The following is a 72089-nucleotide window of genomic DNA, read 5'->3' as shown; positions in this document are numbered from 1 at the left end:
CCACACATTTCGATACTGTAATGACAGATACTTTCAGAGAGAGAGAGAAAGAGAGAAAGAGAGAGAGAGAGAGAGAGAGAGAGAGAGAGAGAGAGAGAGAGAGAAAGAGAGAGAGAGAGATGTATATGTATACATATACATGTATATGTACACGTATATGTAAAGATATATATATAGATATAGATCTATATGCATACATGTATATGTATACATATGTGTAGATGTATATATATAGATGTACATGTAATATGTACACATATATACATATATATATACATGCATACAGATATCTATACATATATACACCCATCACACACATACACATGCACACAAACACACACATTAGTCATTTGTTTTCTTAGATTTCATTATTCTCTTTAACCCGGGCAAAGCCGGGTATTTCTGCTAGTCATATATATATATATATATATATATATATATATATATATATGTATGTATGTATATATATATATAACAATTAGAAAATGGAGGATAATATGCTGAACCCAGCACTAGTGTAGCAATAATTGGGTATCCTCCCAGCAGTATACTGGATAGATACTATCCCTTAGTGGGTTGAACCCCCAACCCCTAACTCTCTCACGTTATATATATATATATATATATATATATATATACACACACATATACACACACATATGTATACATATATCATCATCATCATTATTTAGCATCTGTTATCCATGCTGGCATGGGTTGGACAGTTTGACCAGGGCTGGCAAGCTGGAAGGTTGCACCAGACCCCAATCTGATTTGGCATGGTTTTTACAGCTGGATGCCCTTCCTAACGCCAACCCCTCTGAGAGTGTAATGGGTGCTTTTATGTGCCACCGGCATGGGTGCTTTTCATGACACCACTATCTTCCATGACTGTGATTTTACTTGGCTTCATGGGTCTTCTCAAGCACAACTTAATGCCAAAAGTCTCGGTCATTGCCTCTGTGAGGCCCGACACTCGAACGGTGCTTTTTAGATGTCAGTTACATGACATATATCTATATATATAAAAATGAGAATGTCTGTCTGTCTGTCTGTCTGTGCGAATCCCTAAAACTTGAGAACTACGCAACCAATTTCATTCAAATTTTACACATGCCTTACTTAGGGTTCGAGCCCACGGCAACATAATATCTCCTCCACTATTTAAGTATTACGTGTCAAAAGTGAAACAAAAACACTCATGTCAAATACTTTCACTTTAAAAATGAAACTATTCTACTAACTGAAACAATCACATTTCGATACTGTAATGACAGATACTTTCAGAGAGAGAGAGAGAGAAAAAGAGAAAGAGAGAGAAAGAGAGAGAAATAGAGAAAGAGAGAGAAAGAGAGAAAGAGAGAGAAAGAGAGAAAGAGAGAAAGAGAGAGAAAGAGAGAGAGAGAGAGAGAGATGTATATGTATACATATAGATGTATATGTACACGTTATTCCACTAACTGAAACAATCACATTTCGATACTGTAATGACAGATACTTTCAGAGAGAGAGAAAGAGAGAGAAAGAGAGAAAGAGAGAGAAAGAGAGAAAGAGAGAGAAAGAGAGAAAGAGAGAGAAAGAGATGTATATGTATACATATACATGTATATGTACACGTATATGTAAAGATATATATAAAGATATAGATCTATATGCATACATGTATATATATACATATGTGTAGATGTATATATATATATAGATGTACATGTAATATGTACACATATATACATATATATACATGCATACAGATAGCTATACATATATACACCCATCACACACAAACACACACATTAGTCATTTGTTTTCTTATCCAAAACTACGTCAAAAGTACTGAATGTATCTTCATGAAATTTGGAAATTATATTCTATGTATAACGGCCATAACTCCCATGAAAGTTCATATATTTTTGAAGTTGATGAAATTTTAACCCGAACATAATAGATGAGCATTATTTGTAATTCAACGGTACAACAGTGTAAGACTACCCTTTCAGATATACTTACATTGTGATTTCTGCAATGTGGTGCATAAATTGTCGAGTAAATGAGACGCACCTTTGCCTCCACTGATTCACTTGCAAAGTGTTGAGTAAAATTATTTCGTTGCAAACCTCCTTTGAGTCTTTTTATTATCACTGCGACACACATAGTCCCCAGTTGGTAACATTGATTTCAAGGCCCTCCTAGATGAGAGACTGGCATTCCACTTAATGTCTATGTTCCATGCTGGCATGGATTGGAGAGTTATTAATGTAGAAATATGGTATTGTAGCTACTAACAGTTGAGGGCTGCGTAGTCTAGACGGCGTTTTTAGATTTCATTATTCTCTTTAACCCGGGCAAAGCCGGGTATTTCTGCTAGTATATATATATATATATATATATATATATATATACACACACACACACACACACAATGGACTTCTTTCAGTTTCTGGCTACCAGATCCACTCATAAGGCTTTGGTCAGCCTAAAGCTATATTTGAAGACACTTGGCCAAGGTGCATGCTTGCACTTATGTATATAGAAATGTGGGTGGTTCTTGAAGATGATCAAAAATAATTTATGCTAAATACATTAACATTCAGAACATGCAAATTATTCTTACCATAGCACGTCTCAGGAACTTCAATACATCACGGGTGCTATGATATGATTGTTTTTATCAACAGTCTGCTATGTCACCTGTTCTGTGTTGTTTCATTCTTGGAATAAACTAGGTGTCATGTCAGGTTATTGACTTACCACCTGTTCTATTCCAAGAATGGAATTTCTGGGAAAATGTAAGAACATAGTAACTTCTCATAAATCTGAAGCTTCATGCCTTTGTAAGTAATTATTTTTTGGGAAATATAAACGTTGTGGGTGTAAGACAGCAACAATTTTGATTTCAATTCCCAGATGAAATTACTTTACTTATAGTACCAATGCCACAGAGAAAGGCATAATATCGTAAATTTCCCCAATTATTTCCTTCATCTATAAATAGTCATTGGTAGGTACATACTGGTGTACAATGAGAAGGCCTCAATGAATGAAACTGGCAATTTGGTTTCAATTTCTTGCTGGAAGTGATTTATTTCTATTACTTTGGACAGGTGAATACTTCACAGTTTCTCGTTTTCCCACTGTATGTAAGTCATGTGACTTTTGCATCTTATGGTAACTAATATTGGTTTCAAATTTTGGCACAAGGTCAGCAAGTTATGGGGCGGGGACAAGTCAGTTACATTGACCCCAGTTCTCAACTGGTACTTATTTTATCAACCCCGAAAGGATGTAAAGCAAAGTTAACCTCGGTGGAATTTAAACTCAGAATGTAAAGACAGACGAGATGCAGCTAAACATTTTGCTCAGTATGTTAACGATTCTGCCAACTTGTTGCCATAAGGCCTTAGTATATTGAATATATTTCTCTTCATTCATTCAGAGCAATTGTCTTCATTTTAAAATCATATGTCTGTAAAACAGAGACATAGAAATTACTAAATATCAGAAGTGGTATACACTAGAAACAAACCAAAATAAAATTATGATAGTCAATATTAATTGGCAAATGTTTGTAGTACAGTAGTATGTTACCAATGAACAAAACTTGTGATCTTATTTCAATTTCCTGGTAGGAATCTATTATTCTATCTTTACTTATATCCATATTTCCTTTTTCAAAATATATAAATGACTCAATTTCTTATTTTATCTCAACTCTAACTATGCAAAATGTTAAATTCCTACATAAGAAATAATTATTTTGAAAAATACATAAATGGTAACTATTTTCCTGTTTAGTAACAATGGTAAGTGGCACAGTTTACAGAAAACAGAAGCACACTACCAAAATTTACCCTTTGCCTCATCAAAAGACATAATTGCAACATATTCCAAAACAATTCCACTTGTAAATCTCTTATAATCCTTTGTGTTTTATTCCTTTCTTCTTTTATCTATTATTTCATGACATATGTTTGCCTAAATGTATGTCAACAGTTACAAATGTGATACCAATTTACCTACCAACCTTTAATAGCAGCTTTGCAATATTCTATTTTCTTTTACTTCATTTACATCTCCATAAATTTCACTATCATTTTCTCTAGCAAACTCATTGCAGCTATTTCAATGAATCTTTATTGATACATTTTCCTTATAATTATTTTTAAAAATTACTTTTCTTGATTTTGCTCACTGATTGTTTTAGACTATTTTATATGTACTGTATTTTAGTAACTTCAAAGAAAAGATTCAAGTTATGAAGAAAAAGTAGAATGCAATAAATTTTAGATGACCTTTTTTATACCAATCGCCCAAGACCACCCCTGGTTCTATGATACAAATTTCCTTTTTAAAAGTGATCTAAATTAAATCTATCAAAATTGCATGTTAATTTATGTTCCATAAAGTACAGTTATTTTACTGTTCCTCATTATTTTAAAAATAATTGAAGCAAAAGTAATATACATCAACAGAAAATATAGTAACAAAAGAGTGAAAATGAATTATTGTGTAATCTCATATCAAGCAAACATAAAGCTTGTAGGTAGTTGGCTAAATGACTGAGTTCAATTCCCAGGTCCGTAGCTTTGAATATACCATACCACCTTCTAGTTAAGGACCATTCTACATGTTCAAATATGTAATTAATTGTATGTGGTGCAGTATTTCAGTTTGGGTATATTATAACTTCTCTGTCCATTCTGTTCCTGTACATTTATAAATTATGGAAAGCTGGTTAGGTAAATACTTATATGCATCGCAGCACAATGTTTGGAGCTAAACTGGAGAAGATGCTTCTCTCTGATTAGCATTTGTTTGGTGGAGGCAGCATAATGTGTTTTTCATTGGGGTAGGCAGATGCTGGACTCAGGGACCACTCTGGATGGCACAAATTCTACCAATGCCACAGCAGTCATTTTGGTGCTTTTTCTTTTATTTTCCAAGAGAGAACGGGTTCATTTATTATTTAGCTATAAGGAGAGATCCCATTCCACTGTTCAATTATTTAAATATATGGCATATATTTCATCAAACAATGCTTCAATTTTTTTGTGCTAGGAGATCCTAAGCCCTCTATAGCAGTAAAACATTGTTTTAAACTGTTTCTCTGAGTGTGATGATGCCTAATATGTTGTGTAGTCTTTAGAGCCTCTATTAGAACCTAAAATATTGTCATGCTTTATATGTAGGCTAGCTAAATGCTTTTATAGTAAGCAGAGACAAAGTAAAATATAATAAAAAGAAAATATTCTATCTGCCGAGCATTGAATGTACATTTAATTGCTATGTGAATTTAGTTGTATGTGTTATATATTTGTCCTTTTTAATTTTTAATTTTTCATTTAATTTTATTATTTTTCTTTCGTTTTTACCATATGCAATTGTTTTTTAAATTTCCATAATTAAACTTCATAAAAGCTGAACAACATATGTGAACATTTGCTTACATAAATATAATATATATATATATATATATATATATATATATATATATATACATATATATATATATATGTCTCTCTCCCTCGTTCTCTCTCTCACTCTCTCTCTCTCACACACACACACACACACACACACACACTCATCATCACCATACCATGTTTTCCATGCTGGCATGGGTTGAATGGGTCATCAAAATCCAAGTCACTTCTTATTTGGAGTTATTGCTATCATAGATGGGTTGGAGGCCTACATCTCACTTTTGCACTCCAATATTTGACACGGCTGCTACAGTTGGATACCTTTCCTATCACCAACTATTTTATAGATTGAACTGTGCACATTTTATTATGGCAGCAGCACTACAGAGGTTATCTTACCCCAAGCAAGACTGTTCTACTGTGTCTGCATTCATTCAAGGCAAATATGATCAACAAAGTGAGTAGAAGTGGTGACTATAAAGGTGAAAAGAAAGAGAGTATGAATATAATGGAGGTATAGAGCAATAAGAGGGGAAGTAATGGAAGAGTGACAGTGATAGGCAGCTACATGTGAGTGGTAAGGACATTGAACATGAGTGGCATGATGGGATAGCAATAAAGATGGTAAGTGGAAAGCAATAGAAATGGAGAGTAGTAAGAGAGGGAAATATCAGTAAAGAATGATATAGGAAAGAGAGAGAGAAAGAGAGAGAGTGATGACCTACAGTGAAGCAAGATGGCGCTCAGAGGTAGCCAAGTGAGTTTTGTTGCACAGACATTATTGTAATGGAAGAGAAGCAGAATGATAAAGGGTGAGAGTTGAAGTCATTGAATATAGACTAAACTCTTGCTACACAGGTGACATGATACAGAGATTAGGAGAGAAGGAGTGTAATAGATGAAAGAGTACTGAACAGGAAACTAGATGAAGGCTTAATTAGAAAATAATGAATGAGAAACCTGACATAGATACATCATATTATCCTAACCTTGATCACCGCAACCGCTCAACTACTCTAAAATGACTGTTTTACCATGCCTGCACTAGTAGGTTGGTGGATCATAAGTAGCACAACTAGTCATGGTTCAATTTGATCCCTTTTGTTACATTTGGCTTTTTGAGACTGGTTTTCATTAATTTTTTCCTATCTTCCAAGAATATCTTTCTTCTGAGTTTCATCTACTTTGTGTGTTCTGCACTTTTCTTTTTGATAGACAACTGACATTTTTCACAAGCATCATGTGCCTGTACCTGCACAAACTTTTTTCTTGTCAGTAGCACTATAAATTTCACACTATATTTGATTCCTCATTTATGCTCTGTCACCCATGCACACTAAAACTACACTTCCAGTGCAGCATGCTCACTTTATTTGTTTCTAGTAACCACAAATCTTCTGCACTCAAGGTACACACCTTACTGCCATGCATCATTTCACTTCATATATAGGCATCATACAATGTGCCCTATATTCTGAGAGAAGCCCTTTGTTATCAGTAGAAGTAACCCTGGACTTTTTCCACTTTGTTCTTAATCTGGTTACTATGTATTTAGAACACCCTACACCACTTGCCAATAAGCCTACCTTTGTAACAAAAGCTAGTAACTAGTTCTAGAGGGCCTTCCAAGGATTTTATGGAATTTATTTCACGTGTACTCTCCCTGCAAACTATCTCTGTGCATCTGCTACATATGATGTCTACCTTCTCTACCAGCCCCCGCTATGATCCCACAACATCTCTTGTGTATCCATACTTTACACTGGGAATTTATAACTATCCCTTTTCAGTGCCTTGAGCATGGCCATTTCTCTAATGGTAGCAATGGCCTGTCTTCCTTCTTACTTATATTTTCATCTTTGCTAAATTTACTTCAAGACCTCTTGCTTTTGGGTTTTGCTTATATATCTGGAATTTCTTTAAATCTTTTATAAATTCCTATGCACAGCCATTCTCAAATTCTTATATCATGGCCTGGAGGATTATAATTAATGAGAGGGGACTAAAGATTGAGCCCTGAGAGACACCTACCTACATGCTGAACCCATTTCTAATTCTCACTTTGTTTGCTGTTCCTCTATGTAGGGCTTATAATACAGTTCTATCAAGCCAGTCATCTCTTAGTTTTCTTAACTACCACCAAACCACAGAGCAAATGACCCTGTCAAAGGCCTTCTCCAGGTCAATGAATGCTAAATATAGTGACTTACTCTTAGCTAAGTGTTTCTCTTTTAATTATCTCACAAGAAATATGGTGTCGGTGTACCTCTTCTTGGTACAAAGCTGAACTGCATCTGACCTAGGTTAATTCTGTTTCTAATGAACTGTGCTGTAAGTCTTTCTATATCTTTCATTACCTTGTCTATCAACCTCATGCCACTGCAGTTTCATCATATTAGTGTATTTCCTTTCTCCTTGTAGCAGTTGTAGAGGATGCTGATACTTGAGTGTGTATCCTCACTCAACTAATACTATGTTTTCTCTTTCTTCAACAACCTGTTGTAATGGTAATTCCATACTTTTTACTTTTTGGTATCAGTGAAGTTAGTTTTGCTATTACTATTTCATAAGTAAGAGCAAGTATGCTGTTATGATTACATTATACACTCACATTAGCTTGATTTAGTCACCAAGGTGGCCAATGTCATACTGGAGTAGTGCCTTCACAGTTGAATGTTCTATGTCTTTTATACCATATTTGTGTATGTGTATTCAAAGGTTTAACGTGCTTTGTTGAATTTTTCGGTGTAAGTAGCAACAGATCGTTAGATGCTGCTCTAATTTAGTTGCAGCCTTTTTGTCAGATTGTTGATCTGATATGTTAGAGAAAAACACATCTAGATACCTTTTAAAAGTATCAGGAGAAACTTTGTTCAAGTTTCATAATCCTTTTGGGAGAAATTTGGGGAATGGGTTTTGTTGATTACATGAATCCCAGTACTTGAACGGTACTTTATTTTATCAAGCCTGAAAAGATGAAAGTCAAAGCTGACCATGACAAGATTTGAACTCAGAACATAAGGAAGTACAGCAAGGCATTTTGTCTGACTCGCCAGTTGTACAACTGCAGATATTTTAAACAATGAGTTTATTAATTAATGCTTTATGAATGAACTAATCCATAATGTCAGTATATACATTGTTATGTGAATTAAACAGACCAGTTTAGCTGAGTCTTGATTTGTATACACTATAAATAACTATTAGCTATTAATCTTCCCAATGCCAGATGAATATTTTCTCTTAGATTATGGTATGTTAAATGAAGTCTCTTACTTAAGAACAGATTCGACATGCAATATGGACTACAACAGAGTTTCCATCAACTCAGTTTTACTCACAAGGTAGAGATGAACCTGAAGCTTCTGTTAAAAATACTTGCTGAAGATTATTTAAGTAATTATTTGTTTTACACATCTGTTATGTAAACAAAATAGATATTAATTTCACCACCACTGCCCACCACATACACACACACACACACACACTGCTTTCAGTTTCAGTCTACCAAATCCATTCACAAGGCTTTGATCAACCAAGAGCTATAGTCAGAGACACTTGCCCAAGGTGCAACATGGTCAGACTGAACCTAAAACTACACGACTGGGAAGTGAACTTGTTAAACACAAAGCCACACCTGTACCTTTAATGAATATGCCTGAATAGTATAAATAATAATGATAATAATTATAATCTTATGATTTTTATTTACTTGATGTTTTAGAATTTAATTAGAATTTAAGAAAATAATGAAAGGTATGAATACAAAAAAAGCTAAGCCATTTTCTTGTATAGAAGAGTATATGCATGTATGTATGTACATACATACATATATACATACATACATACATATATATATATATATATATATATATATATATATATATATATATATATATATATATATATATATATATATTATACACACATATACAGTGGAACCTCAGTTTACAGATTTAATTTGCTCTTCAAGACCATTCATCGCCTGAAATGTTCATAAACCAAAACTATTTTTCCCATAGGAAATTCATGAAAAGGCCTGGCAAATTTGGGCAGAGATGTGCACTGAGTGAAAGCTAGACAACAACTGATGCTCTCCTATTGATACTCCCAGCTTGTTGCCAACTGTTGTTGCTGGGTTGTGTGTGAGTTGCTTGAGACAGTTTGTCACCTGACATGTTTTGTGTTTGAAAAATTGTTCTTAAACCAAACTATTCATGATGAGAGGCATTTGCAAAACCAAGTTCCACTACATACATACATACATACATACATACATACATACACACACACATACATGCATAATGCATACATGCATACATATACATACATACATGCATGCATATACATATATATACACACATACACACTCACAAAAGAAAAAAAAATTGCGGTGGTAGAGCTGTATAGACACACACACATATATATATGTATACACATACACACTCACACACACACACACACACACACACACACAAACTTTGTGGTGGTAGAGCAATATATATATATATATATATATATATATATATATATATATATATATATATATATATATATATATATATATCAGCAAAGGTTTTACATTTCATAAGTCATTGGTTAATTGAGCTTAAACTAATTGTGATCTTGATTTAGAACTCAATTTATCATCACTTAACAGGAAAAAATAACATGAATACTTGTTAATTTAGCTGAAAATAGAACATCAATTAAGTAAGAAATTTCTTGATTGCTGATTAAACTGAAATTATCTTAAGCACCAGTTCAGCTTTCTCAAACAAAAAAAAAGTTTAAAATAGTGAAAAAGTAAAAATGAATCATTTAGAAATTTACACAAGTATAGTTTGAATTTAAAATGTAGTCACAAAACATATGTGAAATCTAAGCAATCTTGGTACAAGAATGGCTATGTGATTAAACTAGTTTATTTAGCAATCACTTGGTTCCAGGTTTGATCTCACAACATGGTATCTTGATCAAGTGTCTCCTGCTATAATCTCAGATTGACCAATGTCTTGCGCTTGAAATTTTAAGGAACAGAAAAAGTCTGGAAAATGTCATATATATATATATATATGTGCAGCAACATCAAAGGCAGGTTAACTAGCAAGTTAGTTTTTGTTTGTGGCAGATGTTCAGGTGCAATAAAGACTGCAAACAAACAGGAAACAACTTCTATCTCATTCCAGGGTGAAAAACTAGAGGTAGTCGATAGCTTCCGCTATCTGGGCGACCAAGTTAGTAGTGGGGGTGGGTGCGCTGAAAGTGTAGCTGCTAGAATAAGAATAGCCTGGGCAAAGTTTAGAGAGCTCTTACCCCTGCTGGCGACAAAGGGACTCTCACTCAGAGTAAAAGGCAGACTGTATGACGCATGCGTACGAACAACCATGCTACATGGCAGTGAAACATGGGCTGTAACTGCTGAGGACATACGTAAGCTCGCAAGGAATGAAGCCAGTATGCTCCGTTGGATGTGTAATGTCAATGTGAATACCCGTCAGAGTGTAAGTATCTTGAGAGAAAAGCTGAACATTAGAAGCATCAGTTGTGGCGTGCAAGAGAGACGATTGCGCTGGTATGGACATGTGGTGAGAATGGAGGAGGATAGCTGCGTGAAAAAGTGCCACACCCTAACAGTTGAGGGAACCCGTGGAAGAGGTAGGCCCAGGAAGACCTGGGCTGAGGTGGTGAGGCAAGACCTTCGTACATTGGGCCTCACCGAGGCGATGACTACGGACCGAGACCTTTGGAAATGGGCTGTGCGTGAGAAGACCCGGCAAGCCAAGTAAGATCGTTGCCAGTGCCCCTGGACTGGTTCTTGTGCGGGTGGCACATGAGATGCACCATTTTGAGCGTGGCCGTTGCCAGTACCGCCTGACTGGCTCCTGTAGGATTTTCGAGCGAGATCGTTGCCAGTGCCCCTGGACTGGCTTGTGCGGGTGGCACATAAAAGACACCATTTCGAGCGTGGCCGTTTTCGTGCGGGTGACACGTAAAAGCACCCACTACACTCTCTGAGTGGTTGGCGTTAGGAAGGGCATCCAGCTGTAGAAACTCTGCCAAATCAGACTGGAGCCTGGTGTTGCCATCCGGTTTCACCAGTCCTCAGTCAAATCGTCCAACCCATGCTAGCATGGAAAGCGGACGTTAAACGATGATGATGATGATGATGATATATATATATATATATATACATATATATATATATGATCGTTGCCAGTGCCCCTGGACTGGCTCTTGTGCAGGTGGCACATAAAATACACCATTTTGAGCGTGGCCGTTGCCAGTACCGCCTGACTGGCCTTCATGCGGGTGACACGTAAAAGCATCCACTACACTCTCTGAGTGGTTGGCATTAGGAAGGGCATCCAGCTGTAGAAACTCTGCCAAATAAGATTGGAGCCTGGTGTAGCCACCTGGTTCACCAGTCCTCAGTCAAATCGTCCAACCCATGCTAGCATGGAAAGCGGACGTTAAACAATGACGACACACACACGGGTGTGTATGATTGTGTATAGAAGAATATATTACTCAAAGAAATTCCAACCTTGTCTGATTTTCACATTTTATTTACAATCTTATATTAATATAATATAATATAAGATTATATAATGAAATGATAGAATATTAAATGTCCATTCTGATTGAACTAGTACTTTCATGCATTAAATTATGCAATCTTCAGGTTCATGGAGTAGTGGTGACAGTTATGTTTTACAGTTGTAAATAGTAAAACATAACTATCACCACTACTACATGAACCTGAAGATTGCATAGTTTAATGCATGAAAGTACTAGTTCAATCGAAATTTTTGGTATTATGTCTAAGATGTTGAAAATCATTCTTAACCTTTTTGAAACCAGTCCTAGTTTTATGATTCAAACTCCCTGCTTTTAAGTGACCTTCACTTAAAAAAAATCTTCCTCGAAAATTTTATGCTAATTTATGTTCTAAATACTTAATTTAAATAAATTTAATAATGACATAGTTATTTTAATGAATTCTTTATTATTTTCAAAATTAATTGAATGGCAAATACACTTTAACAGAAATATGGTAACAAAAGACTTTACATTAAAGCTCAGAACTGACTTGGTAGACACGCACAAGATTATCCACCATCTTTCCATGAACACCCTTGGGCACCTTTTTTGAATTCCAGTATCTCTAACACTCACGGACATGCTTACAAAATAAAAAAAAAACAACACAGCACCCATGACTTTCAGAAACATTTTTTCATGCTCAAAATAAACTACCTACATCAGTTGTTAGCTGTTGAGACACTACATCCTTCAAAACTTCCATACTCCTGAAATCCGCCAGCAGTACACCTGATGTCACCCCTTACTTTTTTTAATGACTCATCCACTGTTCTCTTCCTGTGCATTTTTCTGTATACTGTTCATGCACTTTCAGCTATTTTTCTGATGTGCATCTGAGCACTGTATACAATATTATCATTTTTCATATTTATAGAAAGGTGAATAGCACAGTCAGTTAAGTACCACACAGAATGTTTTGTGACATTATTTAAATCTCTTTTTATATTTTGAGTTCAAATAGTCATGGTCAGCTTTACCTTTGATCCTCCTAAGGACTGGTAAAATAAGTACCAGTAATGTGTTTGGATCAAGCAAATTGATTTTTTTTTTTTATGTGTGAACTTGTGCCAAATTTAGATGTTAACATTATTTCTTCAGCTATAACCTGAGATTGTTTTATTAAAAGTCCAATTATTTTACAGAAAATGTTGAAAATCATTTACAAGATGTTATTTCTGATGACAATTCAACTACAGCAGATCGTAGCTCCAGTAGCTGCATTGCTAATAATCTCACTGACAGTATATCAAAGGATGGTAGCGAACCCTTGAATAATACATCTGACCTACCACTTGAAAATAAGGATCAAGAAGAAAGTAACCTGAGCAAGAAACATGATAAATTAGATGATGAAATACATGACTTGAAAGAAATAAAGGGAGACATCAATGAAAAACAAGATGACTCAATTGAAAAGCAAGTTGAATCAGTTGAAAAGCAGGATGGCTTAATTGAAAAACAAGATGACTTAAAAGAAAATCATGATGATTTAAAAGAAATGATAAATGAAAAACAGGACATCTTAAAAGAAAGTGAAGATGTAAAACTGGATGATTTAAAAGAAGCACAAATAGATTTAAATGAAAAGAAAGATGACTTAAAAGAATCACAAGAGGATTGTAATGAAAAGGGGGATGGAATAAATGAAATTATTCATACATCAACTGTTGAAGTTACAGAGGTATGTCCGAACTTCAAAGAAGATGAGGATTTGGTAGAACATTCAGAAAATGTCGTCCCTGTCAATCAAACTGAAGAAGAAAATGATAATAAAATAGTTGTGTCATCTGATAATGATGCTTTAAATCTTGAGAGTAAAGGAGAATCAGAGACAGAAGAATCAACAGTTGGAGTGGCTGTACATGTAGATGACTGTCATAACATCAAAGAAGATGAACATACAACAAACACTGATTTCATTACTAGTACCCAGACCAATCCTGACATTACATTTACTAACGCCCAAGAGACTTCAGCAAATTTGGAAAGTCTTGAAAGTCATGAACCCAAAGATGATGAGTGTGAAATTTCTTCTTTATCTCTTGATGCTAGCTCTCCATTACAAGATAGCAGAAAAGATGAGATTGAAATACAAGATGCAGTAAAACAAGAAGTAGCTGAAGTAACAGAAATTGAATATACCACAGAGCAGGTAGAGAGTGAAATTAAAAACGAACCTGAAGTAGCACCATCTAATCTGGTCATCCAAACTGAGATGATGTTTAAAATCAAAGATGTAAATTCAGAAGAAACCATTTTGAACAATGGTGACAAAACTGTGTGTGCATTAGAGGAGAGTGACGGTCAGATTGTCGATCAAGAAATCACACATCAGATGCAAATACCAAATGATGACGATGTCTCATTAGATTCCAAAACATCAAAATTTGATGAAAGCATTAATGAAGTAAGAGATCATCTGGATGAGGACATCCATCATATCTCATCAATGTTATCTGCAAGTGAAACGGTATGTTTTGTAGAATCAAACCATCAAGATCGCTCAGGTGAGACGTGCTCTGATGAAGCAGCAATAGAAGAGGATATTACAAAAGTAATGGATGCAACAGTTGAGGAATTAGTACCAGACAGTTCAGTCAATGAAGGTTTGAATCATTCAGAGTTAACTGAAAATACAGATAACAAGGAACCACAATATAAGATTAACCTTAATGAAAGAAATATGTCTGACCCAGAAATTTTACTGGAAACCATTCGGATGATGGAGGAAGCTAAAGCAAAGGGACCATCTGTAGAAATAATGACAACAGACTTAGATGCAGAAGATCTCTCAGGGGAGACAACACTGCATCCAGTAAATAATACTGAAGAAAGCAAGGTGAACAATATAGAAATTAATAATTTCCAGAATTCTAATACCAACGATGAAGGTGAGATATACAAACACTTTATATTTATATAATTGTTATTTAGTTACACAACAGGTTTATTTGTATATTTTTTGTTTTTGTCTCTCTTTATTTGTGAATGATTTATGTATTATTAAGGATTAAAGGTTAAATTACATTAATGCTAACATATCAACAAAATAATACTTCCAGCTTTATTTATTAGCAGGTTTTATCTCATTAATTGTCTATATTTTCAGCTGGTAAACATTTTTTTTTTTAAAGTATATCATAGTTTTAGTTGATTTCCAAGAATTGCCAACTTACTAAGAGTTGATTTTTAAGCTGGTGGTGGGGAATTTGTAAAAACTAATTAGCCTCAAATAATTTTGACTTCCTTGACCCAAACTTTAAAGAGTTTGTCAAGTAGAGTTGCAGGACCGCCAAAATATTATTAACTGGAACTTTGTATTACTCATGACAGCCTTTCTAGAGTCTATTCACCAGTTCTTCATTCTCCTATAGAATGACTGACAGTAATACATGCACATGTATGTATACACACACACACACACACACACACATTTATATGTCAATGTAGTATACATATGTACATACAGTGTATTATAAAAGAATGACTCAAGCTGGAACATAAATATATCAATAACAATTGATCACCATTGTTGTCTCTGTAACATTTGTCAATGCCTTGCCTAGGTATAGCGTCCTAGAAAAATATAGGTTTTTTTTTTGTTTTTGTCTGTTTTTTTTTTTGTTTTTGTCTGGGATTTTTTTGTCTGTTTTTTTTTTCTTTTTCACTTTATTTCTACAAGACACAAGCTTTGCTTAATTCTCCTTGTTCTTCTTCAGCTTCTTTGCTTAGCTAAGCTTTTCACAGCTTCACACCTAGCTTCAATGCTTTCACAAATTTCAACTCTGCTTTGGCTATAAATTGGCTTTTTTTCCTCACCTCATTAATAGTTGTATTTATCATCTTCTCACTGAAAAGAAATAAATTATAGTTACTATTACTTTTTATTTTTTAAATATATTATATTGGCTTTTAACATGTTCTTTTTGTGGTAATATTTACAACAGGCTTTTCTACTTAATACTGCACTTGAGAAAGTTTTCATCCAGATTTAATTAATTTTATTTACAAATACAACATTTCTATTTCCTCAGGAAAAAAGAAAAGGAAAATCCAATATATGAAGCTGCAATATTTTTAATAAGTTTTTATTGTGTTTATTAAAATCCTGAATTATATAAAACATTCACTAAAATCCTATTTTATCATAATTTTGTACCTTTCAAATTTGATTCTAATGCTTCTTGTAGTATTTGGTCAAAATGTAAATTATATATATATATTCTCATCTAAAATAGAGGCAAGTACCAATGTTCCATGTGAACGGCTTGATAATTGCATGAAACCAATGGTAGCCTTGTTAAACCTTAAATAAAGTACATGTAGATAAATAAATAGATAGATAATATTTTTAGAAGAGGGGTGATAGTAACTTCTAAGTTTAGGCCTGCTGGCCTTCATCTGACAAAGACTAGCAGGCCATAACTTCAAAGTCAATATTACTCCACTTCTTATAAAACTATAAGAAATATGTACTCTACAAAAAGTATTGAGTAATTCTTCAGTTTAATGCTAAATTGTTTTTGTTATAAGTTGGCAAAAGGCAAAAACATAATTTTATATATATATATATATATATATATATATATATATATATATATATATATATACACACATAACATAATGGTGAGTTCATTATAATCTATTGTAGTGTATTGGACTGTTGGATCACCACAGAAGTCTGTCTTCATGTAGCATTAGCTGTAGTTGCAGTATACCTGAAATGAGTAACCGTAGTGGAGTTGATCTTTCTCTTTAAACTAGACATATCAAATAATATGCACTCAGAAATACAAAATAATATAACATTTAAAAAATATATTAATCACCAGTTGCACTTAAAATGATGAACTGACCTTTATCATCACATTTATTAGTGACAGCAGCATGGCCAAGTTTTTATTATCTTTTTTGGTATTGTTTGGTATGAAGGAGTGGGCTCAGCCCATGGCATTTGAAGTTTGTCTAAGAATAACTTAATGAACTTAGTTAATGTTCTCTTTTAGTTTTGTTTGTTCAAATAGGATCACTTTTCAATTTAACTATTTGTAAGAGAATTTATGCGTAATTATCTAACACACACACACACACACTCAAAGTGTATGTATGCATACACATTCTTTCAGTATATGTATAAGTCTTAGGTCTACTGGAATCAAGGTAAGACAACTGCTGTGCTGATGATGCTTATTGAGGCAGAAACATGTCCACAGCTGTCTTATCCTTAATTGCATGTCAATTACAGAGAGTTTTTGATCTTGTAAATTATCTCCCCTTTTCAAAGTTGGTCACATCTGTCACCAAACATTTGTTTCAGTCATTTGACTGCAGCCATGCTGGAGTACTGTTTTTAGTTGAACAAATCAACCCCAGGACTTATTCTTTGTAAGCCTAGTACTTATTCTATTGGACTCTTTTGCTGAACTGCTAAGTTATGGGGATGTAAACACACCAACATCTGTTGTCAAGTGATTGTTGGGGGACAGACAGACAGACAGACCGACACACCGCCGGTGTTAAAACGGGGGTAGCTGATGAAGTAGAATGTTCTCTATGTGGCTTGTGTGTTTTCTCGTCTATGTTTTGTTTGCAATGTCCTGTACCCAGATATGCACCTATACATACAGGTGGATGTCGGTATGCACATACTTGTACGTATATATGCATATACTCATTTACTATTTGTTTTTATATATATATATATATATATATATATATATATATATATATATATATATATATATATATATATATATATATATAAGACAGGCTTCTTTCAGTTTCTGTCTACCAAATCTACTCACAAGGCTTTGGTCAGCCTGAGGCTATAGTAGAAGACACTTGCCCAAGGTACCAGGCAGTGGGACTGAACCTGGAGCCATGTGGTTGGTAAGCAAGGTACTTACCACACTGCCACTACATTTCAAAGGAAATGTAAAATCAATACATAAAGAATTTATGAATTTGATCACTGTAGGAAAAAATATGAGCAAGGAAGAAATTTCAAGAGGGACAACATTCTGAGAAAGACGGATGGACTAGATTTATGGTGCTTTGTGAGTGAACACAATATGAATGATGATAAGACAAAACACAAGTGAGTCAGCTGAGTCCGAGTAGAGGTGTCCTGAGATCATTCAGTTCTGAGGAGCTGAAGGGTGACTTGCAAAAACCTTGTTTGTGCAAATACTGCCAATTGAAAGCTTCACATACCAAACTCCATTAGGCTTCAGGGGTCATCAAGAGAGCATGTGCACCATTTTGGGACTTTTTTCTCGACAGCTTTACAGTGCAAGGGTCCCCACACACTGATGTGAAAGCCTGCTTACAGGTTTCACTGACTATTATTTAATCATAGACATTCAATCTTAACTTACACTTCATAAATTTTAAAATCGGTCTCCTCATTTGGATTAAGTCACAAAACCTGCAGTTTTTTCAACATCTCCTCTGGCAAAGAGGCATCTTGATATAATGATTTTCATTTAGAAGCTTTAGCCAGAGCATTTATTGATCCAGTTTGGTTTGACTCCTGGAGTGGTTTGCTTCATGTTTGATGGTCAGGTGACCCATACTACTTTGAATGTTACTTACACTTCTTACCTCAATGTATCTCCTGTCCAACTTTGGCACCATCAGTAGATAAAGAAGCACATTTAAGAGACACCCTGTAATTTGTGTCAGTGAGTCATTTCATGCCAATAAGTTGGGTAGCAACCTTTTGTTTTCATATCTGTCTCTATGTATAGTAGAAGCGCCATTCCAGGTGATTATGGAATTAACCTACCCCCTCATAAGTATTAAGTTAAAATCCAATACTTATGTTTTATTGTGTATTTGAGTGCAACACTTAAATTCTACAAAGCTGGATTGTATTTGCTGTTCATAGCAGGTACCAGATTATCTAGGAATATTATGTTATTTGAATTGACATCTTAACCAGGATAGATTTATTTATTGCTATAGAATTAAAATGAAACAAGTGGAGTTTACTTCCATTTTTCCTTTGAAGTCAATTGCAATTGCTACTAAGCATTTGTTTACTTTCTCTTAAAAATAATTTCAATAAATCAACAATTCATCTTGTCTGGTATTTTCAATATACCTTTATTTGTCTTTGTTAACCTGCCTTGCAAACCATATGGTTTCAGGTTCAATCCCACTGTGGTGTCTTCTACTACAGCCTCGGGCTGACCAATGCTTTGTGAGTGAGTTTGAAAGAAACTGTGAAAGCATGTATGTATGTTTTTCTCTCATCACTGCTTGACAACCAGTGTTGGTTTATTTACATCCCCATAACTTACTGGTTAAAAACTTATTGGTGATAAAAAGCTAGTACTGGGTTGATTTGTTCAGCTAAACCCTTGGTATGGCCACAGTCCAATGACTGAAACAAGTAAAAGATAAAAGTATATATAGGTATTAAGTTTAGGTAAGAAAACACAAGATCAAATATTTGATATATGTAACTGAGTTTATTTAATTGTTTAAAGTCAATGACTCACTTCATTGTTATTCAGAATTTCTCACCATGTGCAGAAAAATCATTGTGTAATCAACATATGCTTAATTGTATTAAAGTAGCTTTATTATATTAAAGTATTATAAATAGGGTATGTGTGATAAAAGTATTTTAAATTGGAAAATTCAATTTATAACCAAAAGAAGTTTATTGAAATGTTAATTTATATATTATCATATTTGATGGCATAGAAGATACACTTTTAAAAAAAAAGTTTCAAAACGTCACCCTGGGGCCAAAATGTGAAATTGGGCCTCTCATAAGTTAATTTTGTCCCTTATACTCACTTTTTTTTTTATAAATATGCACTACTGAAATTGTAGTGCATCTAATATGCCCATGTGTCTTTTATGCCTTCAAATACAGTGTATTATGTACCAAATATTTTTTCGATATTCTAAGAGATGTTGAGTTTTGTTGTCTGAAAAATATAAAGATGATATTTAATTTTTTTTTTTTTTGTCTTGTCCAGAAGGCAGTATTGGTGAACCAAGTGACCAATCATTGGCAATGTCCTCCTCAACAAGTACTGAACAAAGTGACAATGTGGCTAAAATGAAACCAACATATACAGATAATTCAAATGGAACTGTTTTTGTATAGGACTCTCAAAAACAATTAAGCCTTTATTACAGTTATTATTATTATTATCATTATCGTTATTATTACTATTACTGCTGATATTTATTTTTTTAAAGATATCCTTATAGTAGAACAATTATAAGGTTATCATTTCAGAAAAGTAATAAGTATATAAGATAGAACCATCAGTTAAGACTGATGCATATGATATGACAATAATGTCATACCTTTTTAATTCAAACAATCCATAATCAACACAAAGTATTATAAAGTAGCTTTATTATATTTAACTCATTAATATTTAGCCATCATATATGTTTTTTAATTAAAAATGTAATTGTAGAGGAAGCACGTCTATTTATTTCCCCAAGATATTTAACCATCAGCAGCTTCTTACAAATGTCATTTTATATCAAGAGATACAAAGAATAAATAAGAAGACACTGGTTTACTATATATATGGCAAAAAGATCCCTAACTCCTTTGAATCAATGGATAAAGGGGTATAAAACAATATTATCGATATCATTTTAGATGTATAAGGTCTTCATTTTGATTAACTGGTTATTTATTGTTTTCTGTCATGTTTTTTTTTTCTTTAAATAATATAACTGATAAATGGAACAAATATCATCAGAGAAATATCTGTACATTAACTGAAGATTAAACAGACTATTCCTTCTGTTAAAGTTTTATAAGCTAAGTTTTATGATGCTTATACATCAGAAAAACACACAACAAATGGTCTTTGTGACAGAAGCAAATATGTCACCTAAAAAGAATTCTACAGAGAAAACGGTCTTTTAAGACAACTTGCAAATTTAAAAGATTTATATGTAATTGAAAATAATTTCTTGTGTCTGTTATATATTATTATAATATATAATATTGTAAAATTATACATTATAATACACAACATATTATAATTTTAATTATATCATATAAAATTATATTATATGCTAAAAAATGTATCTCAATATACCAAAGTTATTGAAAAAAAAAAGGAGAGATTTAATGATGGTAACAAATCTCAGTTCTCTGTCTTTGCATAATATAATGGTTAAACTGAAATATTTCTGACCAAGGCTCCTGAGCAACAGAAAACCCTTTCAAGTCTAAACATATTCTTCTTCAAGTATCCATTATGTATTTAATTCAATTTTTAAGATTCCAATTAGGAATGGGATAATTGCCGTTTCGAATCTTGTTCTACCTGTAGTAATTTCTTATGGAATTCTTCCAGAAATGTTATGGAAATGGGTGCAATATCTATCAAAATGTTCTTTATCCCTTGAGGCCTTATGAATATCAGCTTATTCCCCCCCTGCTCCATTATGATACAACAAACAAAAGTACTGCAATCTTAAAAGAAAAAAATGAGATAATGAGATCTATAGGAAAAGATCTTACGTGACTTTTTGCTTTTCAAATAATTAACTACATAATTATGAAGAGAGAAAAATCAAAACAGTTCAGTTTTTCAGGAAGAGATATCATTTTATGAAATATGTTTAATGGTATATAAAAGAGCTCAACACTTCTAACTGACTTATTCTCCAGTTTATTATTTTTTAACAAAAACTCTTAAATAAAAAATAGGTGGGGAGAAATGATTTAATTTTCCCCATATTTTTTAGAAAATCTTTTAAGCTATATATTTCTGTGTTAATTTAAAGTTGTTAATTCTATCTTTCGGATTAATCAAATTAACATAAAATTATTTATTATAATGAATTTTTTTTCTTTCTTCATGAGTTGTTTAAAAGATTACGTACGCTATTAATGAAAATTAGTACCATATGTCAGTTTAGAAAGGATTGTGTTACCTTTTTCGATATGAATAGCATTAAATGTCTACATTAATATTGTAATGGAGTCTACCAGAAAAATGAAATTACAAAGTCAAAAATGCAAGATTCCAAGTTCATGTTTAAATTTCCTGAGCAATACAATAAGTCTTCAATATATTTTGATTTCTTTCCAACTAATGTAAAAACTGAAACCAAAACATTAAAAATATTTTAAAAGATAAATAAAACAATAAAAAAGCATGAAAAGAATAAATGTTTTATAACAAAAATCAATTTTTTCATATTGATTTATTTTTTTTAAAGTAATATATGTAAAGTTTGTTTTAATCGATTTTTAGGCTTATTTATCTCAAATATGCCAATATATGTATCTGGATTTTTTTTCTTCCTATGTACATGTTTATGTATGCTTAAGTGTGTCTGTAGTTGTGTGGTTTGCATGCTCATGTTCGCAAACACAGAAATTGCTATTAAAGTAAACTATCAACAAACAAATACAAATACAAAAAAATCAAATCCAGGTGAGGAACAAATGTTTTCTTTTTCTTTGTATTTAAATATTTGCTTTTTTTTTTTTGTCCTTTCATATCAAAACAAAATCAATCAATTTCTTCCATCTGCCCTTATCAAATGCAAAATACAGAAGAACACCAAAGAAAAAGAAAAGCTTCAACATGAATTGTCACACTTTATATATTTTACATCATGTATTTTGAGAATAATACCATCACTGGTTACAGGTTTCCAGTGAATCATTCAGTGGCATACAACATGTACCAGAAGGAATTTGATATAAAGACAGCTCTTATCATCCAACACTGAAGGTCCTGCAGACCCTCATCCAAACTATGAAGGATGTCTCCATGTATCATACACACACACAGCTGACTTCTAAACTGTGGCTGATCTTTTTAGTCATTTACCAAAAGGATCTTTAAAAACTGTGTGGAATCCTCCTTTCTTCCATTTTTCAACAACCATTATGGTTCTAAGCAATATTCGTAAAGAGAAAACATTTATTTTTGCTGTTAGCTCTTTGTTGGAGATCTACTTTCCTATATTACTAACCAGTAGGCTCCTACTTTCAAGAAATTTTGTGAATGCAATGTTGTTTTCCTCAACATAAGTACAGGCATGGCTATGTGGTAAGACGTTTGCTTCCCAACCATATGGTTCTGGGTTCAGTCCCACTTCATAGCACATTGAGCAAGTGCTTTCTACTACAGCTTCTGGCCAACCAAAGCCTTGTAGGTGGATTTGGTAGATGGAAACTGAAAAGGGGCCCACAGAAAAGAAAAATGGTTGTGAACCACAGCTTTAAAAAGTAAACTTAAGGCTACATTATTCAGTGTGACTTCTCATCATTTAAGATAGTAAGAGTTCAGTTTGAGAGAGGTTTGTCATCTATTTCTAGGAAAGTTTGTAGCCACATACAGGTTGTCTTGAGTTGGGACATGAATCTTTACAAATCAGTTAAATGGTTCCCTCTTGGATGTTGTCCAATATATTTCTGTGTGTATCAGTATTGTTTTTTGATATGCTATGGACATTAATATGATCCTGATGCCTTCTACATCGTCTAAGTGTGGCACTGCAGGGAATGACAAGCTGGAGGTGGGGGGAGGGGCGTGTGCCATTTAAAAAAAAACTTTTTTGTGACTTTCAGCCCTTGGCTTAGTTTATAACAAAGACTTGACACAATAAACTTAGTTGATACCTGATAGTTATGAAGAAAATCCTTGTTTTTTTTTTTATTGTAAAAGGTTTGTAGTGTAATTTAAGTCTCAGTATTAAATAAAGGTGTAGGCTTGGCTGTGTTGCATAGATGTTCAGGTCACAATGATGTGGTTGTAGGCTCAAGTCCACTAGGCAGTACCATGGGCTCGTGTCTTCTGCCATTCATAATTTTTCAATATTTAAAAAAATTTTACTATGTTACGGAGATGTACTTGTATAGCAAGTGACCTGATCTGAGATCGTGTGCTGAAACAAAAACAATTCCAGCATGGAAGATATTTATAAGCCATTTAAAAACACACAAAAACCATTGGATTCACTTCAACATTTAAATTTAATTTGCCAAAATATTTTCATCACTTTGAGACCGCGACCTGTTCACTGACAAAATTCAAAGTGATGAAAATATTTTGGCAAATTAAATTTAAATGTTGAAGTGAATCCAATGGTTTTTTTGTGTGTTTTTAAATGACTTATAAACACTTTCCACACTGCAATTGTCTTATATTTTTATAATTAAATTTTATTAGGAATTACATAAAAATAATTATTGAAATATTTTGCGTATTGTAGAAGTATAACCAATTTATTGCAGATGAATTTTAACAACAAAACCTCATATGGACTTCTGTTGAGAACCTCCGTTTTAAAGGATAGATGAAGTAATCATGGTTGGTATAGTTTTTATCATAGATTTTGATCTTGATAAGGAGTGACATGCAGCTAAACAAAAACAAATCCTATTTCCTCTCTGTCTCTTTGACTGTGACTCTAATGGCATCTCATCATATGGAATAGCAAACTACATGACATCTTTGCTCCAGTACACTCATTACCACCATCTCTCTCTCTCTCTCTACCTACCTACTATGTCTCCTGTTACAAATCTCCACTCAGCACTTTGCTCAAACTTTACTCCTCATAACCAAAGTCTGATGGAACTTTCTCCTAGTCTGTATTTTCACAACAAACTACACAGGTTCAAATGGAAAAGTGACTTCTGATCTCACTAGTCTAAATGAAAAAAATAAAAATTATATGTAAATATGTATACCTGTGCATATGTACATATATGTATGTGTACGCATCTATATATACAGCTATTATTTCTCTCTCCCTCTGTACACACACACACACATCCACATCATTTGTTTGAAGTTGATGATTCACTCCATTGCTACATAGTTTCTCTCTATAAGCAGTCCTTCAGACAACATTGTTTTCAAAGCCTGAAGTGAGAAACTCTGAGCATTTCATGAAAGAGTGGATTAACAGTCTTGAGTGAATAAATGAACTGACTACTCCTTTGAATGGAGTTTATTTGTATAGCTAATATAGCATGTGAGTTTTGTGTGTGTGTATGGTGAAAACATGGCCAAGTGGTTTGGGTGTTACACTCCTGATCACAGTTTCAATTTCAAGACTGCGTGTTGCATTGTGTTCTTTAGCAAACTATTTCATTTCACATTGCTCTGCAATCATTTCAGCATTTGACATGTGGCACATTTGTGCACCTACACAGGCAACATCAGTTTGATAGAGGGAGTGAGCTTAAATGAACACAAACATTTCAACATTATAAACAAACCATCTGTGTGGTTGTTCAGTAAGAAATTGCATAACCCTCATCCATCATCTAACAATGGGAGTGTTCATGATATATTATAATGTTATCACAACTGTACAGAGAGTTAAGGAGTGAAAGATGGTATTATTTATATCAGAGTAATACCATTAGAACTTCTTGAAGATCACTAATGTTCAAAAGGAAAAATGCTGGGAATATAACCAAACCAAAATGTACTGGCTCAGATTGTTCTGGAGAGAATTCTAGCTGTCTGTTGAGCTCACAGGCCCATTAAGGATGGAACTTCTCCCAGATTCTCTGGCATTTAAGCAAAGGAGTACATACCCCTCTTGAATGAAAGCACTAGGTCATTGCAGAGTTAAACCCATCCCAACTGCTGCTTGTTCTTATTTTCATCTGAGTGGACCGAATCATTGAGAAATGAAGCTCATTATTTAAAGACACAAAATGCAGCCTAGCTTAAGAATTGAACCCGTAACTTAATAATTATGAACATGATACTTTACTACTTGTTCAAAGCTGGTGATTCCCTTTGCTGCTACTCCAGAGTTTCTCTGTGTGTGTGTTCTTACAGACATCTGAAAGAATGTGTCTGCTATCCAGAAAAATGACAATGTGAATTGTCGACTGTGAATGATTATAAACTAACTTTACAACATGCATTGGTCAATCTATGTATGTATCTATCTATAAACATAATTAAAGGATCAGCAACAGTTGCTTCACCACATACTGAAGTTCAGAAATAGCAGCTAAAATGCTGAAACTCCAACAGATGGCATTACTTGTAACTCACAAAGGCAAAACAAGAAGAAAAAACAACGAAAACTAACCAGTCGTAGTTAATCATAGACGCATTTCTGGCTTAGGAGCGAACAACTCTCCATTTCCTCATCAGTATGATATTCCAGTTGCAAATTCGACGATGCTAGCAATTGTGCATGCATGACCGAACGAACATCATGCATTGGCACAACTCAAAACCATCTCCGAACCTACATAGGCCAGCCAGTCCATTATCCCTCCTCAAGAATTACCATGTGCGTCACAAGCAATACCGCAGAAAATCTGCGGTTTACTATCAGGGAGTGAATAATTAGCTTTTAATTGTAATAATTATGTATCTATCTAAATAGCTGTGTGGTAAGAAACTTGCTTCCCAACCACATTGTTCTGGTTTCAGTCCCACTGCATGGAATCTTGGGCAAGTGTCTTCTACTATAGCCTTGGGCCGACCAAAGCCTTGTGAGTGAATTTGGTAGACGGAAACTGAAAGAAGCCCGTCGTATATATATGTTTGTGTGTCTGTGTTTGTCCTACCACCATCACTTGGCAACCATTGTTGGTATGTTTATATCCCTGTAACTTAGCGGTTCAGCAAAAGAGACTGATAGAATAAGTACTAGGCTTCCAAAGAATAAGTCCTGAGGTCGATTTGTTCAACTAAAGGTGATGCTCCAGCATGGCCACAGTCAAATGACTGAAACAAGTAAAAGAATAAAAGAGTATATATAAATAGAGAGAGAGAGAGAGAGAGAAAGATCCATGCATACATCTACATACTTATGCATGTGTGCAAACATCTGCATAGACACACTGTCACACCGCCCAAACACATATGCATGCACACACACATGTTTGCTATGCTTAGTCAATGCTATTCATTAAACAACATTGCCATAATCAGTTCAAGGCTGAAATTCTACAAGAGGAGAGAAACAGAACTGAAGAAATGAAAACATTTTCATTGAATAACATAACACTGTCTGCTGGTTCTGGTAAATTATATTTCTCAAGAAATCGGCCATATGGAAGTTCACACACGACACTGTCTTGTATGCTTGAAATCTTCATTGATTGCATTAAAAAGGCTTTGTGAAATATTTTAGATGTTTGACCTAGATTCTAATGATCTGGACCCAATTATATGAAATGGGGAGTGGTTTTCTACATACTTTTGCAGCACCTTTTTTGTTAGATATATAATTTTTTTCATTCTGTTGTCTCAATTTTTTTTCATTCTCACTTTGTTTTGTTGTATGTTATTAATCTATCTAATTACATGCCTGTCTATTTCTGTATGGATGTGAGTGTATATCTAAGCATCTATTTAATAAAGCAACACAAATATCCATGTGTGTGTGTGTTCTTTTACTTGTTTCAGTCATTTGACTGCAACCATGCTGGAGCACTGCCTTTAATCGAGCAAATCGACCCCAGGACTTATTCTTTGTAAGTCTAGTACTTATTCTATCAGTCTATTTTGCCGAACTGCTAATTTACGGGGGTGTAAACAGACCAACAACGATTGTCAAGCAATGTTGGGGGGGACAAACACTCACACACACAAACACATACACAGAATAAGTACTAGGCTTACAAAGAATAAGTCCTGGGGTCGATTTGCTCGACTAAAGGCGGTGCTCCAGCATGACCACAGTCAAAAGACTGAAACAAGTAAAAGAGTATATATATATACATATATATATATACAATGGGCTTCTTTCAGTTTCTTATTTCCTTATTGCCCACAGGGGGCTAAACATAGAGGGGACAAAGAAGGACAGACAAAGGGATTAAGTCGATTACATCAACCCCAGTGTGTAACTGGTACTTAATTTATCGACCCCGAAAGGATGAAAGGCAAAGTCGACCTCGGCAGAATTGGAACTCAGAATGTAGCGGCAGACGAAATACCGCTAAGCATTTCACACGGCGGGGTAACGTTTCTGCTAGCTCGCCACTTCAGTTTCAGTTTCTGTCTACCAAATCTACTCACAAGGCTTTGCTCAGCCCAAGGCTATAGTAGAAGACACTTACCCAAGGTGACATGAAGTGGGACTGAACCCAAAACCATGTGGTTGGTAAGCAAGCTGCTTACCACACAGCCACTCCTGTGCTATATATAATAATAACAATAATTCTAGGATGAAATTTATAAATATTTAATAAGCGCAGGAGTGGCTGTGTGGTAAGTAGCACTTCTTCTTGTAGCCCTCCTCAAATAAGGAAAAATACTGAAATCACCAAATCTCTTCAAAAATTGTAAGGTATGATGGTTTATGTTTATAAAATATACAATAAAATTGTAATGAAGCCAGTTGAATTAATCCTAATAGCTACAAGCTCCCTTATTGGCTCATAAAGTCAATGTCTGCAAAAATTCTAAGTATGGTGTTCTATTTCACATGATTTGGGGTTCAATCCCCCAGCGTGGCACTTTGAGCAAGTGTTTTCTACTATAGCCCTGGGCCGACTAAAATCTTGTGAAGGGATTTGGTAGACAGAAACTCAAAGAAGTCCAACATATGTGTAGATGTGTGTGCCTCTTTGCGTTTGTCCCCCCTCACCACCACCACCACCACTACCGCCTCTTGACAACCAGTGTTGGTTTATTTACATCTCTGTAACTTAACAATTCGGCAAAACAGACAGATAGATCAAGTAGCAGGATTAGAAATAGATACTGGGTTCGATTTGTTCGATTAAACCCTTTAGGGAAGTGTTCCAGCATGGCCGCAGTCTAATGACTGAAACGAGTAAAAAGAATAAATAAAAGATACAGAATATTAACTCAGTTTAACTTTAACGGTTACTCACATAAAACGAAGTTTCATTTGGAAAATAGATGTTTTTGAGCTCAGTTTTGTACCGGTTGTGAAAGACAGTCAATACGTAAAGATACAACATTGCCATAAATTGTATTTCATCCTGGTTTTGTAAATACCTTTTAAGAAAATTTAATCGAGAAGTTGGGTGACGGGGTAAGGTGAGTATTGTTAGAGCTGACGTTACGTCATTAGAATCCAGTGGAATCTCTGACCAGAATCAGACAATAACCATAGTCTTTCCGACTCTTGTTGAAGTGACATTTGCAGAAACACAAGCATGACGGAACCTAATAATGCTGGGAGTAAACCTGAAACTAATTTTGTTAAGCCTAAATGGCAGAAAAGAATGAAGCTGTTTATTTATAACCCGGAGAATAACACGATTATGGGGCGGACTTGCTGTAATTGGGGTGAGTCGACCGTTGCTAAAACATTAACTCTATATAACAGTTGCTCTACATTTATAGTTAACTTGTACAGTACAGAGTCCTTTTCGGATTTCTGGTTTCCTTGGTCTTTATTTCAAGAATTTTCACACGCACACACATACATGAGACATCACATGGCTGCTTTTCTCAGTTTCATGTAAAATGAAAAGGAAACAAATCACAAGGGGATACTGTGTATGTGTGTCGAAGAGTAAGTGAATGGTGATCGAGATGGTCTTTTAGAATAATCATGCACAGAAGGAAAACTTGCACTACTTCAGAACCTCCGACTTAGAATAAAGTATCGAAAAGATGATAGAATCATGCACGAAAAACATTTGTGAATATTCTGGTACTCAAACAGAAATGCCGTGTATGTGTGTGTGTATATATATTGCCAACGCACGAAACTCACGTACCTTTAGCCACTCTGTTACTTCTGCTAAATATTAATATATATATATATATATATATATATATATATATATATATATATATATATATATATATATATATATAATTGTTACAGTACTTTCGTAGTGTACCTTATCGTTTAGATCACCTATGAACTAAACCCCCATACTTTATATATATATATATATATATATATATATAGATATATATATATATATATATATATTGTGGTCGAATGTAATGTTTGTATATTTTACATTTTATTACACAAATCCAACAATTGAATTAAAATACATGTCCGAACTCTGAACTTTCAAAATTTATTTTAATCCGTGATAAATTATTTAATATGTAAACCAAAGCGTTAAACGCCATGGTTGCGTTTAACTTTGTTTACAAAACAACGTTTAAATTAACTTAAGGCGTCATCGTTAAGCGATAATTCGAGTTTTTGGGGCAACGCAATCATTAACTACTAATTATTATACTAGCTTAAAAGCCGCCCGATTGGTACAAAGCTTTTAAGCTACTGACCCCGAATGGGAAGATCTGCAAACAGATCTCAGGTTTGTTTTGGAGAATTTGTGGCAATTGCTTCCTCCAGAGCCATATCCCAAAGATAATCTAATTTTTTTGCAAAAAAATCAACCAAAAAAATCGCCTAAAATAATCGCTGAATTTTGCAATTAATTTCAGTTGTTCTTAAAATTTATTTCCAAGTTATAAAAAATAGTTGTACAAAAAGATCCGTCGCAAAAAATCATGTAAAAAAAAATCGCCGAAAACAATCGCAGTAATGAAAACTTGGAAAACCAAAATTTCTGGATTGCAGGTCCAGATTCGGCCCGGAATGTTTTTAATTTACTCACGGGGCCGACCTGATTCCAAAATGGTATGATATATTGGGCTACGGCTTTTAGGAGTAAAGTTGAAAAAGTGTGACACACTAACATGCGTATTTATTAAATTAGAAGACATTGTAAGATAATTTAAATCAAATATTTTTCCTATTTACTTTGCTCAAGTATTTTTATTCTATTCTCACGGACAAAAAAAAAAAATTAAATGGTTTAAAATGAGATAATTTTATTGTTTTTCTCCTCTAAGAATCTCTAAAGGTACTGCCACTTAACACTGTTATCTGAAAATATGAACTATAGTTACAATAAAGGGTAGAGGAACTTTTTTAATGAAAGCAGACTCAATTTAAACCTGAAGGCTTGAACATACGTTCATTGATCTTCGTTACTATCATATCGTTTATTACTACTAGCATACCCGTGTCGTCAAAAATGCCGACAGTTTTATTAATGATAGAAAATGGCGCATTAACACAATGGGAGAAACCATTGATAAATGTCAGCAGTCTTGTAAATATATGTACAACACATATATATCTTATCTATAAAAGGCAGATTTTCTGTGTGTGTGTGTGTGTTTAAAATTCATACATTTACACAATTCCAAATTTCTTGACTGAAAGAATCGCAATACACAGATTGCACCTCTGATTTGAACTACCAATACCTGCAGGTAAGTTCTACTCATTGTGGATCCTAACATGTCTTTTAAGACCCCCATTGGATTTGCAAGCCTTCTGGCATACACCACATTCAAACGTGTGCACAGATATATAATCAGAATAGTTGGTTGAAGTTTGCTTTCCATGGGTTCGCAGGTGAGATTTGAGGCCAGCCAAAGACAAGCTTGGTCTGTCACAGACTGTGCACACAAAAAGGTCCTTGTCATTCATCTTCTCGATCTTTACATTCTTCCTTAAATATCTTTTGAGTCTTGCTTGCGTTATCCTGGCCTCTTCAAACACTTTCCTTCCCTTCCACACTTTTTTTCGCCATCCAACTGGATATATATGGCGGCGATAAAGAATACGCACCTGTTTTCGGCGTAACCCTAATCCTAACCCTAACTCTAAACACCAGGTGTGCGTATTCTTTACCTTCGCCTATGTACACACAGACACACACACACACACATATATTTTAGGCTGTTTCACATGGAATGTCGTATTTGAAAGGTAACAATAAAATGTGTCAGAAGTGTTAGAGAACTGATTTATTTAATCAAAGTATGATCCATGTTCATTTATGACGTTTACCCAACGTTTCTCTATGTCATATATTCCATCTTTAATAAAAAAAAATTCATCGTTTGTGTGGTGTTGTGGGCTGTGACGAGCAATGTGTTGTGGTGGAAAGGGGTGAGGCAAACAGAGGTGAAGCCAGACCGGAAGGGCCAAACCGGAAGGGTCAGATCGGAAGTCGGCGACACGCGGTCGAAGGCTAGCACGTGGGGCCAGTGAGAAAACAGCGACGTTACGAGAAAGACGTGTTCTGATTAGGAGCGATCGTGTACCCCGCTGCGGTCGGCAAGGTAAGGTCCAACGCTTCATTCTGTCCTTTTGCTTCTTGTTGTCTTCTTCCTCCGTCGCACCACAGTTTGCACATTAGCTCAATCTTTCCGTCAAATCGACGTTGTCTCAACGGATGCACTGTGTACCACGCGTCAGATGTCGAGTTGATCGTACAGCAACGTGGGATGAAGTGTTTTGCTCATGAACACAACGCACCATCCGATCTAGGACCTGAAATCATGATCTCTAGATCGTGAGTGCAACACCTTAACCATTCAGCCATGCACCCTCACACACACACATGCTCGTTCATATTACATCTATATATATGTGTGTTATGTGAACGATTATATTTTGAAAACTAAAGTGATTAGTATTTAATTTTATATATATAATTGAAATAATTTGGAGTCAACAAGAAGGAGTATGGTTGGACATTTATTTCTATCACTACAATTGTTTCCACACAACGTAGTTCTCCAGGCGTGCAGGTACTTGATTATGCAAGCGTTTCCCTGCATGCCTGGAGAATTATGTTGCGTGGAAACAAATGTAGCTATTTCAATTTGATGGCCAAACGCAAAGCTGGAAGTACGTATAATACTTACTACTGGATTGCACAGGGTGAAATCTGAAGGTGAACGGACGAGCTTTATATTGTATTCTACTACGTTTTTAACAGAATATACCATATATATATGTGTGTGTGTGTGTGTAACGGTTTTGTTTTAATTGTTGTCGAGGGTCACCAATTGTAACGGTAGGGTTTACCAGTTGTAATGGGAGAAATTGAGGTACTGGATCTTTGGGGTTTGACGTGCAACATTTTTTTTTTTTGTAGTGTTTTTGGTACCGAAACACTTTCAAACTTCGAATATTTGTATATTTTGTGGTATAGAACAGATAAAAAATTTTGTATTCGAAGTTATTTTATGTAAAAAATTGTCGTATTTCGGTAATTTCAACCAATCACTGACGTCTATTGAGGTGAAAACAAATAATGCCGTAACGGTGTCATGGGATCTTTTCCCTTGAATAAAATTAGTCCCGTTGTTTGTCAACAACTACCCCTGTTACTCTTATTTATGACATCGTTCGTGCGTTTGTACTGGTTTTAGCTTTAGGGTTTTAGGGTTCGGGTTTTAGAGTTAGGGTTAGTTTTAGGATTACGGTTAGGGTTATGATTATTTTTGCCATAACCTTAACTCTAACCCTATAACTCATAACCATAACCCTAAAACCCGAACCCTAAACCCTTACTAGGGAATAATGATATAATTAAACAGGGAATAACACACTTGACACCGAACAGCAGTAACTGTATTCAGCTGAATAGACGTCAGTGATTGGTTGAAATTACAGAAATACGACAACTTTAACATGAAATAACTTGCGATGTACAAAATTTTGTTAAGAAGGTTAAGAGAAGAAGTTGTTTTATATGACACATTCTACCAGTGTCCCAAGTTTGAAAGTGTTTCGTTAAGAAAACAAATGTTGCCCGTCAAACCCCAAAGATCCGAGGTACTATTAAAGCGGAGTGGTCCCGAACGCGCACCCGCGCTAGCTAGTCGTGAGTAGTCGATCCTACAAAAAGTGCGCGCGCGCGTGTTTGCAAATGAATACATGTGTTTATGGTTAAGGTTAGGGATAGGGTTAGGATCGACCACTCACAACTAGCTAGCGCGACTGCGCGTCCGGGACCACTCTGCTTTAGTAGTACCAGAAATTGATTAGTAAACAATATTATGACGATGTCGAAGTCAGCAGTTGTGACGATAAAACTTTGTTGTTATAACGACATGCTGCAGGATGCGAAAGATGAACAATGCATGAAGTTTTAAGGAAATATTTATTTACCGTTACATTACAATACCTTGCCTCGACGGGCAGGTTATAATATCCGAGAGCATGCGAAAGAAAGATGTGGTAGAATGTTTCTTTGCATAGTTTGGCGTATACAAATTGTTTGTAGTAATCCACAGATAGCGATAGAATATGTTGTAAGAGAACAAAATTAGAGCTTCTAAGAGTTGTAGGGTGTGGGACGTTGTCTCACAGTTGCTGACAGTAAACTTCATTTCTTCCTCTGGCCAAGGTTCTAGCTGGTCAACCAGACTTCGTTTTTGCTGAGTCGTCACTGACTGGTGACTAAACTAACCTTTTTGCTTGGGGTTTCCTTGCTTTTATAACGATCCAGGAGGATAGACATATCATTGAGAACAATAGATTTAGTTGGTGGTCTTGTTATCTCTATTCTAGCTTTTGTAGAAGAGGTTAGAAAGGGTTAAGTGGTGAAGACATTATTTCGGCCTAGCTTTAAGGCATCTGGGAAATGTAAAACTGCTGTCAGAGAAAAACCATTGTTCCACCGTGGGAAAAGTTCTGTTGCAGTGTTAATTTAAATTTGGTTATGGTGGATCGAATCCACTTCATGCGTGCAAGATCCACTACATATATATACACACGTGCGTATGTTTGTGTGTGTGTGTAACTGATAAACTAAATATAATTTGCAGTTTTATTTTGATTAAAATACCAATGATTTCAGAACAAACCTTTTGAATGCTTTTCGCCAGCTTTACCGTCTCTGACTGTCACTCATCCCTACTCCGTTTGTTGTTTTGATAAATACACAAAACTGTTAAATTCACTTAAATGAAGTGCCAATGTTTTCGTCGCAGTGACACAATTCAGCTTTGAGTCCGTGTTCAGGTCGCAGTTGAGCGACGGAAATTTAAATATTTCATGAAGTTGATTTAAATTTAATAGTTTGTGGTTTTATTAAATGGCTAGAATGAATCTTTCGCGATGTAGTTAAAACGAGTTGTTTGGGTTGTTTTTGTTTAGCCCGAGATCAACTTTGACAGAGCAGGCCTATCAATCTGAGGCAGCCAGGGGTAAACTGCAGCTCACGGGATTTTCTAAATGGCACGCCTAACAAAAAATTACCTTGAATTTATTTAGTGCAGCTCGCCTGGGGATGAGTCATGTCTCGAAAAAGGTTGCCCATGCCTGATCTAAAACCTTTCACTGTCTCGATACCATCCCATTTTAAAAAGTCTATAGGACAGTGGGTTATACATCATTAGATGTACACCTGACTTTCCTATATTAAATTAAGAATTATAACGGAACGCTGAACTCCAGACTATCAACTCAACAATATTTATTCATGGTGGAAAATATACATCTTTAATCTTGTTTGTTGAGACGTCTTCGGTGTGTCAGAACATGGTTGTTGGGACGTTGGTATATTGATGTGAGCTGTCTAGCGTGAGTTCGAAAGATGGAGAGATAGCTAGACACGTCCTTGCTCAATCGCTGGCCAGCAAGAAAGAGATCGATCAAAGCTGGAAAGCTCGGATGTTGAATTCCACACATGCGTGAGACTACGCATGCGCACAGCGTTACTACAGGGCTCCCTTGCCAGTGCGGAACGCACGATAATATAACTCTGTTGGAACGCCTGAGGCAGGATGGCCACTGAAAACCACCCACAAGATGTAGCACAAACACACACAAAGAAAATGAAAGAAATGAAATGTACACTCGTGTGATACATGCATGCAATGTACAAATTAAAGGAATGAAAGAAAAACATGCAATATGGTGTGTCCCTGGTGGTGGGGTTGTTGGCGTACGACATTGTGGTAGACAGTACATTGATGGAGAAAACGTCGGCGCAGGAACTGTAATATAGCTGTGTTCTGTATGTGTGGTGGTAATGATGTCCTGTTGAAACTGTTGGCGACGTCGGGAGAATGCTCGTAGTTGGTAGTAGTTGTTGTTGTCGTCGCGGTGGTAATCTTGTTTGAACGAAGCTGGTGGCGAAAAGGCTGCTTGGTGATGACGGTGGCGTCGTTGGTGGTCATCGTTGCTTGGTAGTTCAGTCTCCATGGCCGCATTTGTTCTTTAGTCGGGGTCACCAGTTATAGGTTGGTAGTCCAGAATCCATGGTCGCGTTTGTTTCCTAGTCGGTCACCACTATATAGGTTGGTAGTCCAGAATCCGTGGCCGCATTTGTTCTTTAGTCGGGGTCACCAGTTATAGGTTGGTAGTCCAGAATCCATGGCCGCGTTTTTTCTTAGTCGGGGTCACCACTTTATAGAAATGTTGGTTATCAGTTATATAGAAATAGTTGTTATTGTAGCTCAGCGGGCTGCGTGTCTGAATCACGTCGGGGTCACCAGTTATAGGAAAGTGGGTTATACATCATTAGATGTACACCTGACTTTCCTATATTAAATTAAGAATTATAACGGAACGCTGAACTCCAGACTATCAACTCAACAATATTTATTCATGGTGGAAAATATACATCTTTAATCTTGTTTGTTGAGACGTCTTCGGTGTGTCAGAACATGGTTGTTGGGACGTTGGTATATTGATGTGAGCTGTCTAGCGTGAGTTCGAAAGATGGAGAGATAGCTAGACACGTCCTTGCTCAATCGCTGGCCAGCAAGAAAGAGATTGACCAAAGCGAGAAAGCTTGGATGTTGAATTCCACGCATGCGTGAGACTACGCATGCGCACAGCGTTACTACAAGTCTATGTCTGGGACTACTTCATCTAATATGTTCTTCATTTATCAAGAAAGGAAATGATTTCAGATACATGTGGTTGTTATTTCTAGCAGACCGGGCAACCATACAAAGCAGATATGGGTCTCTACGCCCACATTCTTATTTGAAACTCACAGTGAAGAAAGAAAGAAACAAAGTTTAATCCTGGCTCGTATAGTCTTAGTAAATCCACAGCAAACAATGCCACCTTTTCTCGTCCGTTATTTCACTACAGTCCATTAACCGTGCAGGATTATTACATTGCTGGTATGTTGACATGCAAATCATCGAATTAATTGCTTTCTCGGTAAATTAAATATTCGTTGTTGGGTAAAGTATGTTCGAACGGCGTATTTGTAAAATATATAACATATCGTTAGAATTCATTATACGTGTAAGTGCCATAATGAGGGAGTAAGTGACATAATGAGGGAGTTTTTATTCTTTTCATGGAATTTTGGAATGTCAGTGTTGTCACTTTCGGATTTTTTTTTTAGGACATCTTACTTTTACCGGCGATCTTACGGTACGAGTCCTAAATATCGGCCTTTTCCGTAAAAAGTGTCTTCGGCGATCTTTACCAAAGATCAGCCTTTTCCGTAACACCCGCACGATCTTCACTACGGTGTTAGGGTTATTGTTTTAGTGTCAGGGTTAGGGTTAGGGTTACGGACGGCATTCCCTAACCCTAAGCCAAACCCTAACCCTAAACCCTTCAAAATAAATCGCGCTCTCTGCATGTCTTTCGTTTCCCTGTTTCTCTCCAACACTTTTTACGGAAAAAACCGATCTTTGGTAAAGATTGCCGAAGACACTTTTTACGGAAAAGGCCGATGTTTAGGACTCGTACCGTAAGATCACCCTTTTACCTTTTTTACGATTGTCTACAACATGTTAACCGTTATTCTATCATTTGCTTATTAGGACTTCACGTACAGAAATAAATCATAACAGGCTTCATCATTCTAGAGTCAATGATTCCAGATAACATTCTCTTTCATTTCGTTGATAAGTTATTAATGATTATTGTCGAGTTTTATTTTATGATCTTGGATCAAAAAATATTGCTGACATTGTCGGGGGAAAGAGGGTTTTATATAGTTGTTTACATGTGCTTCGGAGTGTAATTGGGAAGAAATGAAAATGACACAGAAGTAAAAAAAGTTAACGAAGGAACACCGAAAACCATTTTAGTTCGACCATTGTGGAAACCTATGAAAGGTGATCTATAAAGTTTCAACTTTAAAATGCGTTTGGTGTATTGTGAAAAGAATGAAGAAATACTCAGAAATAAGTTTTTATGCTTCACTTTCGAGCACTGATTAATCTCATTATTATTTTAATGCTAGTGTACAACTACTGTCAAAACTGACAATAATTATTTCTGACATATTCTTCAGATTAATTTTTCTTACAAGTTATAAAATTCTGACGTTTTTTCTTTTTTTTTTTCTTTATCATTTTTAAATATGAGTTTTCATGCTGTCACTTATTAAGTTTATGAGAAAATTGTTTTACTTGAAATTATTTTAGGTGTATTACATACGGAGAAACAAAACAAACATGGTCTTCGACATCGTTAAAGTCTATATAGATATAGACAGACATACTTTTCAGGTGTGGGACATGATTCGTTTTTTTTAAAATTATTATTCTGCTTCCATTAATCTCTTTTATTCTCTCAGACATATTAGTCATTTAACAGAATTCTAATGAGCATGCTGGCTTGCTTCAGTAGGTTCCGTTGAACCTTGTAGTGTGCGACCAATTAAAGCTTTGTCTTTCTTTTGTAGAAACTTCTATTATGTAAGAATCATGACTATTATTTACTATTTATATTTCAATGTGGTTTTGTATTATTCATATATCATATACATACGTGTTATATATATATATATATATATATATATATATATATATATATATATATATATATATATATATATATATATATATATATATATATATATGTAATAAAATTAACTGATTATAAATAATATCTGTAAGTAATGTTATATAATTCTTAACCCTTTTCCTTTCCTGTGTACATAAGATATATTTTCCAGGTATCCATGCATCATATAAGATACACATTTCTATTTATCTTCGACCACCAGTGTAACTTGGGACTAATGAAAGGAAAGCTATGCATTACTCTGTACGTGTAAAACAAGGGGTAGCTGAAGGAGAAACATATACAAATGCTTTAGTCAAGTAAACAGTTAAACAGCCATTACAAACACACAAGTTTAGCCTGAGCAGTTACGAGGTTTTCAAGAGCAGTGATTGTAGTGAAATTTTTATTATTTTTTTTTTACCTTCACAAATACCAGTTGTAAGTTGGAAAAGGTACCGCGTATTTGCAGCTATTCATCACTTCTGCCTTGTGCGATTAGGCTGAAGAGATATCACTCAAGTATTGGGCATTGTGACGTACTCTGGAAGTTTCCATGACGATTGCAAACCAACAACACTCTTTCCTTCCAGAGTAACTTACATTGGTTCTACTGAAGCCTCAGAGTTTGAAGATTAATGGAACTTTAATGTAGGTCAGCTGATATTAGATGAGGTGGTTGGTTGCAGTCGTCATCATCATCATTGTTTAACGTCCTTCCTTGTTGACATGGATTAGATGGGTTGACAGGAGCTAGCGAGGCAGAAGCCTGCGCCATGCTTCTGTGTCTATTTTGGCATGGTTGGATGCAAGGAAAAGAGAGAGACAGCAAGAGCAGGAGAAGGATGGCATCAAGTACCATGGTACACTTGCAAGGAACAGGGATCAGGGTATAGATGGGATGGTAGAGTAAGGAAGAGGGAGATGAACGGTGACAGGTACTAGCAGGTATCACCAAGATGTCATGAGTCTGGTGGGGTGGAGGATGCTGTGACTGGTGAGAATCTGTGTATATGGGGGGGGGGATGGGGAAAGCAATGCTACAGTGAGGACTGGATTGAGGAATGGAATCTAATCATAGTGTATGAAGAGGAAATGTGAGGAACAGAAGAGAAATAGTTTGGGAAGGGGTGGAGATGTAGATTGGTTTGTAGAGTAGGGTGAATGAAAGTTTTATTGTTACATGTGGGTGGGACACAACGCTTCTAGAACTTAGGTTCACAGACGTGGGTGGCTCTTCTCTAGAACTTCATATCGCCAGACATTTCAGTCCCGTATCATTTTCTCTCTGAGCCCCAACATCCTGAGATCAGTCCTCACCACTTCATCCCATGTCTTCCTGGGTCTCCCTTTTCCATAGGTGCCATCCACTTTCAGTGACCGGCACTTCTTTATACAGCTGTCTTCATTCATACACATCACATATCCAAACCAATGTAGTCTCCGCTCTTGCATGCTGCATTTGATTCCTCTTATGCTCAACTTTTCTTTCAACATGTTTGCACTTTGTCGTTCATGAACATTGACGCTGCACATCCAGCGGAGAACACTGCCTTCATTTCTTTCTGGTCTACACATGTCCTCTGCCCCCAGAGCCCATGGAGTATAGCTGTTCATACACAAGCAATATACAAGCTACCTTTCACTCTGTGAGGGAGTCCTTTTGTTGCCAACAAACGTAGTAGCTCTCTGAACTTTCTCCATCCAATTCATATTCGAGAAACAGTACTTTCAGAACATCCACCCCATTGCTAATTTGGTCACCTAGGTGACAGAAACTATCTTCTGCTTCGAGAGAGCCTCCAAAGCATTTGAGAGAGTCTAAGTCCTGTGTGCTCTTAGTGCTTATTGTTCATGCACATCGCCACACACAAAAGTGACCTTACTTGTTGATCTACCAGCCATTCCACTGCATCACTTACATTTGTTCAGAGCTAACATTTGGTGCAGCAAATGGAATTACCTCCTACTCTTTTCTTACAAATTGAGCAGGGCCTGACAGAGTTTTATCTGCTTTCTTACTAACAAGTGTTGCATAACAACCTTCATTTAGTTTGCAAGACAAACTGTAGATACACCTTGAATCCATGGAAAATACAATACCTACATGAGGTTAGTTAGCACACTGTTGCAGTTTTTACATTTCTTTTGACTAAACATAAAAACCTGTATATTTTTATATGAAGGTGGTAAATAGAATGTTGTGGCAATGATACCTTTCTGAAGGCCATTAGTGGCATAACTGAAGTGGAATGGCCTTAGCCGAAAATGGAAGTTACAGTTAAGGTTGGCTTAGAGTCTATGTCTTGCTCTCCATGATCATAGTGTATGTGCATTTTTCATATCAGCACAAAGTCATAAATTTATGAGAGAGAAATATAAAGGATTAAATTGACCCTAGATTGAACAGAAGAGGAACTGATGTTTCATGCAATTTAGGGAAGTGTCCCAAAGCTTAAATCTAAAATTATTTAAAAGAAATTTCCCATTTGACAGAGTTTAAGAATAATAAGCACCTTCCCTATACAGTTCTATATTTAAGAGATGAGGAATTATTTACATTCGATGGATATTTGTCCTCATCTTATTTGTTGTTGAGACAACGTTTCGGCTGATATACCCTCCAGCCTTCTTCTGGTATCTTGGGGAAATTTCGAACCTGGGTTCTCATTCCTAAGGTATTTTTCGACAACAACAACAACAATAATAATAACAACAACATCGAAAAATACCTTAGGAATGAGAACCCAGGTTCAAAATTTCCCCAAGACATCTGAAGAAGGCTGGAGGGTATATCAGCTGAAACGTTGTATTAACAACAGACAAGATGAGGACAAATATCCATCGAATGTAAATAATGTACCTTCCCTGTAGTTAACCTTTTCAGAACAATATTGAATTTGTGTTTTAGGGGAGTGGGGGATCAGAAATTCTTATAAATCAGAAGTAAAAAGATACATTAGGCGCAGGAGTGGCTGTGTGGTAAGTAACTTGATTTCCAACCACATGGTTCCGAGTTCAGTCCCACTGTGTGGCACCTTGGGCAAGTGTCTTCTACTATAGCCTCAGGCTGACCAAAGCTTTGGGAGTGGATTTGGTAAACGGAAACTGAAAGAAGTCCGTTGTATGTGTGTGTGTGTGTGCTTGTGTGTCTGTGTTTGTCCCCCCACCATCACTTGACAACTGATGCTGGTGTGTGTACGTTCCCTGTAACTTAGCAGTTTGGCAAAAGGAACTGATACATTAAATACTAGGCTTACAAAAAATAAGTCTTGGGGTCAATTTGTTTGACTAAAGGCAGTGCTCCAGCATGGCCACAGTCAAATGACTGAAACAAGTAAAAGAATAAAATTGGTATTCTGAAATGGATATGTTAGGAAATTAAAAGCAAAATTGAATTACTGTGAAAATCATTTTTGCAGAATTATAAATAAAATTATAAAATTTTACAATTGATATAAAGACTCTGGCATGGTTGTGTGGTTGAAAATTTTACTTTCCAGCCACAGGGTTTCAGGTTCAATCTCATTGTTTTGTACCTTGGGTGTCTTCTACTAGAGCCTCAGACTAAACAAATCCTTGTGAATGGATTTGGTAGATGGAAACTGAAAGAAGCCTGTTGTGTATGTGAGGGAGGGGCTTTTCTCTCTTTGGCATTGTGTGATATTTGTAAGTGATGTCATTTATTTCTAGTCTGTGAAGACATCTTGCCAAAGGGTAATGCTACTTTTCTTGGAAACAAGTGTGGGCTGACAACATGAAAGGAATCTGCCCACAGAAAATCTGCCTTGATGAACTTTGTCTACCCCATGTAGCTTGGAGAAGGGGACATTAAAACAATGATGATGATGTAATAATTTCCAGTGGTTAAAACGTACATTTCAGAACCAAAGAAATTACAAAACTCAAAAGGAGAAAGCTACAGTTGATTACTCTGAAATGGAGAAGGCAATGGATAGAAGAAGGAAAAAATTAGAATTTTGAGTTTTCATCTTTTTTTTCTTTTGTTGAATCACAATTTCTGATGTTTTAAAGTATAGAAATCTGTAAAAATATCATGAACACAAATAATAAAGTCTGGGCGGGAGAACATGTTTATTCTGAAGCTCCGCCCTCTATTTTTCTAGATTGGTGTTTTCATCTTAACAGCTTGAAACATTTTCTTTCTTTCTTGGGATATTTTAAATGATATATGATAGCTTAACCTATTGTTCTTCTGTACCATAGTTGGATAGATTTATAAATATATACTTAAAAATAAACACACTAACATTAGTGTGTTCTGAATGAACAGACATTTGAAGAAAGACGTGAAATTCTTTTCAAGTGACTTCACTAAAAAAATTTTAAGAAAACATTTCTTATTCCTTTTTTCTTGTTTTTTTTTTTTCTTCATTACCTTTTCACTTGTGAAAGAGTTAATCTATCTCAACTCTTAAATTATCTGGGGCATTGCTGAATAGTGCTTTAAACAGCTTTGCTTTCAAATGAACACCAGTGTTAGCTGCCACTCAGCATTGAGTATGACAGTTCTTTCAGCAGACATATGTGCATGATTTCTTTTAACATGGAAAGATTGGTATAAAGCCAACAATCAGTGGACTTCTTATAATATATCTAGATTCAATTAAATATTTCCCAGTATTGTTGAAAATCTGTTCTGTTGTTGTTTCACTGTCTATAACCTTATAGTGAGAATGGATAATAGCAAGATTAACTGCATCTGACATCAAATTCAGTATAGCAAACAGTTGAATCGTTGTTCATCAATCAAATGCTTCTGGAGGTGTTGTTGTTGGTAATTAATCACTCCATGATGCTGTTTGATTTTTAACTAGGTGGACCATGTCTGCAAAGTTCATTGACTTCTTAGAAATATAGTGTAGCTCTGGTGTTAAATTAGTAGAAACTCAATCATTTAGACAAGAAGCTGACATGCATTCAGCTATTGCAATTCTTGGAAAGAAATAAAATTACAGCAACAATCACCATTCTAAGAACTGATCTTGTTTAACCAGTTCAACTTTAATGATTGTCTTTTTATTTATAAATCTGTGGAGAAATGGGAGTAGATGTAGCCATTTGAAATCTTCCCCACTTTTGGAATTGGCATTAACTAGTCTGTGATAGACTGAATAAGTTGCTTAGTTTAACATCACAACTTAGCGTTTGGATACCTTTTGTCAGGTTCATACTGTTGCAAACGGTAGGGTAGGTCTCTACTCTGAAGATATTTGGGGTTATTTTTTTTTTACTACCAGTTTCAGAGGCTCAGAGAAGTGTTGAGTGAGAAAAACATAAATGTCGATGTAATTATCACAAGAGAAATAATCAAGAGAGGCAATTACATGATGAAGCATTTAGATTGCACAAGATAGTAGAGGCCCTTATCGTAGCAATAGAAGTGACAAGAGAGGATGTAGCTTGACAATAAGCAGTGATTGGACTGTGTCAGTGGCTGTTTGCCTTTCAGGAATGCTACTGTTTTCCTTTCTACAATTGTTTTGTGCGAAAGAAGCATATGTTATTTTCCTTATACTCTAATTTGTTTTCATACCTCTTTACAGCTAAAATATATTTCTGGCTTTAAACAAGTTACTTTCTTTTATTATAATTTTGGTCATGTGAAAAATATAAAGTTTTACTCTGAGATTCTTATTAGATCATTATGCTTTGCTTGTATGCATGTATGTATCTGTCTGTATATATGAGTGTGTGATTATCTTCCGTCTAAAGATATTCTTATAAGTATTCAGCCATAATATTTTAAATTCTTGTCCAATTTACATATCTTGACAGAATTTCAATTTTAATGATGATTGATATTTTTCTTCTCTCTTTATTAATCATTATGATAAGATTGTCATTTCCTGCAATTTCCTGGAGAACTCATAAATTGATGTTTGAACTAAACTAATCAATTGTAAATCTATTTATTGCACAATATGTGTATTTGCCATCCGGGTCCACTGTACTCAATGTCTTTTCATGAGTTGAGATTTTACTTTGATTATGCTGTCAGAGTTCAATAACCTGATGGGGGATGGGGGAGGGGGGTAATTCAGTAAAAAAAAAGTTCATTTAAAGGGCAAATGCACAATGTCTTATGAAGAGATTTACTGATGGTATTTTGACACCAGTCTCTCTCTCTCTCTCACTCCCTTTCTCACTCACCCCTCCCATATCTCCTGTTTTGTCTCCTCTACTGCACATCTTCTCCACTGATCTTGCACTAAGCTCTCAGAGCAGTAATCATCTGAAAATTCCCTATTCGTTTATGCTTTTCTATTGATTTCTATAGCTGCTTAAACTAAACATGAACCCCTATTAATCTCCAGTTTGAGTAAGCTTATGAAGGACTTGGTCAATGCCCTATCTTTCTGATTGACTAATAAGAAAATTTATAAAATTTTACAATAGATACAATTAAACTGTGTTTCTATGTAAGAATACACATATGTACACATGCTTAAGAATAATGTCAAAAATTGGCGAAGTAAGTTATTGTAATTTGACTTACAGCTAAATATTTTTAGACAGTGAAAAATTTAAGAAAAAAAGAAATCTAGCATTTGGAAAATATAGAAGTCATTAGAAAATGGTGGATCTATAATGTATGTTTCAACTGAAGTTAAAATTGTCAGGCAGTGTCTGCAAAAAGTGAAAAAGAAACTGTATAAGAAGAGTGAATTAATGTAGCATCTGAAGTTGAAGCCATGACCATTCAAAGTAAATTTGAAGGACTGGACATTGTCCTGCTTTTAGAGGTTTCAAATTTTGGCACAAGGCCAGTAATTTTAGGGGAGGAGCAAGTCGATTACATCAACCCTGATGCTCAATTGGTACTTATTTTATTGACCTCAAAAGGACGAAAGGCAAAATCAACCTTGGCAGAATTCGAACTCAGAAAGTAATGATGGCTGAAATACTGCAAAGCATTTTGCTTTGCATGCTAATGATTCTGCCAGCTCACTGCCTTTGTCTTGCTTTTTATTAATCCTTTCTACTATAGGCACAAGGCCTGAAATTTGGAGGGAGGGGGCCAGTCGATTAGATCAACTCCAGTATGGAACTGGTACTTAATTCATCAACCCCTAAAAGGACGAAAGGCAAAGTCAACCTCAGCAGAATTTGAACTCAGAACATAAAGATGGTCAAAATACCGCTATGCATTTCGCTCGGCATGCTAACGATTCTACCAGCTCACCACCTTCTGCTTTTTATTAATATCAAATCTAAAATAGCATTATGAGTTGCAAATGACTGAGTTTACAAAGTGCTGAGGGTTTACAGTTTGTTGCATATCACAAGTATTATATTTTATTCCTGTCAAGAAAGATGAATGTCAAAAAATAAACGAAGAAATATAATGAAATGGACAAATAAAATGAAATAAACATTGGTTGAAAAACATGATTTTGCTACTATAAAACTGTAGTATTACAAATTTTGTGTTTTTTTTTTTAAATTTATTTTTAGCATGGTATGAGGAATATGATCTATTTAAATTAAATTTCTCTCAGATACTACATGTTTCAAGGAAATGGCGCTGCACCACTTCTGTCTCCTCTATACATTCTAAGTTTAACAGTCTCTGACTAACTCTCACGGAAATCCCATATGTACTTGAAGGATAATATTACAGTGCAAAAGCAAATTTTTTTTCCTTGAGTACCCCAAAATATTTCTGCTCTGAATGACAGTCAAGCCTTTAAAATCCCAGCATTCTTCATCCTGCTCTCCTATCTGCGAAGACACACCCACTATGCACAATTATTCACTAAACATTCTTCACTTTTCTAACATTACTTACGATGCCTTCACTTCTGAAATTACTAACCCTGTCACATGAATGTATGTATCCATACATACATACATACATATGAATCCAGCTGATGTTCTAAATTTCTGTTTCTTTCATTTTTCTTGCTATATCTCATCTCTGACTCTGTATTAAACACTTTTACCAAATCTTTTCTCATCAGAACTGATTCACTTTAGAATGCATTCTTTCCTTACATATTGTCCAAAACTGAATTATTTATTTATTAAATGAAATATTTCTGTATATAACAATATTACATTTAAACATTTTTGGTCAATTTATGGAAAATTATGTTACACAAATGACCTTTTTTGCTATATCACGTGTGTGTGTTTTTCCTGTGCATTTTTCATGATATGGCTAAGTGTGTCCAATTCCAGGGCTCAGGTTTCACTTTGTATGTTTACTTTCAGTTGTCGAATATTGTAGAACTTAGTGATGTAAATACAATTCTTAAACCCTTTTGTTACCAAATAGCCTGGTATCTCTCCTGGTTCTATGATGCAAATTTTGAAGTCATTTAAATTAAAACCATCAAAATTTCATGTTAATTCATATTCCAAGCACCAGCTTGATATCAAAATTATTTTAATAAATTTTTTATCATCATCATCGTCATCATCATCATCATCATCATTCAATGTCTGCTTTACATGCTGGCATGGGTTAGACGGTTTGACTGGAACTGATATGCCAAAGAGTTGCACCAGGTTCCGGTCTGATTTGACATGATTTCTATAGCTGGATACTCTTTCTAATGCCAACCACTCCAAGAGTGTAATGGGTGCTTTTTATGTGCCACTGTCACGGGTGCCATTTGTATGACACTGGCAATGACCATGACTATGATTTCACTTGACTTGATGAGTCTTCTCAAGCACAGCATATCGTCAAAGGTCTCAGTCACTTGTCATCACCTCTGTGGGGCCCAACATTCAAAGATCATGCTACTGGCAATGGCCACAGTTACGATGTCACGGGTGCTATTTACATGACACCAGCAATGGTCACAAATACTATCTCAATTGGTTTGATGAGTCTTCTCAAGCATGGCATATTACCAAAGGTCTCGGTCACTTGTCATCGCCTCTGTGGGGCCCAACATTCAAAGATCATGCTTCACCACTGCATTCCATGTCTTCCTGGGTCATCATCATTTAATGTCTTGCAATCTTATGTGTGTGTGTGTCTGAGAATGTTGAAAATGTTGTATTCTGTGACTTCATGAGCTACAGTCAGTTTTCTTCATTATCATTTCCCTGTTGATAAGTTATCCAGCAATTCTGTGGAATTAAAAACTCCCTTGCTTGAAAAGCAGGTAAAGGATTTGTGGCAGGAAGGGTACCCATTTTAAAAGAAAGCTTCAACAATATGTGTTTATGTAACCCATGCTAGCATGGAAACATTGGATGTAAAACATGAATGTGCTAATGTTCATTTAACAAAATAAAAGTAACAGTAGAGTTTAGTAGGTTTTTACCATTTTCAAATAAATAAATGGATAAATAATTTCAAATATGTATTCTGTTTTAATCTAATATATTGTTTCTGCAAATACAGTTTTTATGCAATGTAATTTATAAAAAATAGATGTTTTAAATTACTGATAATCAATTCTTTTATTTTCAGGCAAGATTTTATTATTTTATATCTGCTTCTACATAGTATTGTTCTTGCTTAGTGCATTTATGTACTATATATTTTCCTACCATATTATTCCAAAGTCGGAACCCAGGCTAAAGGATTCTCATAACCTGCTTAATGGAACACCAGGTAGATATCAACATTATGTGTGTAATTATTTTCCATATTTCTATAATCGTAATTGAACCATATTCGATGACTGGCACCTGCACCAGTGGAGCACTAACAGCACTGTCCGAGAGTGTTCATTGCCAGAGCAGCTGTCTGGCTTCCGTGCTAGTGGCCTGTAAATAGCACCATTTGAGCGTAATCGTTACCAGCATCACCTTCTAGCACTTGTGCTGGTGGTACGTTAGAAAATCATTCGAGCGAGGTCGTTGCCAGTGCTGCTGGACTGGCTCCCATGCAGGTGGCACGTAAACATCACCTTTTTGAGCATGGCCGTTGCCTGTACCGTTTGACTGGACCTTGTACCGGTGGCACATAAAAGCACCCACTACACTCTCAGAGTGGTTGGTGTTAGGAAGGGCATCCAGCTGTAGAAACTCTGCCAAATCAGATTGGAGCCTGGTGCAGCCTTCTGGCTTGCTAATCCTCAGTCAAATTGTCCAACCCATGCTAGCATGGAAAGCGGACGTTAAATGATGATGATGATGATGACGATGTTCCCATAAGTATTGTGATGTCAGATATATTCACGCATTTCTTTTTTAATTCTATGTATTTTAATCCTTATCTTTCATCAACAATTTTTAAAGAATCAATCAAAATGTGGTGACTTTTATCGTCAAGACATTGACAAGCGAGTGGAACATTGGCAAGAAGTCGTGAACAATGAAGGAGAATATATTATTGATTGATTTGTTGAAATCATTGATAAAGGATTATTAAAATAAATGGAAAAATAAATTAATGACTTCATCTGATAACCCAATTGATTGCTTTATTTGATAGCCATATTGTTCTCTGTGAGCATGGCTTGGGCAGGAATTGGTTTTGAGACAAGAGTTTATGACCAAATAAATACTCTGCTTGTCACCAATTCTCTTCCATATTTTTTTCATTTTTATTTTTATTCTGTTGGTTTTTTTAAAGAGTAGAGCAATCAGTTATAACATCAACAAAGAAATGTGAACAACAACATTGTTTCATTCAAATGACAAGTGAACATTTCATATACACGCACATGCACATACACATAGATATACACAATGAAAATATATAGGTGCAGGAATGGCTGTGTGGTAAAAAGTTTGCTTCCCAAACACATGGTTCTGGGTTCAGACCCACTGTGTGGCTCCTCAGACAATTATCTTCTACTATAGCCCTGGGCTGACCAAAGCATTGTAAGTGGATTTGAATAGACAGAAACTGAAAGAAGCCTGTCATTTGTGTGTGTGTGTGTGCCCCACCACTACTTCACAACCAGTGTTTGTTTATGTCCCCAAAGCTTAACAGTTAGACAAAAGATAGAATAAGTACCAGACAGAACAAAAGAGTAGTGGGGTTGATTTGTTTGGCTAAACCCTTCAAGATGGTGCTCCAACATGGCTACAGTCTTGTAACTGAAAAAAAATTATAGTAGCTTGATGCAGTCCTCTGGCTTGTCAGCACCTGTTAAACCATCCAATCCATGCCAGCATGGAAAATGGACATTAAGCGATGATGATATACGATATATATATATTGGGTCATCCCATAAATTATGTGTTTTTTTTTATCTTTTATTTTTCAAAATTAAGACAAACAAAATTTTTTTATTTTTAATCTAAAATATACTCTCCTTAATTTTCTACAATGCTCTTCCATCTATCTGGTAGACTTGCAAAGCCCCTCTTCCAAAATTCCCTTGTCCATAATGCAAAATACTCCTCCAGTACTGTTCTGACCTCATCTACAGAATTCCTATTTTTTCCATCCAAATGATTTTGAAAACTGCGGAATAAATGATAATCAGATGGGGCAATGTCTGGTGAACATGGTGGGTGGGGCATCGTATGCTGTTCAAACTGCTTCAGCCTTTGGAATATCATCCTTGCCGTATGTGGCCGAGCATTATTCTGATGGAAGAACACCTTTCATCTTGAAACCAAACATGTTTTTTTTCTTCTAGTGCTGACTTAAGCCACTCAAGCTGTTCGCAGTAAATCTCCTTTGTTATTGTTTGGTTTGTTCAAAGTGAACTAAACCTTTCATATCCCACCAAACAGATAACGACTCCTTATATGGGTGAATACCTTCTTTAGCCTGGGGTGCCGGTGTTTCTCCTTTCCATACCCACTGTTTACAGGCTTGACATTTTTATAGAGAACCCATTTGTCACCACCAGTCACTATTCAGTCCCCAAAAGGTTCATTCATGAGGCATGACAACAAAGAAGAACACACATTCACTCTCTGTGCATGATTAGACTCAGAAAGTTTGAGGAACCTGTTGATCCAATTTGCTGACTTTTTCAATGGCATGCAGGTGCTGATGAATGGTTAAATGACCAAATCCAAGCTCCTCTGCTAGTTCTTCAACAGTTATGATGGTTTTTTGTTCCACCAGAGTTTGCAGGATGTCCTCATTGAGCTCTACAGATCTTCCAGGATGAGGCTTGTCTCCTTGGCTGTAGTTTCCAGCTCAGAATTTCTGGAACCACCATTGACACTGGCTTACACTTATTGTCCGATCCCCATATATTGCATTAATATTCTTCACACTTTCCATTGCTTTGTTGCCTTTATTGAACTCATAAAGCAAAATATACCGAATATGCCCCTTTGTCACTTCCATTACAGCTTTGAAAAATATTAAAATTGAACTACACTCTTCAAAACTTGCACTAAGAATAAGTACAAGGTAAAATTAGTACCTACTTTTATAGCAAGTTGAAGCAGGTAGCAACTTTCATCACCTGGTCCAGCAATTTGATGCTTCTGTAATTATTCTTGTATCGGGCATCACCTTTGCCTTTGTAGCAATTGAATGGGGTTGATCTAATCGACTGCCCCCCCCCCCCCACCAAAAAATTCAGGCCTTGTGCCTAGAGTAGAAAAGAATATTGCTCAAAATTAGTAGTTCTCAACCATTTTTTACCTATGGGCCCCTTTGATTACTGTTCTATTTTGATGGACATCCATAGCCATTTGATGTTTAAAACCTAATTTTAGAGTTACTTCTTTCAAAATTCCCACTTTATTTTTCACACATTAACTTGTATGAGTTGAACTAAGTTAAAGGCTTCAGGAAGAAATCTAGCTGTTTCTTGCAACAAATACATTTAAAACAAAATTTTATTTCAGGGACCCCTAATATACTACTGTGACTCCCCAATTTACTAATTTGCTTGCATGGACCCCTGTCAGAGGTCATATGGACTCCTATTGAGAACCATTGTTCTCAATGTATCTAGAAATACAGGATGGTCATGGGTGGCATGCTTGATTGCAATGGACTACTTTTACGCAGCACTGGTATGGGTGCTTTTTATGTGGCATCAGCACCTACAAGCCTGTGAGATTAGGGATGCTCAGCCAGAGAGGTTTGCAGGGTATGAGCCTGTCTGTAAGGACAACCACTTTTACTTAGACATGTTAAGCTAAGTAAAAGCATGGTCATCCTTGCAACTCTCTCCAGCTGAGCATCCCTAATCTTGCAGGCTCATGGGTGCTGGTGTCAAATAAAAAACACTAGTGATGGTGCTGTGTAAAAATACCCAGTACACTGTAAAGTGGTTGGCATTAGGAAGGGCATCCAGCCATAGAAATCATGCCAAAACAGACAGGGAGCCTGAACAGCCCTTCAGTTGATCAGCTCCTGTCAAACCGTCCAACCCATATCAGCATGGAAAATGGACATTAAATGATGGTGATGATGATTTTGATAATCACTGTCTCTATTTTGTTGTAGGCATGTTCATTTCAGAAATAGCTGTAGCTTTGCTTTTTTACTTCACCCATTAAAACTTCTCCAGAGATATCCTGACACCTTCTTCAATATTACAAACATTCAACATCTCTCTCTCTCTCTCTCTCTCTCTCTCTCTCTCTCTCTCTGTGTGTTGCTTGAGAAACAATAAAAACACTTAAAATGTCATCAGACAGAGATGAAAATTATATTTTACAGTTATCTTTTGACGACTTCTTACTACTGACTTTGAATTTTACTAGTTGCCAATGAATTATTTGATAAATTTCAATTATTTAAATGGTTTTAAAATATTTATAAAAACTCTAAAATAATATCTTATTTCTCCTTAATGCAGGTGTAGTTGTTATACCTGTAGATATTGAAGGTCCTGTATACTTTAGAGTAAAGGACATGGATCATGCTGCCTCATATATAGCAAAGATTGAAAAGAGCCTTAAAGGTATGATTCATATCCTCATCACATTCATCATTTTATGCTCTTTTTTCTACATTGGCATGGGTGGATAGGTTCTTCCTCTGGCACATATGGCAACTGGTAACTAACCAATTACCAATCTTTGCTCTTGTATATATGTATATCATGACTTTCACACTCAGTTGCTTTTCCTATGCCCAACCATTTTAGAATGTGGGCTGTGGTGTCAGTGACACAATAAAACACACAGAGGGGTGTCTGCATCAGAACTCTTCAGCTGTCTTATCTCTATGCTCTGTCAGTTTTTATTTACACCATCAATGCCTATCCAAAGTCTTCTAAATGGGTTACTTTGCTGCAGTTTGCAGAGTCCGTACTTTCTCTGTATGATTAGAGCAGAACCTTTTCTTCAAATATTTTTGGGTTCATTCAAAGTGCTCAGCTTCCTAGAAATGATTGCTTTCAGTCATCATCATTTAACATCTGTTTTCAATGCTGACATAGGTTGGATGCTTTGACAGGAACTGACTGCAATGAACACTACTCACTGCTTAGGCATTGGACCCCAATGCATGCCCTTCCTAACACGAAACATTTTGTAGAATGTACTGGATGCTTTTTCCATGGCACCAGCATCAGTGAGGTCACTTAGCAAGACAAAACTCTTTAACAGAGAAGGCAGTAGCATTGAGGTGATGAGGTTTTATGTCAGGTGATGAGAGGTTAAGAGTATAAATAGAGGGATAGAAACAAATGTCTTGCAGTAGAGGAGATATATAGCTACCCCAGTTAGAAAAGCAGGGAGAGGAGATTTTGAAGAAGATATTGGGACACACCCTGACGAGGGAGGGGTATATAAATGGTACAGAAGATAAGATGGGGTGAGTGATCATGTAAGTTTGTAAAAGTGTAGGAGGTAGAGGTGAGGGAATGCAGTGAGTTGTGAACACAAATGGAGGGAGGGAGGATGTTTGTGGGAGGAGTTGTTGGAGAAAGGGACATGAAAATGAGCAATGTGCTTTCAGGGCCTCATTTTTGCTTAGATAAGTGTATCTTCTCAAGCACAGCAAATCACTGATCAACTTAGTTCTTTGTCATCTCTATGAGGCTCAACATCTGAAGGTCACTTTTCACTGCTTTGTCCTATGTCTCCCTGGGTCTATCTCTTTTACAGGTTCCATACGCATTTATGGATCAGTATGTTTTATGCAGCTATCCTCATCCATATGCATCACATGACCATACCAAGAAAGTCTTCTCCCTTGTACACTTCATCTGATGCCTCTTATGCACAGTTTCTCTCTCAACACATATTTTATCATACATGCACACTGACATTGCACATTCAGTGGAACATGCTAGCTTGATTTCTTTTGGGCCTTCACACATCCTCTGTATTCACAGCCCACATCTCACTACCCTGTAGCAATACTGTTTGTACACAAGCATCATAGTATGGCACAAAGAGGAAGTCATTGGGGTCTGGAATGATGGAGTGGTTGGCCAATAAAGGAGCTCTAATTTGTTGGCATGGGATAACCCTGCAGTCTGTTATTGGCAATAAATTCTTTAATATCTCTTTTCCCTGTCTGAAGAAGACAGTTGAAAATTTAAGAAAGGAATAGATAGAATTGTTTTCAGAGTATAGTGTCTATCTTTGTACAAACTATACTCATCATGCCCTTTCACGTGTGTGTAGAGGTCTGAGTAAAATATTATTGAGGAGGATTTACAGTTGTCCGAGCATGCATGCCTCTCTTCTCCACTCCATCAATGTTTATCCAAAGGAAAGGTCACCAAGTTGGAGCCAATACAACTTGGCACTAGTGTCATCACAAGCATTCCTGTCAAAACACAAAGAATTAAAATAGATGTTGCAAGACTTGTCTTATAACAGTTTCACCACTCATCTGCCCAAGATCGGTGTTTTTCTATCAACCCCAAACGGATAAAAGGCAAAGTTGACTTTGGTGAGATCTGAACTCAGCATGCAAAGAGTCATTACAAATACTATGAGGTATTCTATCCAATGCTCCACTGATTCTGCTTGTTAGTTCTACTTCAGAGCAAGGCTAAAAATTTCAGGGGCAGGGATAAGTTGACTACATCAGCCACAGAATTTAACTGGTACTTATTTTATTGACTTCAAAAGAATGAAAAGCAAAGTTGACCTTGGTGGATTTGAACTCAGAACATAAAGATGGACAACATGCTGCAAAGCATTTTTGCCCAGCTTGCTAATGATTCTGCCAGCTTACCACCTTAGTGTTACTTCAGATATTTGTTTCCTGCAAAGAAGTTACTGTCACAGATTTTTAAAGTCAAAACAAGATGGAAATCTTTTATACTTGTATTGATTTATATTAGTAACAGAAGCAGAGTAGATCTCAAATCATTTATTATTTTCTTTCATCAACAAGTGTGTTGATACATGAGCTTATTATTCTATATCTAATTGTTAATATTAGTTTTACTTTCATTTCAGAGAAGCATGGCATAAAATGTCATAAAGATGGGAATTGTTCAATACTAACAGATAAGAAAGATGATAGTGTTCAACAGCTAGAAAAATCAGCTCTTTTCCCTGACGGTTCATTATGTAATAAGAAAACTAATTTTGGTTTTTCCATTGGCAAACCATGCTTTATTGTTAGAGTCAATAAGGTTAGTTCTCTAGTATTTTTCTTATATTTTATTGCATATTTAGTAGTTTGTTATGCATGTTATATTTTCATCACTATTTTACATTTGCTTTCTATGCTGGTGTAGGTTGGGTGGATTTCACTGTCAGAGTTAGCACATATTTAGGGGATCCTTCTCATGTAAATGGGTTGGGGACCTTATTGTATTCATGCTTCATCCTTGGCTTGATTTCTGTGGTTGGATGCCTTTCCTAAGACCAACCACTATACAGTGTACAAGATGCTTTTTTAGTAGCACCAGAGAGATGTCATATCCTTGATAAAGCTAAAATCATCTTGCTATCTCACACTTTACAGAGTGTACTGGGTACATCTTTTGTGGCACCAGAATGAAAGTGGTACCATGACCTTGACATAAGTGAAGGGACCTCACAGTCTCATTGTCTTTGTTTACTCATCAGCCTCTTTACAGATGTGGAGCAGATCTGATAGAGGCAGAAAAATTAGTGATGAGGTGCATATGTGACAAGGAGTGGAGTGATAGGAAGGTATAAAATTCTGAGATCGATGTGTATATTCAAGGCAATGCAATGTAGAAGGGATGACAGAGGTGTATGTAATCCAGAAGAGAGGGAGAGAGAGAGTGATGACAGAGGCTTAGGATACATAGGAAAGAAAGAACAAGTGTATTCTGGCAATCAGAATGATATGTGGTGATGACAAACAGTATGGGGGGGGGGGAGAAGGAAATAGAGAGAACTGGGAACAAGTGGTCCGATGTAGTCACCTATACACAGGATATGTGATGGGGACAAGTGATGTGAATGGTTGCATGGAAAATGGGAAATAGGTGGGTCTTGTACACGTGAGTGGTTAAAAGCAGCATTGGGGAAAGGGTCAGAATAAGTGCAACAAAATCCTTAGTTACACTGAAAGCAACGTGTGTCAAACAGAAGAGATCTACTGTCATCCTCAGACATATTGGAAGCATAGAGAATTAAGAAGTCAAGGAAGTGATTGATAGACATGTGGTAAGTGTGGCTGAAAGATTGTGATGTATGGCAAGCAGAAAATGTGCAATAAAAGCATGGGTGTGTGTGCTATATGTGATGAGCTGGAGAGATGCACTGCCATTCTTAGTTACACTGACGAATTTGAGGAAAAGATAAAGTGAATCAGAGATGAGTAATAGGAGCAGGAAGAGCAAGAGAGATAAAATCATGGCTTAAAGAAACATGGGTAACAGATAGATGTGTAATGTGGCAGATGAGAAATAGAAGGATAAGTGATATGGGTGTTAGAGGAGTAAGCATGGAGAAGAGATATTTGGAGATTGAACCTCATGAAGGAAGGGACAAAGAATCACAACAATTGGCAAGACATTGGGCTAGAGAAGACCCATCCGACCTGGAAGCATGGCAAACTGGACACCAAATAATGATAGGCATATATGAACAAGAAACTTCCTGTGAGAAATGAAAAGTGGAACGACTATTGGGAAGTGAATGCAGATTTGCCTGGGTGCCAAGCATTCTTTCCAATCCCAGTTATGGAAAAACCTGACATTTAATGTGGTGTGAAAGAAGAAAAGTTGTAAATCTAGTTGAGTTAACGGTTCCTCATGAAGATAATATGTATGCCGTGCGGGCTCAAAAGATAGACCGTTATGAAAACCTCCTCGAGAAATGTGAAGACGCAGGCTGGAAAGCGGAGCATTTTCCAATCGAAGTCGGATGTAGAGGATTTGTAGGATACAGTGTGAGACGACTGCTGTTATCGTTAGGCCTAACTAATCGTAAGGTAAATACCACCATTACCGATATCCAAACTGCAGGGGAGAAGGCTAGCCACTGGATTTGGTTAAAAAGAGACGATGAGCGATGGCTAGAGAAATATTGAGCTTTGTTTTAATAATCAGTTGATCTAGCAAGCGGGGCCTCATATCAGTGAGGGGGGCCGGTGCGCATTGATGCCGTCGAGAGGTAGGCCTCGAAACGGCGTGCATTCTCTCCTGATGACCCCATACACTTGCTGGCTTCCGGTATGCGGAGTTCTTGACTGGTAGCACTTGCATGTGCGAGTTGTTTGCAAGACATATGTATCCTCTCTTATAAGAGGTGGCTCTGTACCTAGTTAACACAAATGAATATTTTCAATAGAATGTAACTAGTTATGCTGAAAAATATGTTTTTAATTCTATGTAATATCTTTTTGAATGGCAAAGTTAATTCATTGAGAAAATACTGCTGAAAGTTGTTATTGTTATGTTATATAAGGTGGCAGAATTGTTAGCATGCCAGACAAAATGTTTATCATGGCATTCATTCTGGCTTTATGTTTTGAGTTAAAATTCTGCCATAGTCAACTTTACCTTTTAGTATCAATAAAATAAAGTATCCCAGTCGAACATTGGGGTTGATGTAATCGACTAACCCAGCTGCCACCACCACCACCACCAGCAGCAAATTCTGTTACCTATAATAGAAAGCACTATGTTAAATATCTGCCTAGAGCTTAAAAATAATTCTAAAAAATAATTTTTTTTATGAAAACAGAAGAATTGTTAATTTCTCTGTTTACTTCAGCTGTTCAATTGGAAACCTGAGCCATACGCAAGCTTGTCAGATGTCCCTTCAGAATTTCCAAAAGACCGTTATCTTGCAAATTCTATAGGAATTCATTGTTATGGAATTGTAAGTATGATAATTTCAATTGTAATGCTAAAGTTTAATAGTTTTCATGTCAAGTTGTCTCCCTTGACAAATGTAGTTCGTAAATATTTTTGTGTTTCTGTTTATTTTTGTTACATGTCTTGTTAATAATATATAGGCAATTATAGCATTTCAAAACTTCTTTATGAAGATTTCCACAATTAAATGAGAGAAATTTCAAATGTTAAATAGTTTATGAAAGCCTATTTTAACTCAATGTAATAGTTTTCATTAAAAAAAAAAAAAACTATAGCTGCTTTGTTACTAAATTTGTTGCCTCACTTATGGAGTCTTTAAGCAAGGGACATAACTCTGTTTGACTCAGTTTTCCTGGCTGACCGCCTCCAATTTCACAATTAGAAGAAAGAAACACTGCGTCAACTCTATTAACAGATGCTGTAACAATAATCAAATATCTAAATTTGCAAATACTTTATCTGCCACCTTAGATGTGAAAAGCTAATAAATCGGCAGTAGACGGTAATCCAGAAATTATTAATAATTGAAAGATATTTTTTTTTTTTGATGAGCTAAAGACGCATAGGAGTGGCTGTGTGGTAAGTAGCTTGTTTACCAGCCACATGGTCCCGGGTTCAGTCCCACTGCGTGGCATCTTGGGCAAGTGTCTTCTACTATAGCCTCGGGCCGACCAATGCCTTGTGAGTGGATTTGGTAGACGGAAACTGAAAGAAGCCTGTCGTATATATGTATATATATATATATATGTATGTATGTGTTTGTCCCCCCAACATCGCTTGACAACCGATGCTGGTGTGTTTATGTCCCCGTAACTTAGCGGTTAGGCAAAAGAGACCGATAGAATAAGTACTAGGCTTCCAAAGAATAAGTCCTGGGGTCGATTTGCTCGACTAAAGGCGGTGCTCCAGCATGGCCACAGTCAAATGACTGAAACAAGTAAAAGAGTAAAGTAGCTGGTTTTAAAATCTCTGAAAAAGATTTGAGTAGTAATGATACTAAACAGTGACCAAAATTTATATCTTGAAATTTGTTTATTTTCTTTTTCAGAATAGTCCTGATAAGGATAACCTTGGTAATGTAGTTTACATACCACCGACAGGAATACCTTTTAAATACTTTCCATATTTAAATCAAAAAAACTATGTTTCTCCATTCACATGGATTCAGCTCTTAGGTATAAGACGTCACATTGCGGTGGGTATCAGATGTAAAATTTATGTAAATAACGCCTATATTTATCACAGGAAACGTATTAATTTTGTTGATTTTTACGTTCTTATAGATTAAAATCTGCCCCTTTATCTATCTGTTGGAAATGGTCACATGATAAGGAACTAAGTGGCTGTACATCAGCATTGCTTGGGAGTTATTCAGTTTGAGTGACTAAGGTCACTTAGTTGCTTTCTTTCTGAGTAGTTTTATACATACATTTCTGTTTTCATACAAACTTAGCTTTCTTTGATACTAGAGACTTCAAGCAAAGATGTTAGTTCAATATGAATTTTTAAGTCTTGTTCTATTTCTCCGTATTGTTGAAGGCTTTTACTATTGCTCCAGTTTTAATATTTTTGACACTCATCACTTTCCTTTATCATATACTGGCTGCAGTTGTTTGTTGTTTTGGTAACTTTTGTTTTCTTTTTTTTTTTTTGCTAATATCGAATTCTCTGCTAATTTGATAATTTTTTCTTTCCAAGGAAATTAAATGCTTTCATCATCATCGTTTAACATCCGCTTTCCATGCTAGCATGGGTTGGACGATTTGACTGAGGACTGGTGAAACCAGATGGTTACACCAGGCTCCAATCTGATTTGGCAGAGTTTCTACAGCTGGATGCCCTTCTTAACGCCAACCACTCAGAGAGTGTAGTGGGTGCTTTTACATGCCACCGGCACGAAGGCCAGTCAGGGGGTACTGGCAATGGCCATGCTCGAAATGGTGTATTTTACGTGCCATCTGCACAGGAGCCAGTCCAGCGGGACTGTATATATATATATATATATATATATAAAATCATCATGATCATGATCTTGATCATTTAACGTCTGTATACCAAGCAGGGGTAGGATGGTTGACAGGAGCCAGCCAAGTAGAAAACTACCTCCGGCTACTGTGTCTGTTCTGACCGGGTTTTTACAACTGGATGCCCTTCCTAACACCAGCCACTCTGCAGAGTGGACTCAGTGCTTTTTACATGGCACTAGCTCAGGTGAGGTTAGTTTTGGCATGATTTTTTCAGCTGGATGCCCTTCCAAATGCCAACCACTTAAGAGTGTCGGCTGGATGCTTTTTACTTGGCACCAGCACTGCCAGGGTCACCAAGTAACTTGCAAGATATGGAATTTTGAGAGGGGCAGGGTATTTGAGGAGGGGAACGTGTGTTAGGGGATAAAAGGTTAGAGTGTGACAGAGAGGCAGAAACAGGTGTCTTGCTATAGAGGAGGTGCATGTCTTGCTATAGAGAAAGAGAGAAGAGAGGGAGAGAGAGAGGTGGAGAAGAAGAGAGAGAGAGAGATACAAGAAAGAGGACAGAAACAGGTGCGCTGATGTAAAAGAGATAATTGGTTTCCTAGTCAGAGAGAAAAGAAAAAGGAGAGAAACAGTGATCAAGGATGAGGGCAGAAACAGGTATGCTGCTGTAGAGGAGATCCATGGTTACCCAGCCAGAGGGAAGAGCAAGGGAAATAGAGAGATAGAAACAGCAAAAGTGTAAGGGAGAACATGAGAGAGATGGTAAAGTGCCAGGGTATACTCACAAGTAACAAAGATCAGAGCTTAGATGTGATGGTAGAGTAAGAAAAGGAGAGATACAGAGGTCATAATATACATGGTCAGATATTGCCAAGAAGGTGCAAGTAGGGAGTAGAGATTGCAGTGGAAAATGGATGTTAAATGTTAATAATACATACATACGTATGTGCATGCATGCATACATACATTTACTTATTTTTTATTTAAACCAGCAATTATAGGGAGAGAAAATTAGTCAGTTAATTTAACTCCCAGTACTTGTCCAGTACTTTTTGTAGACCCCAGTGAAACGAAAGGCAAATTTGAACTTGGAACAAATAGTTGGGATAAAGACTGCAAGGTATTTTGTACAGCACTCTAATGATTCTGTCAATATAGAAAACAATAGTTACAACACTATCAAATCTCAGGTTTAAAACTATGAGAAATTATAGCTCAAACAACTTGATTTTCTTTCAATAAAAAATTGGAAAATAAGAATACTTTTTCACTCTAAAATTGCTGTTGCTGGAAGAGCATGAAAAATATTTTTAAAAGAAGATTCAATAGAAGGTTCTGTTTAAGTAATTAAATGTTTGCCTTTAGATATGAAATGACCAAGTGGATAAGGTATTAAATTCTTGCTCATGAATTGTGGTTTCAGTTGTTGGTGTCTATAAGTTTGGACATTTAATTCTGCATAGCTTCAGTTAACTTAGCTGTTTAAAAGAGGTGAAAGATTTTTCTGATAAAGGTATGTTTGGAGAAAATTGTCTATTTAGGAAAATATTGTATATTTTATGTATTTAATAGTAACTGTAGTCCAATACTGCATCACAGTGATTTATGGAAAGATTAAGGATCTACTTTATCTCTCTACTTCAGAAATATTTTCAGAAAAGAATCTTATTTCTGTCACTCTGTGCTACAAATACCAAATGTGACCAACCAAGTAGAGTTGGCACTCTGCTACAATTTCTTGCAATGGTTGTGGCCTTGCTTTTCTCAGAATTTCTTCATTGGTGAGACAATTCTACCAGTTGACCCCTCAGGATCTTTCTGATGCACCTTTAATGGTATACATTTAGTTTACTAGTTGTCCTTACTATGCTCTTACAAGCTTCATGAGTCTGCATTGCGGTAGGTAGAACAATGGAGTTATATAGATGAAATTTCACATCAATGCTGATGTTTGAGGCTGCTCAGATGGAATGCATATGCTGGAACACTGATGCTGTCTTTCCAGTCCTGCAATCTATGTCCAGTTCTACATCACCAGTGCTTACAACACTGCCCAGATTGGGGAACTGGTTCAATTCTATTTTATGCAGGTGGATGTTGATAGCTATTTCTTGGTTCATGGTATTGCTTGCTTTCATCACTTTCATCTTCAATGTGTGTACTGGTCCTCAGCCTGAGCTTCTCCACACATTGTCAACTCTTACAGATTTGCATTGTTTTCTGTATCTATCTACAGGATTCCATTGTTGGGTCCACTGACTGTGCTTCTCATGACAAAATCAGCAGCCTGAATAAACAGTAGAGGAGACAAGATGTAGCCTTGCCTGACCCCGGAGACATTGTTGAGAAACTCTGTCACTCCAGATTCAGCTCTTATGCATTATCTTGAGTTGTCGTACAATCTTTTGAATATGTTGACAAAGCACAGTGGGATGCCATAAGACATGACAATGTTTCAGAGGGATTCCCTATGTACACTGTCGAAGGCCTTGTGAAAGTTGAGGTTGACTACTAGTGGCTCCTGGTATCAATGATGCTCCATTGAGTGAGGATCTGTTCTGTACATGACCAGTTTATTTCATAAACCAGCCTGTCCTTCATGTAGAACAAATCCACAACTTGTCACAACTCTCTCAGTAGTATTGTGCAACCTTGCTTGGGACTGACAAAAATGCAATGCCTGCCAGGTTGCCCTTATTCAGTAATTCACAATAACCACCCCTTACTGTCAATCTTGAGAAACCTGCTCTTCCAAGTAGAAGTATTGATATGCTTATTTATATGAGTAGCCCTTATTGCAACTGGTTCACATAGTCACAAGGAATTGCTGAAAAGCTTGAATGAACACAAACCTTCACATGACCTCCACAACAATAAAATGTGTTTTTCTGAAATGTGATGTAGCCAGCAATGCTAAAAACACCATCTCAGAATAAAGAATGTACAGATTTCTATGACTATTGAAATGTAGATCAGTACTTTTCATGAAAGAATCGAAAACTGAATCTTGTCACAAAACTGAAGGCATTTAAAAACATTAATTTGTATCTAGATTTAAGATTACCATGACTCTTAGATGGCATATTGCTCTTTTTTTTTAGTTTCCCAGGGCTTTATCATTGCTGTACTTTGTTTCAAAATTCTCAGACCAAATTTGTCACATACAGTGGTGCTGATTAACAATTCAAGGAAGTTACAATACATAGTTTTGAGTATATATCAGATGGTAAACCAAAACAAAGAATATAAGAGATTCAATTTTCATGGCCAGGCTATTGGTGTCTGGATATGGATCTTATTTAATTGAGAAGGAGAAAATGTTTTGGAGGAACACAGCTGAAGTCTTTAGACTAGTTGTCACCAAAAGTATTGGAGGTGATTTAAACTGACTTCTCCTATTTCTTTGGCCTTGTGGTATTCTTTATATTCTGAGTTCAAATCTCATTAAGATCAAATTCATTTTATTGGTCCTGGAAGGATGACAAACAAATTCCTAGTCAAATACTGAGATCAATATAATTGACTGACACTCTCTCCCAAACTGTTGATTTTGAACTTTAATTAGGAATTATTGTTGTGCTTTGTCTATGATGGTATTTGTGCAGTTGTTAAAGTTTTATAGCTTAGAAAGTGGCTGGAGTGGTATGTATATATTAATACAAGACTTAGTATTAAATATGGTTTGTGTTGGTTTGTAATTTGAAAGCTTGCAGTTCTAGTGTTTTCATGACATATTTGTTTCAAGCAAAGCACAGGACACATGATTTTGAGACCTCAATCATGGTTTGGTATGTCTTGCATTTTGCAGGTTCAGTTAATTATTTTAAGTGTTGTGTTGGTTCTGTAGCTATGTTAATTGTAAAATGTAATGTAAGTATTTGGTAAAGTTACTTAGTTCAATAAAATAGTTCTTTCTAATTTGCAAGTGAGGCATTGTTGTATAATCAGCTTTGATTGTAATATGGTTGTATGACATACATCATCTACTTTGGCTGTTGCTGTGTGCTTTGGGTAGAAAGCACTTAGCTTTTATTAGAAGTTTGTTGTTAGCTCTGGGGATTGTAATAGGAAGAAAAAAATTATACTTAGATTACTGTTGAGGTTTGTTTTGATTCAGTATTTGTTTGGGTGATTTTTTTTTATGGTGCTTTGTGATGTGTTCTATGCTAGAATCATCATCATCATCATCATTGGGTCAAGCTTGCTCAGATTCACATGACTCCGATCCTCCTTACTTAAGCCCTTTGCTCCCTATGGAGCTGAGGCCATTGGTGACTTTGCTCCACTGTTTTTGACTCTGGACTCTACAGGACCACTCCTTCAGTAAAAGGGGATGTTTCCCTGGAGAGAAGGCTAACCTTCTCCTAGAGATTTCTGGTCTTTAATTCTCATTGATGCTTTTGTAACTTCATTTCTTTTTCTAGGTAGGAGGTGTTGGCCCTAAGAAAGTCTATTTTTACCTCTGGGAAGAGATGGTCCATATTAGTCCAGCTTCTGTCCTTTGATCTGTTCAGCATGAGAAATCCTACCAGGTGTTTGTACTCTGCTGTGCATAGCTATCAGCCATTGGGATATACAAGCCACTGCAATGCAAGAACTGAACCTTGCAGTGAACTCTGATCCTCCACTTGTCTCTATTTTCCGTGGTATGTGATAGTTCCTTTCAGTGACATCTGGTGTTATCTGTTAACCAATCAGTTTCTTGTTTCCACAGAGCAACTAATGTGATTAAACCATGTTGAGTTGGATGTCACTAACCAGCCTCTCCTTACCTCTTCAGTAGTGTCTGCCAAAACGAAACTCTTCTTTCTCCAATTGTATTTCATACATTAAAAACCTTCATTAACCTGGGGACACTCCTACATTTTTAATGTTCTTACTATTTCCTGATCAGTTGATACCTTTGAATTATTTTTTTTTCGTGCTTGGTTTTGAGCATCCCCCCCACCCAACCATTTTCTGTCAACTTTTTGATCATCCAACAATGACCTTCCCATTTATCTGAGATTTCCTCCTCAATTTTATTTTTAGATTGAAGTTTTTCAATATTGTTTCCCTCTTTACGACAATCAAGATTTTTTTTTGTAAATTTAGCTGTAAATTTTGGATAAAAATTCTAACTCAAATTAGTGTTTGCTAATTAGTATTACTGATAAGCTTGTTAGTGTTATTCCGGTTGGACTAAAAACAAAAGCTGCAGAAGTTTTTTTTTATATATAAGGAATAATTAATCATAGATTAGAGTGAAGGTGAGACATGGCTGTTCAACACATTCAGGAGGGAAGTAACTTCCAGTAAGAACCAACTTAACCCATGACAACCCATCCAATCTATACAAGAAAGGCAGACACAGAGATAATGGACAATGAGAAAGGTTTTAGAGAAGTAAGATCAACAGGTAACCTCAGAAGAAATAGAGATGATGTTTGTTATCAAAAAGAAAAGGATGAAAAAAAAAAAACTTACAAAATGTATATGAGAATTTTTAGAAATTTATTTTGTCCAAAGTACATTGTTTTTGTTCTGTTTTTTTCTTCTTTTTTTTTTCCATACTCGTGCACTATGTACAGAGTGTTGTTTGCCCAAAGTAACATTGCTGTTTTTCACTCATGCACTAGGTACTGAGTTTTATATGCCCCAAAGTACATTTTTCTCGACACTCAGGCATCCTCATCAATATTATTATTATTATTTATGTACTGAGCGTTGTAATTGTATTATACTGTCATCATCAAGAAGTTTACATTATCCAAAACTTTGCAGAACAGAGAATTTTGGAAGTCGGACATTAATAAAGAATGTTAACTTTCAAGAAAATCCACAAAATTAAAAAGTCCAAATGGGTTTGTTTTTGTTTTTGTTTTTTTTTTCCTTTATGTACAACAGTGGTTTCAAGAAATTAGGAATTTCAAGCTGTTAATTGAAACACATACACACAAAACAAACAAGGAACAACAACAACAACAAAAAAAAAACCCACTAACATTTTCTTTCACAGCTTTTAAAATAACCCAATACAATTATTTGAGCATTCTAAAAATCATGGTAGTGAAAATAACATTTCCAAAGATCTTAGCAGCTCAACTAGTGCCCATTAAATTTCAACTGACAAGTTGGCCATTTTTCAGTCTCATTTTATATTTTTTTAATAAGAAATTCTGTATAAAATACACAATTCTTCACGACAAATTTTTTTAAAAACTTTTTTGCTTTGTTTTTTTTTTTTTTTTTTTCTTTAGTTTCATTTTTACTGAAAATGTATACCATGTTGCTATATTGATTATCAAAAGAAAATTAAAGCATCATAGCTTAGATTAAAATGGTCTCACAAATACAGATTGTCTTCATTTGGAGTTTTTGTTCTCCACCGAAACTGCTTTTATTAGAAGCTTAATTTATTCCTGAACAACAGATGATGATGTTAGAACATAATTATTCAAACACAGCAAACTTAAATTACAATACAATACAGTTCATCTTTAAAAAAAAAAAAGTGGTGTAATATCTCTATTTTTTTGTTGTATATGTTGAACAGGGTATCAAGCAACTGCAGTTCAGGCTACAATACAGACATATGCACACAACATACAGAAGACAATAATTTAAAATTGTGTATGTTCTACATATTTTGAATTACCCATTTTTATTAGTTCCCATTTGAAATGATTTAAAGTATATTGGAATTTTAACCAATATATATATATATATATTGAATAACCTAACACTTATTAATTGGTTAGCTACAGTTTGTTTAAATCTAATGTAAAATCAAATACTTATCTATTAATGTGATTTTTTAATGTGTTTTATTTATAAAATAGTTAAGAAATTGATGTCTAAAGAACAAAAAAACACTTTAAACTAACACAATGGATATTTACTGTTCAACCATTGGGAAATTTTGCCAAAATTCATTTAATTTAATCAAATTCATGTCTTTGATTTAAATATTTTCCCCCTTTTGTACAAAACCAGAGTGTTTGTAAATATTACTACCTCATTGCATAGCATTGGTGCTTATACTACAGAGACAAATTAATGGCTTACCTAGAAGAAAAGGACTACAGCTTATTTCTCTATAGAAATGAACAGTTATTTCTTTTATTTAGGCATTCTTAGGCCAATTGTTACTTTTAGACTAGGAGGGGAAATATATATAATTAAATTAAACTTAAGTACTTCTAATTTTTATTGAACCTTGAGCAATGAAATGCTAAGTTGATATTAAGCTAGATTTGAACTGTTTAAAAAAGTCTATTTTTTAATATATTAGTGACTATTGTAAATGTTAATTCTATCTTTGAAATCACCATGTTATTTTCAATTAAAAAAATTATGAAAGAGTAGAATCTCTACAGTATTATTTTAATTTTGACATCAAAAGAACATGTTATTTTTATGCTATAGTTTATTAAACATCACAGTAGTATTTTGGTGTGGTGAGAGATGTAATTGGTTAAACAGTTCTGAATTATGAATTATAGCTCTGGCTATGTAGGAAGTCGTAGACTTAGCACTGAAATACTAAAAAAAATACTCAGTTATACTGTGCTCAGTACATCAATGAACTATATTGAGCCAGTAAGAACTTCAATTGTTGCTGCTCAATTCTTCTGACTGGAATTATTGGCTACTAGGTGTCACTGCTCAAAATATCGGGAATCATTACAGAGTGTAGTCTACTGATTATAACAACTGAAACTGATTCAATATTATTTATGTGATTTAAAAGTTTCAAGTATTTTAAAAGGAAATCATAAAAGATTTAAAGTTAGCTTACATTTCCCTACTTTTAAAACTGACCTAGTTTGTTGCAATGTCACCTTGGTTTTATAAAAAATACACACAAAAAAAAACTGTAAATGAGCTGTATAAAAGTTGCTCAATACCTTATTGTGTTTAAACTAGACACACTATTTGAATGCTTTATATACACAGTCATCTCAAGTTATGTAGTCAATTTAAGGCTCTATATCAGTATTTGTTAAAATTTCAATTTTTTTAAAATTTAAAATATCTCAAAATTTAGATGCAGTAAAAAAGCGAAATTATCTACAATTTCAGATGTACAATTAAAATTTTTTTTAGAAAAAGAGGAAAAGACAGTCAAACGCCAGTGTTGGTAAAACTATGCTAGAATACAAATTGATTGCTTACATCTAAAATTCCAAAATTTAAGGAAATAGAATTAATTAATTCGAAATGATGGCTTGATACAAATTATTCTGATATGATATAAAACAAAATGCTTTGAGCCAAAACTCTATCAAAGTAAACAGATTTTAAATATACTGATGTTTGTAAAATAAAGCACCTGTTTAAAAAGAAATTTTGCTTCTAAATTTCAATAGAGGCCTCCAAGAAAGCAGTAAATATCTCTAGAGTTGGGTTATTTGGTTATAAAACCAGTTGTATTTTCTAAATTGTTTATAACTATATTTTAATGTGGATGGGAGATGAAAATAATATAATTTTAAAGTATCTCTTTGAATTTAATCTGGAAAATAAGCTTATATTTAAGATAGGTTCTGAGCTTAAGCCTTTTAATACCACCACCGGTTCTACACTAAAATGATTTAAATTCAGACCTTCAACCAAATTTTCATTTAATTTATGTTCCAATACCAGCTTAAAAGTGACAGTTATTTTCCTAAATTCATTGTTTTCAAAATTAATAAAAGTAATGTATTTCAACAGCAATATGGTAACAAAAGGGTTAATTTTATACAGACATTTTGTAACTTTTAGCGATGAGGATAGTATATCAGTTTAGGTTTTATGACAAAGGGAAGAAATTAGTGTTGAGATCAGGAGCACGAACCTAAATAAACAATATACTTGAGCTAAATGGATAAGGCTAGTTTTAGTTATGCATTATGAAAACATAAATGAAAGTTAGACTATGATAACAGCGGGAGAATTAAATTTTAAAAACCTAATCTGACATTTAAATTACACGGTCAATGTGCAATTAAATTTCAGCTGCTTGGAGGAAATTGAAAGGAATTTAGACAAAGAATAAGAAAACAAATATTCGAAATTAACTGATATATATTGAGAGGATTAACTAAGAAGAGAAAAATTATAACAATAACACCTTATCAAATGCATAAATACTGCCAATCTCCAAATTTCATTATTTGTTTATAATAAATAACTCAACTTTCTTTTAAAATGTTTACAAGATAACTACAGAAAAGTATGGATAAATATGACAGACAACTAGTTCAGTAAATACATTAGCTGAAAGGTAGCATTTCTTTTTCATTTATATATATATATATATATATATATATATATATAATGACTAGCAATGATAAAGCTATAGCTGAGCTGTAGGTTATGTATAAAAGTCTATGGCAAAAACTAAAGACGCACATTTTGTTTTACCAAGAGCTGAAGTAGGCACCCACACACCCCTAAAAAACACAAAAATCCCCACAAAAACAAGAAGAAACAACAAAAAAAAACATGTCACATAATGTACTGGGAACTTAGAATGAACTGGAGCCCAGAACCAGAAAATAATGTGATGTGTACAGTTAGAATATTGTGCAATATAGTAATTGCCTCAGCACCAAAAAATGTTAATTTCATTTCCAATATTGGTCATTTATGACGACTCCCTCTCTCTTTCTCCTACTCTCTCTCTGTACACACATACACACACACACAGCTGCAATGTCCACTAATGAAAACTAAGAATAGCAAAACCATCTGAGAGCATATATTAACATCTTTTTTCTTGTCAGACAATTTATAATCTAAAGCGAATGGTTTTTATTTCAACTGAGCTTGGTTGTAAATCAGAGAGCAAACATAAGATGTATGAATGTTTTGACTAGAATATTTCAACATACTAGCTGTCACTGGTTGAAATGATAGGATGTTTGACTAGCAATTGAAGGGATAGTAGTTCTATTCCTATCATCAGTGCTACTTTGTGTTTAATGACCAAACATGCTTCAGTCTCAACAGACATTCCACCTAGCTGTAAATATGTGCCACTGGGCATTTACTATGAAGCAAAACTGCAAAATTAACGAACATTTTGTTACTTTAAATTGCTGTGGCCAATTCTTCCCTTGGCTTGGAGAATGACCTCTATCAGGCTGACTTGCTTTAATGACAAAGACTTCAATGATGTCCTGATGTTTCAATGGTTTACGAAACTCATGACATTCACAAGAATTATTAAAAAAAAAACAATTTTGTGTGTTGAAAGGTAGACTGGAGCAGAGTGATTAGCTTTGACAAAAAGCACAACAGAATTATACTTAGTATTCTGTCACATTCACCCCATGGTTATTGTGCTTCAATTATATATATATATATATATATATACATATGCATGCACACACACATATATGTATAAGATAGTAATATCACACTAGTGTGAAATGAAAGTATTCAATATTGCTAGGTAGAGTAGAGTAGCATAATTCAATTCTGTGTAAGTAATTACTTGGAGTTTCTCATTCCAGCCCCCAAATCACTCACAAAAACTTAGAATATATATATACACACGTGTATATATGGATGGATGATTCTTCAGCATGTTTGATCAATTGCATCATTGTGTTAGTGGCTGAGCATTCCACAGACACATGTACCTTCTACACAATTTTCGGGCAGAATCAGCACAACACTGTGTGTGTGTGACAAAAGCTGTGCCCTCCTATCAGGGGTATAATCCTTGTGACAGGCTTCTATACCATTTCTGTTTCACCAATTCTCAATTTCACTCAAGGTACAAGCTAACCTGAGGCTGCAGAAAATGGCATTTGCCTTTTGCTTCAAGACCACAAATTAAAAGGAGGAAAGAAATGTTGTTTGAATTAACCCAGACATGATGGAACATATTTTAGCAATCCTGGAAGGAAAAAAAAAACTAAATAAGATAAAGGAAAAGACCTTGTAATTCAACAGGTATGCCTTCCATTGTAGTCATGAAAAAACACCTAAAAAACTACCACTTAAACTGAGAGAAATGAAGTTAGTGAAGTAGAGTTTGGGAGGGAGAGAGAGTCATTTAAAAATACATAAGAAAACAAACATAGCACCAGCATTGATTTTTTTTTTTGTTAGTTTTTAAAGTGACATTTGTTAACAGGAATTTATCAGAAGTAATTCTTGAATTTAAGATTAAAAAAAAAAAACTGAAAATACTGACATTCCTATAATATATCTAATGTATTTTATTATCATTATTATATATATATATATATATATAGTTCATATATATATATAATTTAATGTCTGGTCACAGAATACGATAATCGTTTCACTGCTACTATAAAAGACCTAAATCAGGAATAGATAAAAGTTAGGCACTGTGGTAATTAATAAATTACATTAAACATACTTCCACACACACGCTCACACACATAGACACATAGATGAATATATGTATTGTTTTGGACATTAAGCTGAAAAATGAAGTACAAGCCCCAAAAAATATCAAAAGCAGAATATATATATATATATGTTATGTATGTTAATTCAACAATGACAAAAATGACAAGAAGAACTAATACAAAATATTCTTACAGTAAATAGGCACTAATTGTAATTTCTAGAAATAATTCTGAAAGATCTTTGGCAGATCATTCGGACTCATTACCATAAAAGATTTTTAAGAATTGTAAATTCAAGGAAATTCATAGCACAATTGTTTCCTTTAAAAATTGTTCAATTTCTTTTTGGGTTTTCGCAATTCTCTTTTTTTGTTTTTTTAATTTTGTTTTTGTTAAGTTCTCTTTTAACAAAACATTTCAGCAGCTAATGAAAATTTATTCTTAGAAGAATTGTCAAAAACAAAAACAAAAAAAAAGAAGAAAACCACATATATATATAATATATGGTTCACTAATTCACTTGTCTGGAAACACTTGAAGTGTCTTTATAGATATAAAGAGTTGGTGGTATAGTTTTCAACCTGTTAAATAAGACCTAGAAAGGAAAGATAGAAGGTAATATCTATATGATAGATAATGGTTTCAAATTTAGGTACAAGGCCTGCAATTTTAGGTGAATTGGGATAGTCAATCACATTGACTCCCAGTGCTTAACTGGTACTTATTTTATTGACTCCAACAAGATGGAAGATAAAGTTGAACTCGGAATGTAACGAGTCAGAAGAAATGCTGCTAAGCATTTTGTCCAATATATTAACAATCCTACCAGCTTGCTTCCTTATCTAAGTTTTAGATAATAAAAATACATCTCAACCAGGTAAAATTTCTTTGGTTCATTGCAACCTATTGTTCGGAGAGAGGAGCATATTGATATTTGATTGAATTCACATTTGGATTTGAACTTATAATGCTGTGGGCCAAAACTAAATACTATTAGGCATTTAGCTGAGAACTGCATTTTATATCGAATGTTGTAATATTAATTTCTAACAAACACAACAAACCAAAAATTTTGGGGAAGAG

At 35.2% G+C, this 72089-nt stretch overlaps 2 protein-coding genes across 4 annotated transcripts in view; both read left to right on the top strand.

Annotated features, from left to right (window-relative positions):
- The window catches only part of LOC106882931 (uncharacterized), a 152513-nt gene extending 131607 nt beyond the window's left edge, over positions 1-20906 (top strand). The window contains exons 6-7 of one of the 2 annotated variants that reach the window (XM_089347745.1): positions 13166-14914; positions 20018-20906. In XM_089347745.1, coding sequence (XP_089203871.1) covers positions 13166-14914; positions 20018-20148 — 1880 coding nt within the window. In that variant the 3' untranslated portion in view covers positions 20149-20906. The remainder of the gene's footprint in view (positions 1-13165; positions 14915-20017) is intronic. The other variant, XM_089347746.1, reaches the window with a different exon arrangement.
- A 7735-nt stretch (positions 20907-28641) lies between these two features.
- LOC106882930 (sodium/potassium-transporting ATPase subunit beta) lies at positions 28642-70711 on the top strand. 2 transcript variants are annotated; one of them, XM_014933773.3, is made up of 6 exons: positions 28671-29284; positions 48001-48144; positions 52265-52369; positions 54831-55009; positions 57573-57680; positions 58725-70711. In XM_014933773.3, exons 1-6 carry the CDS (start codon positions 29152-29154, stop codon positions 58962-58964), a joined length of 909 nt encoding a protein of 302 aa, XP_014789259.2. In that variant the 5' UTR covers positions 28671-29151; the 3' UTR covers positions 58965-70711. The 2 variants fall into 2 exon arrangements, with proteins under 2 accessions (XP_089203865.1, XP_014789259.2); XM_089347739.1 differs by lacking the exon at positions 48001-48144 and having other exon boundaries at positions 28642-29284.
- The last annotated feature ends 1378 nt before the right edge of the window (positions 70712-72089 follow it).

Source organism: Octopus bimaculoides, chromosome 2 (genome assembly GCF_046866305.1).
Source record: "Octopus bimaculoides isolate indiv1 chromosome 2, ASM4686630v1, whole genome shotgun sequence".
NCBI lineage: Eukaryota > Metazoa > Mollusca > Cephalopoda > Octopoda > Octopodidae > Octopus > Octopus bimaculoides.
The sequence above is the reverse complement of the archived record's forward strand: the minus strand, read 5'-3'. Positions and strand labels throughout refer to the sequence as shown.

Bases quoted from the DNA above. Each gene is read 5' to 3' on its own strand.
- LOC106882930 (XM_014933773.3), top strand. From the start codon at position 29,152: ATGACGGAACCTAATAATGCTGGGAGTAAACCTGAAACTAATTTTGTT. The intron at 48,145-52,264 runs GTAGATATCAAC...TCCTTAATGCAG, and splicing joins CCTGCTTAATGGAACACCAG to GTGTAGTTGTTATACCTGTA. The intron at 55,010-57,572 runs GTTAGTTCTCTA...TGTTTACTTCAG, and splicing joins TTATTGTTAGAGTCAATAAG to CTGTTCAATTGGAAACCTGA.